This window comes from Marmota monax, unplaced genomic scaffold (assembly GCF_021218885.2).
Source record: "Marmota monax isolate L192 unplaced genomic scaffold, Marmota_monax_Labrador192_F-V1.1 WCK01_AAM20220418_F8-fsc00219, whole genome shotgun sequence".
Lineage (NCBI taxonomy): Eukaryota > Metazoa > Chordata > Mammalia > Rodentia > Sciuridae > Marmota > Marmota monax.
The window spans coordinates 1,518,954-1,591,042 of record NW_026692081.1 but is presented as its reverse complement, the minus strand read 5'-3'; the positions used below and the strand labels follow the sequence as shown (position 1 = coordinate 1,591,042).

The window sequence follows — 72,089 nt, the reverse complement described above, 5'->3', positions numbered from 1 at the left end:
CTTAGAATTATTTAGAAATGAACTTCTGGCAAACCATGAAGTTAATGCTCTCCTATGAGATCAGCACATAATTTGTTGTATTCTTAGGATTATTTTGCTTGAACTATTTCAAGAGTTTTGCCTAGCAGGAAATGAGTTTAGGGTAAAGTGGAGATGACAGGCACTGCAGTTTCTCATAGTAGATTTTTCAATCAATATTCAATTGAATAATTGTCTGAAGTTATGAAATTTTACAGGAAATTATCTTTACATTCTTGGTTAGGAATCTTATTCCCACAAAACCACAAAGTAAAAAATCTGTGAAAATCATGTATGATGGAAGTAGTGAAACTCTACAAACAGAAACAGGAAAACAGTAGAGTGAAATTAAATACATATACTCATCTATTTGAAAGAAAAGTGTGTGTCAGGATCTCACAGGATGGTAACCACTTTGCAGGAAAAAAAATTAATAAGAAAAAAGAGTTTTATTTTGTGAATTTTCATCATCTTTCTGTAAATCTTTAGGTATATAAATTCATCAACCACTATGTTTATGATAAAAGGCCAACTTTCTCTGTGTGTGTGTGTGTGTGTGTGTGTATGTTTTTGAGTATATGTTTTCTTTGTGAAATAAATGCTTTGACCAATACGAAAATTACTCATAAGATCAACTATTTTTTTTTTTTTTTGGTGAGGGGGCGAGTAAAAGACAATCATTACCAAATGATACTAACTGTAAGAATAATGATGCAACAACAACAACAAAAATATACCAGTGAAAAGGTATTTGTAAACAAATAAATCAAGGGACTTGTAAGAGGTACTGAAGAAAATTTTATTAACTTTATATTGTTTGTTTATTTTTTTATTCATAACCCTTTAGTGGGCTTTAGTAGTTCTCTTTAGATGAGAACTCTCTTAGTAAAAGATGGCAGGCGGTCTTCCTCTATCAACTCTGAAGAAATTCCTCACAGTGTAAAGTCTCCTTCCGGATAGAACCTTCAACAGGAAGAACACTGATTGCTACCAGCCATATGCACAACAATCTAACTGTAGAGAAGAGTTTGCTTTTATTTGTGTTCATAAGAATGTCTGTATTCTAAAATTCAAATATTATTGCAACAATTTGATTGGCTTTGCTCCTCACAATTGCTGGGATTTAAGCGAGGTCATCTGGAAATTCAGAGAAAGAATGCCAAGTAGTGATTTTACCTCAGCAAGCTTCTACATCTTTCCCAGGTGTCTTATTACAACCAAGGCAAAAATATATTTTCATACATTCAAATGTGTTTTTTTAAGCCCTTTAAAAGGTATTGTCATTTGTTTTACTTGGGCTGATTTCCTTTGTCTTCTTATCTGTATCTCCTTGATAATCTTGGCCAATAGAAATATTCACTAGCATTTTTTTTTTTTAGTGAATAGAAATATATTTTTTTAGTGAATAGAAATATTCACTAGCATTTTTGAATATGTAAGCAAAGGATAAGAAAACTACTATAATTTGAGAATTAAATTTATCCAAGTCCAAAAAGATAATACAATCAATATACAGTTTTCATTTTAATATTTAAAAAGAATCTTTTTTTAAAGAGAGAGAGAGAGAGAGAGATGAGAGAGAGAATTTTTTAATATTTATTTTTTAGTTTTTGTTGGACACAACATCTTTTTTAAAAAATTTTACTTTTATGTGGTGCTGAGGGTTGAACCCAGCACCCTGGGCACGCACGCCAGGTGAGCGCATTACTGCTTGAGCCACATCCCCAGCCCTTAAAAACAATCTTGAAGGATACAAAGCAGTTTCCTGACTGTATTCTTTGGAAAATATTGCCATATAAATTTTGCACTCAATGACTATTTGTATTAAGTCTGTTGTTGGCAAAGGTGGACATATCAGTGTACCACACAGGTAAAACTTCTGTTCTCCTGATTTTTTGTGAAGATAGAATGAAAAACAGTAAACAAAATATACAGGAGGGTCAATGAAGATATCGAGAAAAGTTATGAAAATGGTGACATAGAGGAAAGGTGTTCATTTCCAGGACAGCCCTGCAAGTTCTGATAGGGAGGTGACATCTGAATAAAATTGTGAGGGATGTGAGGTAGTGAACCAATTAGAGAAAGAGCATTTAAGAAATGAAAACAGCAGTTACAAATGCCTGAGGCAAATGTAAGAATGTGTATTCAGAGAAATTTTTATCAATTCAAAGGAATAGATGTTTAAAAAGGAGGAAAAAAGAAACAGAAGCAAACTGAAAATGTAAAATGATATGAGAGAAATAAAGCTTTTTTGTGACAATATTATGATCCAGGGAAGACCAGGCAACTGGTGTGTAAGAAAAGGAAAGACAAGGAAGATCCTAGAAAATACAAGATATTTTCATTTGCTAAATTCCTACATTATCTATAAGACAATATATTTATGGATTATTTAGGATTAAATTAGATCTATGCTAATTAATATTTCCTCAGATTACCAAGAAGATAAAATTATTTGGGAATGGTACCAAACGAGGTAGAAATGAAGTGGCTGGAAAAGAAAGACAAAAAGGAAGAAAAATCAGTGTAGAACTTGTTAATGAACAGGTTGGAGGGGTGCACAACTAAGGCTCAGTCGACTGGGAACACTCCTTTCACAGAGCATAGTCACAGACAAAGGGGACTGGGGCATTTGCTTGTTGAATTTTGTCCACCTTGGGTTGAGAGTTCCTTTGGGTATTTTACCTTCTGCCTCTTGGGTTCTGATGAACAGGCCTTCCCCAACTTCAGGGAAAGCTCTGGGGAAAGAAGGTGGAAAGACACCTGGCAAAAGGCTGAAGCAAGGCAGTAGACCAAGGAGATGCTTTTTGTAGCAAAAAGCATCTCCTTGGTCTACTGGGATGATGGGAAGCCATCCCAGGCTGAGAACAGTTTCATAGGACTTTCTGCTCAGAGAAGATAGACAATTTTTAACACATAAACTAACAATAAAACAGACAATGTAATTGTATATTATAAAAATTCAGAAGAACAACTTCTCTCTCCTGAGCAATAGCCAATATGCAGTAAAGGGGCACCACAATTAGCACCCCTTAATTTTAATTTTGTGCACAGAAATTTGGAATTTGTTTAAAATCAAGAATAACTCTGTGAAGATCAAACTTCTATGTCACAAAGATTAGAGAAAAAAAATTTGCTTTAAAGGCTTCCAAGGAATTTCAGTTAGATTCAAGTTAGCTTTGAATAGTGTCAGATTTCTCCACTGTCTCAATACAAGATCCTTAAAAAATCTACCTAATGCACCTGAATGTGTCATTGTCGTGGGTGAATTTAGTTACTGGTTAATGTTGGAAGATACTGGGTTCAGTTCTCACTCTTATCTCTGTCTACCGTCACAGTTGGTGACATCTCCCTCTGCAAGGTGCTATAGATTCCATCACTGCCTGCTGCTGTCCACATCCTAGAGCCTGCCCCCTAGCATGTCTCCTGACCTGGAGGACTGCAGGAGGACTGCAGATACCTGTATAACTGCCTATTTGACAGCTCCATTTGGATATTTCATGATCAATATTCATAAAATTGAAATCCTGAACACTTTTCCCCCAATCTGTTGTATTCATTTCTGTCTATTGTAATGGTGATGATATCCATGGCAAGTCTGCGGACTCCTCTGTCCTTTACACCTTCAGCCAATCCACAGGACTGCTGGTTCTGCTTTCCATTTAGTCCAGAATCTGTCCACTGCTCAGCACCTTCAGTGCCATGCCACACAGTGTTCAAATGGAGGCCTGTGTGCATATGTACATACATGCCTAAATATTTAAAAGTTATAAATCAAATCAAAAACTATTTAGAAATGTTCTTTCCTCTTTCTTGGACAAATATGCCTTTCTAATGATATAAAGGGCCAGGTTCTATATTTCTGGAACTACTTGAATTTCCCTGAGAGAATGTGTCATTGAATGTAGAGGGTGATGAGGACAGCCCCCATTTACTTCTTACCCCTTCCTGTCCCTGGGTACAGACACCCTTGCTTACACATTCAAACTCCACACACCTTCCACATGGTTGCTCCGGAGCTACTCAGGAATCTTGGTTTGTATACCAATTGCATAGTCTTCCGTGTATTATAATCATTGTTTCTCTCATCTTCTTTCACTTTATCAGTTTACTGTATTTCTGTTTCTTCTTTCATTCTTTTTAAAATATTCATTCCTATGGGTAGATCACAATTTCTCTGAACGTTACATATTCTTGTCTTCTTCTTCTTATATTTACATCTGGTTTTTTTTCTTGCTTTCATATAAGCTTTTATTTTCCTATCATTGTTTCAAGATTATTATTATTTCACAATAACTAAAGAACATTAGCATGTTCTTGTGGTAGGTAAGTGTCCTCCAGGGATTTTGGTTCTGGGTGATATATTTATATTCCTAATCTTTGGTATGCATGCAAAGAACCCCACATTATGGGGTGTGAGCAGCCCATAAGTTCCAAGCAAAACTTGTCAGTGCAGCGGTGGTGATACACTCTGCTCTGACTGGGCCCCAGCCCTCAATATCCAAAAATTATCTCCTGGGATAAGCCCACTGAAGGCAAGTGAGAGATTGCTGGGGCCACAGGTAGAATACTCCCATCTACTATCCCTGGTACTTTCAGCCCTCTTCTACTCAGGGATCCATTCTCTTCTGTCCTCAACACCTAAATTGGTATCCAACCATCTCCTCTCCCCTATCTTATTTTATTTGCTTATTTTAGGTACAGAGCATTGCTCTGAATTTATAAACTGCTGTACCTCTCCTGGAATCTCTGGAGGTAGGTTGTTGGGAAAGAGGTGGGTATCTCTATTTTATGTATCTCCCAAACAAATGTTTAATGTATTGAAGACATGTGCTCTAAAATATATTAGGAATAAAACTTGAATAAGTAATTCCTCCAAACGACTATTGCCAGTGGGGGAACTGAATTTTATTACTCAGAAATTCTTCCTGGTAATACTGATAAATGCTACCCTTCAGTGGATCATTGAGGATGTGCATGTACAAAGAGTTACAAGTCTTTAAGTTTAGTCACTAAATCAAGAGTTAAAATCAACACACCTACCACGTTGTACAACTGTCTTGATTGGCAGCATCCTCCCAATTATTGGAACCACAGCTTGGGAGATCCCAGCAGGCACTGTCAGATAAGTGACACCTCTTAAAGAATGTTGTTCTTACCAAGTTGCTTAGCATGGGTGTGCCACACATTAAAACAGAGTACCAAAACAATAGTGGTTTAACTAAAGTGGCAAATACCATGCAGCATTGATAACAAAAGTGTTGAAATGAACAAAGTACCTCCTTATTGTGAGGCATGGACTTTTCTCTTTGTCAACTGTATAAATGAAAAAATAACACAGGAAACAGAATCTATTGCAAACATTAGAAAAAATTTTGTGTTGTAATGTATTATGATAACTAAACAGAGAGAAATTTATTAGAAATGCTCACTATTGAGACCAATTTATCTCTGGAGTGACCATGTGCATTGGTGGACCCTTAACTGAGCAAAAAAGAGAGAATAGGCACCTCAGGTCAGATACCACATAAAGGGTCATGCTGGAGACAGCTCCTGAGGGCTAGCAGCACCAATTATTAAATTGCAGAAATTTTAGTGATCTGGTTGTTAAACCTGCTTATATATTGAAATCAGCCATGGTAAGAATATTTACATCACAGAAATTAGAAGATGCTACAAATAAGGGTTGTTGTTATTTAAATTCAGTATACTTATTATACTGTTGTGCCACATTTGAGGAGGAGGAATGCAAAGGTAACAGAATCATTACAGAATGATCACACTTCTCAGGAAGTAAGAGAAATTATTCAGTATGTAACAAAATACCATGAAAATTTTAAAAAGTTGGCTGGTAACACGTTTTAATAGATGAATCTGGGGATTCATTTCATAAAGTTGAATTGGATTATGAAATGTTAGCCTGCATATTTTTATAATTATTACTTCAAATTATGGTAATAATAGTGGCATAAGAATTAACTAGTCAACATTTGGTTTCCTGTATTTCACAAAAACTTTCCATGAATGCTTAATGTGCTCTCAAATGACATACAGTAGAGAAGCAGCAGAAAAGAAGTAAGCCATAAAATTGCTCCCGTGTATTAGAAGAAGAAGTCTGTCAGCAGCCTTGTAGGAAGTACTAGTCATCTTCTATGTTCAAACTTAGCAAATGGAGAGGAGAGCACTGACAGAATGTACCGGTAGGCCAGGTTAGGTAACCAAGGAAAGAACAAGCCCCACTAGTAGCTTCCCAACTGAGATGTGAATCAGTGAAAGGTGGGGATATGCTCCTATGACTCACCTGAGGTGTGGTAAGGTAGCATCCCAAGTGGCTAAGAGCAAAGTCTGATTCAACATGGAGAGAAAACATAGACACGACAGCACATATAGGGGCTTTTCCCACTCATCTCACAAATGATGCTGGTCAAATAGATCCAGACACCAAAAAGCCGATACTCAGAGGAAAGTTGTCACCAATAACATAAGGGATTGAAAGAACTAGATTAATTGACTTCATAATATCAAGAAGGATCCTAGGCCTGCCAACCCAGATGGAGATGTAGAATAATTACCTGATCAAAAAAGACATCTGAGACTTAGTAAAGGTCAAAGTTACAATCCAAGGGCAAATGTAAGAAAAGTGAAGTTAATTATTCAAACCATTTTATTCCTGCCAGAAATCTCTACATATCTATGTATCAAGTAATGCCTGAAAGAGTAGTCCCCTTATTGTGAAAACAAAACAAAATAGAAAACAAAAACAAGATGTAGTAAGGGACTGGAGCAAAAATAGCAACTGCAGATGTGAGAGAGATGTATGGAGAAGACTTTACACAACCCCTTACTCTGGTCAGTTATCACTGCTTGGGTTAGTGCTGCTTTCCTGGCTAATGAAGAGTCTTATTTTGACTACAAGTGTTTAATATCTGTAGTTTGCAACTTCTGTGCCAGAGCTGCTAAAGGTTTTCTCTCTGCTTTTTAAAGATTTTATTGTAAAAGGATTTAAAAGAACAAATATAATGCTGTTTGCTGTTCCAACATATTTCCAGGAAATTAACTATAAATTGTATATGCTAAGAAATAATAAACTAACTGAAAAGGCAGAAAGGTGTCACCCTGTGATGGAGGTGAAAGTATTACTATGCCATTAATTTAACAAATTATTATGAAGCATCTTGTACTATGCCAGGTACTAGAGTTACATGAATGAATGAAATATATTTACTATTCTCAAGGGACTTGGAGACTTCTGAGGGAGACACTTTAAAAGCTCATTATATTACAGGTTAGTAAGTACAGAGATAAAGATATGCATACTATGACAAAGTACAATGCATATTTACCTAATACACGTTTGCATATAGGAAGCCAGGTTGACTCAACTGTAGAATATTCTGGTAATTAGGTATGGAGAAAAGAAACTATTTAATAACACATTTATATAGAAAACAAACTAAGGGATTTTTAAAAGTTTACAAATTCATCATGGGAATACAGACAAGATCTTCCTTCAGTACATAGAATTGGGAAGGGTGTCCTAAGGGAACTGACATTTTTGTTGGATCTTAAAGCAGGAGTTGGCTAGAGTAGTGTGTTGGGGTTAGGGTTATAGCCAGAAGAAAGGATTAAAATAGAAATGGCATGGAAAGTGTGAGGACCATGAGCAGTTCAGTTCCATACCTTCAAATTCAAGACATGAAACACAATGGAAAGCTGGAGATGGGGATGGGGACAGCAGGTAGTTCCCTGTACTCTCTTGTGATGTACTCAGACATAATATACTTATTTTGTTTATTTTTATGTGATGCTGAGGATCGAACCCAGGGTCTCACACGTGCGGAGCGGGTGCTCTACTGCTGAGCCACAAGCCCAGCCCTCACATTTCAGTTTTAAGGTGAGTACTCAAACACAGTGTGAAGGACAGATGGAAGGAGGCTAATGCTTGAGAACTAGAAATTATTTTGGAAACTTGTTTGGGTAGAATAATACCAGAGTAATAGGAGTAGATATGGAAATAAGACAACTGGAGAAATACTTGTAAATATTTGTAAAGTAAAATTGCAAGATTTGCAGTAAATCGATAAGTAGAAAGGATGATAGAAAAGACAAAACTTCCAGTTTTGAGTTTGATAACTGGTGGCAGCTCCTATCAGCTGGAGAAAAGTAAAGAAGAAGCATAAAATTCAAGAGGTAGATGGTGATTTTATCCAAGCCACCAAAGGATCATATAGTTATGATGCTCAGGATACAATTAGGCATGAATCTATGAAGATTGGGAAAAGGTGGAACTAGAGATAAAGATTTGAGAGTGATCAGAAATAGGTGCTTTGGAATCTAAGAAGAGATCATGATATTAATTAAGGAGAGTGTGCAGAACAGATGAGCAGGGATGCAAGAATGTTGTGTCTGAGCCAAAAAGAAAGAGAGTGAGAGAGAAGCCCTTGAAGCCAAACAAAGGAGAGAAGATCCAGAAGTGAGGTCAAATAACATATGAAAGAGGACTTGACTGTGGAAGAAGGTGCCATACAATACGTGAAGGAAATATCTAAGGACATGGGCTTTATTTAAGAACTTTGTTGTCTAATCTGCAAGAAAATAGGAACACAGTGGATCAACGTAAGGTTACGGAAAGACATTTGGAGGTAATATTGCCTTATGCTCTCAATTTCTTTGAAGAGATAGGATGCAAAATAACCTGCTAAAACTTGTGAGGGGTGGTTGAGGAGGAATCTGGAGAAAAAAAAGAAAATTATTGAATACATAAAATTTTTACTTGGCAATTTAAACATATTATAAATTAACATTGTCAATTGAAAATTATAAAATATAATTTTTATATGTATGATAAAAGAAGTTTCAGACTAAAGATGATTAGAATTAAATAAAATTGTAAGGCCAGCTGCATTTTGGTAACATGCATTTTTAGTGGACAATTTTTTAGTGCTATGTGATTATTTTTCCCAAGCCAGTAACAAGTCACTCAGATTTGGAATCAAGAATGCAGACTTGAACATGGGTATAAGGCTTAATTCTACTGGGTTGGTGTTGAGGAAAGTTGAGAATGTTAAGGATATAGATGAAGAAGGAAGAAAGGCCAGGCCAGACCTAATAGACTATGATAAGGATTATAATTAAAGGGCCCTTGCCTCCACTTTTTAACTGGCTGTGTTTATTGGAAATATTTCCTTCCTGCACATTCATTTGTCTTCCACATCTTCAACTTAACATAAATTCCCCATAGTTGAGTCATAACTAAGAACTCACTAATATTTATTTCATTATTTTTATCTGTGATTATTTTTCTTTTATCTGGGGTCATCTCCCAAACACTAAATTACCTGACACTTAACTAAGTTGATTCTATCTTCTCCTCCAAAACAAGTTTCTTAAGAAGTGGCTAATGCATTCAACCAGACAGAACCGAATTAAGAACATAAAAGGTGTTTTATCCTATATTATAATAATTTAATTCAGGCTACTTCATGTTTTATGAGCTATGGTTACCTAACATGTAACAGTCTACTTGGCTTAACTCCTCCTATGAAAGAAATTTTTAAAAAAATTACTTTGAGGTCAGCAATTCCTTTTGCTTTTCAGTCCTTAAATCAAAGTCTGGGTAAAGTTCAAAGCGCCAGTCACTAGGTAAGGGAGTGAAACAAGTTCAGTTAAACAGGTGACTAAGTAAATCTCTAGATGCTAAAGATTTCTGGACACAAATAAAAGACTTTTCAGATCTCAATCCTAAGGTGATGGCTTTTGCCCATGTATGTGAGAAAAAATATGGGCCTAGGAAGAGCTTTGCTACTGAAAATATTGCTCTAATTAATTCAGAAATTCACCAAAAAGGAGATATTTTAAAAATGTGAATATTTTCTAGTGATTTTAACCTTGGCTTTAATGCCACTCCTACATTAATAAGCTTTCTTTTTTCTAATGACTGTTTAGCCATCATGTCATAGGACATGAACAACTCAATGTGGGAGTTTGTTGTTTTTCTATTGCTAATTCACTCTTTAAAAAAAAAAAGTGATTTGGATCTATGAAAGAACAAAGCTGAATCATTAGAAGTTAAAATGGCATTGAACTTTTTACAATCCAATGGCCTCAGTGCCCTGCCTAGATTACGAAGTGGTCTCAAACTCTCTTTCTTTCCTATACCCCTTGCTTTGCATGAGACAAGAGCTACACAGCAGCCTTCATCCTGCTGGCAAAAATAGGACCATGGGTAAAAATTCTAAATATTAGAACACTGTATTCCTGTACCATTAGTATTTCTGTACTCCTAATACTTTGTTCCCTTGCCTAGCAATGAGGCAGCTTTTAGTCTACTAGCTTCTTATGTCTTGAGCTACATTTCAGTTGTTAGTATCTACCTGATTGCTGAACCAGGTACCGAAGCATGTCCACTCAGGGTTAACCACTCCTTCTTTTAGCAATGTTTTGATCAGTTAGTCCCTGAAGTCTAGTGCTTGTTCTGGCCAACTTGGGTAGAGACATAGATATAAATTATTCAGGTCTTCTCCTGGTTAAAAATTCATTCATTCATTTTTGCAAACATTTATTTATTTTGCACCAGTTTTGTGCTAAACAATGTGCTAAGCCTGTATATGGAAAGATACATGGACACTGGTCTCTGCATTGGAAGGTCTTTTAGGGGGCAGATATTATAGCGACAATAATTCATATTTGCATTTGTGAGAGCAATCTGATGATCCTGGAGAAGGCAGCTGAATCTTTTCTGATGATCCAACACAGGATTTGTGTGGAGTTTTCGGGGAGATTTGAGTACATTGATCTAGGCAAGGAAGTAAGTGGGAAACAGACATACAGCTCCCTGCATAGTTGTGAGCTCCACTTCCTTGGAGTTCAGCACATCAATTAGAAGTGGTAATGCCTTGACATAAGCATCTATTGGAAGTAAAACTATAGCTTATTCTTTAAAAATAATGATCAGAATAGAAAAATGAAAAAACAAGTTTTGGAATGCTATTTTGACTTGCATAATCATGGAAAAACAAAAGATTTCAGAACAGTGTTCTGTCATGTTTCTTTAATGACTCAGCCTTGTTTATAAAGAATACTCAAGATACAGCCTAGTGCCTACAGTGAATAAAAAGAATAAATATGTGTCAACGGAAGTAATTTTATATGATGCTATTGACCAAATACATATTCTAATATTATAATGCCACCTCTATAAGAAAATTAAATTTTACTCTTATTAATTCAAATGAAGGACTTTTTCCAGATGTGTAAGTACAGGGTAACATACTCAGGCCTAACAAAGTTGTTGAGAAATAACTCTGTAACAAATGTGGCTTCCTTGGTTCTGCACTCTCTGGACAATGGGGGACACCTTGTCCTAATGCTGCTAACAGTGAAAAAGACTTAAAATTGGTACTCATTCCAGCTCCAATTTAGGGCAAAATAATAATTTGTTATCCCTTGAGACAGATATTCCTTGTCTTTGTCCAGAGATTTTCTAGAGAAGAAGGCATAAGGTTGCTTGGGAAAGAATGAAAAAAAGTAGTTCTTGTCTTTCTCCAAATTAGAAGCCCTCTAGGGACTGTACCTACCTCCCCAGAAGACAGATCAGTGACTAGTTGTTACTTGAGTACATTCAGACTGATGGTCTATCAGTATTTTCTTCTAGGTATATCAGAACTGTCCTGAAAGGCTCCAATAATCACACTTTACAAATATTTTGCCATTTTCCATGATGATGTATTGTTGCCCACTAAAGGTTTGTCATTCTAAAGAGATGGTACCACAAGATACTTAATCCAATACTGATAAGAAAAGGATTTTTCTGTTCGGAAACGATGCTGAAAGTAGTTTATCTCTTTTCTCAGTGCTTTGGTGAGTATCAAAGTTATACAATGAAATAAGCTCTGCTCTCTATCAAATAGCAACACAAAGGTGGCTCACAGAATTACTGTTTAATCATGTAACCATAAACACAGATTACCTAAAAACTGATTTAAATCGTGAATTTTCATAGAAAACATAATTTTAAAAATATTTTATTATTTCAAGAATATGATGCCTTGTGTATAGCAAGTAGATTTTCTATAATGATTTGTGGATTAAATAGATATTGATTAAACTGTTTACATGTTTAAAAGAAACATTAATAAATAGGCTTGTTACTGCTTTAAAATTATATAAATAAATGTTTGGCTACCTATGGAAAATTAGAATAAAATAAATGTTCAAGAAAACATATCATATGTAAAGGGGTTGCAGAAAGAAATGTACTTTGTAGGAATAAAAATCTCAAAAATACCAATGCAAGGTGGAGACTGCATGATAAATGTTGTTAAAGAAGAAAAGGTCTGAAGGGCAGGTCAATCACCCACTGACCTGACGTATGCACCATTGTTGGAGAAAATGAGTACATTCAGCATTAAGGAATGCTGACAAGATTGTTGTCCTTGTTGTTATCGCTCCAGTTTTATCAACAAAACTCACATCACAGTCCATTGGTAAATGGACAAATAACTTTTTCAGGGAAGTTCTAGTCAGTATTTCTCAGTGTTTAGAGAGAATTGAGGAAGAATGCATGCTTTAAGTATAAGAAAATAAATATTTCATTCAATAAAATACTTTAAGAAAAATAGTGGAATATGGCCTTTTAGAGAATGTCTTTCAAGTGAAAATGCACATCCATCTGTGATGTTTGGAGAAATTTTTTAAAAAATTCACCTGAGAGGAAGAGAGGTTAAACTCAATAATCTCATCAGGTTCCTCTGGTATTAAAATTAATTTAATCCTTTTTAAATTGTATTTTTATTAAAGAAGCTGTCTTTGGTAACAAATACCTTACAAAACTGTGAACAATCACTCATAATAAACATCCTAATCGGGAAAGCACTGACCCTGGTTCTTTGAAAGTAGGAACATTACTTAATAGGTAATGCTCTGTGAATATAAACTTAGAGGTTTCCAGTCGAGTCTCTTCAACACCCATGAAACCCAGTTATTCATAAAACATATGTCTGTGTACATGCACATGTTTAGGGGAGCAGATCAGTCTCAAAGAAGTCCTTAACTCTAAAGCCACTGGTATAGGGAATTTCCTCACCAACACTGTGTTCTATATCATGGTTCCCAAAACATCATCACTTCCTAAACCTATGTCTTTTATTATGTTCAGACAACCTCCTCTTCCGTGACTCATTAAATCAGAGTCCTACAATGGGACTTTTCCCATGAAATCTATTCCAGTCACACTAAAGGAATGGCTCTCTCTTTGCTCACACAGTACTTTGCTTATTCAGCTTCCATGTTGTAGTGGGATTCATGTGTGCTGAGCTTGGTCTGTTACTCATCTCTGGGTCTTGCTATTCAGCATAGTTTCTGGACTGGTGACCAAATATTATGTATCAAATTGAGTCACTCCACTGGCTCTCCAGTTCCTCTACATATGAAGTACCTCAGTTTCTGGCTCCACTTGTTAAAGTTAGAACAAATTCTGGAATTCCTTCTTGTTCTTCGAGTTCTTTAGACAATAGCTTTTCCTCCCTTAGTCTGCATCTTAGGGAAATTTCAAAAAAGTAAAGCAATGTTTCAGGATTTAAGTTGTCATTAATTCCATATTAATACAAAAGTCAGCTTTGTGTTTACCGTCTCCTTTTCTCTTCTCAGTTATTCTGGCACAACTGACTGAACAAATACAGGATTTGGGAGTGCAAAATTTTAGTATTTAGTATTTTAACATGAAACTAGAAGGGTAACACTGTAATGCATTCATGTCAATAAGACATAATCAGAAGATGGTGACTCTGCCAATGTTTGATATTTTATTAGTATGTAGAAACTAATTAAACTGATTGCATTATGAGCATGGGTAGCCATTTCTATGTACTTGACTTTGACAGAAAAGTTGTCAAATATAAAGTTTGATCTTAAATGAAGGCCTGCAATGACATTTACTATTCCTGACCTGCATAGCCAAATTAAAGTTTATATAGTTCTTCCTTAAAGCCAAAAGAAATAGAGGTTTGAGTCAAAATTGTGTTTATGACTCCCATGTAAGAAGCCTAGGCTGAGTTCATAAAGGAGAGGCAGGTCCCTGGGGCATTGCTCTTAAAAATGGAAAAATATTTCTTTCTCTAGAGCCAAAGTTCAGTCATAATGAGATGATATTAGGCATCAGAAAATGAGGAATGGGTGCTAACATCTTCAGATAAGAGCACCCATCCCTATGACTACAGTATTTTAATTCCTGGTTATCTGTTCTGTAGAAGTAACAGAAATGGGGGTGGTGGTGTGGGTGATGAATAAAGATGATTTTAAGATAAGCTGATCTCTGAAAATGAAAGGACTTTTAGGCATAAAATGAAGGCCCTAAGCAACTTAGTTTCAGAAAAGATCCAGGAATTTTTCTCAGGACGAGTTGTAACCACTGGGTTCTGGCTAGGAGTCAGCTTGGCACTAACAGTCAACCGAAGAAATGACTCACTTGCCCATGACAGAACTGCTATATGAGACAGCATGTACATGATGGTGCCTTTGGCTTCCAAAGGGGAAAAAGAATTACAAGGGTCCTCACATCACTTACTGAAAGGTACTAAAGAGGCCTCCCCAGGGCATTGTTTCAGAGGAAAACTGTGAGGAAGAATTTTGTACTGAAGTTGAAAGGACCTAGACAATATGTTGGAAAATAAAACTTGTGAGGATCACATAGAAGGAATGTCCATCTTCTCCCAGGCAATATAATAGACCATGTTAGAATCAATGTTCTCACTTAATAGTTTAAAAATAATCACCTTCAAGAGTGTCTGGTTACATCAGAGATAAAGAATTGTGTTATTTGTGTTACTAGATCCAATTTCAATATTGTTTTAGAAAGTTTCTACTTGGACACTTTGTTAATGGATAAGTTTCAGAATCAAGTTTATATGAGATATATGTAGGGATTTATTAGGGCTACAATATTTTGAATATTTTGTGTTGTCAGATGATAACTCGATGTTGCTCTTTGATGACAGAAGTAGGGAAATGTTCTCAATAAAAATGGGTGGGAATCCTACAGAATGTGTTCTTCCCCTTCCCTATGACTGTCTTTAACATTGTTGAAGACAGCTGTCAGGGTTTCCTAATTCTCTCTTCTTCATCCAAATGTTCATACTTCTTTCATTTCCTCAATGGAAAGGATTTTGAGTCCTTTAGTTGTTTGAGTTGCTTTTGTTTTTGTAAATGTGCCAGTTTATGAGAAAATATTGGGCTCAGAATTTGCCCTGATATTTCTTGATAAATAACCATGAAAACCATCAGAGAGCTGGTCCGAACTCTGCAGAGATGAACAGGACTAGTAAGTGCAGATATCTCTTCTGTTGAAGTCTGTGATGGGCTAACATTTTTATAGAACTAGATTAAAAGAGTATTAACAGAGATTGATGCTCATGTGTTTCTTATTAAATAAAAACCAAATTCATAATTTTTAAAAATTGGAAGCAACCAGAAGATCTTCCAATAGGTGGATGGATAAACAAATTACAGTATATCCAGATACTGGAATATTATTCTGAACAAAAAAAAAGTTTATTAAGACATGAAAATAAATAGAGAGTCTTAAATGCATTTTACTACGTGAAATAAGCCATTTTGGCAAACCTCTATATAGTTCTAATTGTATAGCAGTCTGGAAAAAATATATGCCCTATTTTGTTGTAGTACATGAGTACATATCATCCAGATATTTGGTGGGCATGTCCTTTATTCATCCATATGTCATAAATAAAAGTGAATGAAATAATTCATTCAACAACTATTGGTCATGGAACTGATAAGAACAAGGCATTGGTCTGAGTATCAGTGCACAAAAACTTTTGTCTTCCTGTAACTTAAATTCTAGTGCAGGGAGACAGACATTAAATAATGACAGCATAAATGAATTATAAGATAGGTTACAAAATAAGCATTATGGGGGAAAGTAGAGTAGGGGTGGGGAAATCATTAATTCCTCAAACACTCTGAGATTGGAAGGAATATGGCAGATTGGGGGTACTGTATGGTCACGAGCCAGCCATGTACTCTGTGTGTGAGCTATGAACATTTGAGCACATGAGGGGACTGGAATGATGTTGCTGCTCTGACTGGGCTGTGTGACAAAGTATGTGTCCTTTTTGCTTGCTGTGCCTTTGATCTCACACAACACCTGAGATGGGTGTGGCTTTCTGAGACATCAATCTGCTGACCGCAAGATATCACCAAGCAACCCCCTGAAGCCCAATCCCTTGCCTTATTTGGGTTGAACTTTCTCATGTCTTCCCCTCAATAAATAGGATGGTCTCAGGTGTGCTCTCTCTCTTTTGCCTGCCTCTCTGGCCTCCCTTGAGGGAGCTGAGGCTGAGGAGCCATCACTGAACCCCAATAAAAAGGTATTTTCTGTGTCTGTATGATTATTTAGTGCCAGCCCAATTCACCTGGAGTGACCCTGACTGATTTAGTTGAATGTTGTGGCACTGTATGAAGACTAGTCTGTGATGGACACATGGACAGCCAGAGACAGTAGTGAAAGAGGCAGCTACAGAGACTCTTAGGGACCCTATCAAGGTGGGCTATATAAACTGAGAGAAGGATTTGAACTTTATGACCATTATTCCCAAAATAATGCCATCCAATTGTCTTGAGCAAAAAAGATGACATAAACTTTTTGAAGGGAGATGTGACAAGGCAAGGACTAATGGTATTATAAGGGTGAATATGGTGGCTTGGAGAAGAGACACAGAAGGTGGAAAGCAGAGGCACTATGAGGAAGAAATGGTATCAGAATGATTCCTGTTTTTTTACTTGAACAAAGAAATGAAGTGGTGAAACATTTCATGGCAGTAGGAAACCTTGGACAAGGTGGAGCTTTCTGGAAAAGATTGGCTGAGTATGTGGTGCCTTTATGAGAGCCACAGGCATTAGAAATGGCAGGTAGATAGTTAGATTTATAGATCTGGAAATTAGGCATTAAGAAATTTAGCATCATATGCTTATTCAGCAAAATATGAATTTCCATAGCCCCATTACTATTTTATTCATTTTTTCCCCTGCTTGTTGGCAAGAACATCACAAAGACCTGTTGCAGCAGATACCTAATAGTTCATGTTACACCTATTGGAGTTGAAATCCTGCTTCTACTAGGTACTAGTGAAGTCCCTGTGAATGGTTTATTTGAATTTTCTAAGCATTAGCTCCCTCTTTTGCAAGTCAGGGTCATTACTTCTATCATAAGTTTTAAAAACTGGCAGATTGAGGTTTTTTGAAAAAATGATAGTCTGTCTCTGTCCCTCTCTTTCTCTGTGTACCTTTTTTCCTTCTATAGTTTCCTGTTTTTAAGTAATATTACCATCAAAAAAGGAAATTTGCTCAGCATAGTGGCACATGCTTGTAGTCCCAGCTGCTCGGGAGGCTGAGGCAGGAGGATCTCAACTTCAGAGCCAGCCTCAGAAATTTAGTGAGACCCTAAGCAACCTAGTGAAGCCTCATTTCAAAATAAAACAAAAAGAGCTAGGGATGTGGCTCAATGGGTTCAATCCTTGGTCAAAACAACAAAAAGAGAAAAGAAAAGAAATTTGCTATTATAACACCATGTTTCCAGTTTACCTATTTGGTCTCCTAGTTGGAGAATCATGTGTCTTGTATTGTCTGTTCTAGAGTTTTTTAATACTGACTTCAACAAAGTTATGGACTGAAGAAAGCATATTTCCATTCATCAAGACTTTGCTTACATTTGTTAACTCTAATTTTCTACCATCTTTATACAAATCCTAAATGCTGAATAAGAGAAATCTGTCATGATGCCAATTAGTATACTTCATTTCTATCTAGTTGAACTAGGCAGCTGAATAAGAGATAATTTAGACAAATAGGTCTCCTCTAGAGTTAGGAACTGGCAACTTAGTTTTAGTGGAAAGACAAAAGAGTGAGCAAAATTAAATGTCGTGGGACTACCCAAAATAATTGATTATTTTTCTCAGTCTTGCTGATGAGGCATGAAGTGAGGAACTAGGGTAATGAATCTAACTGGTGCAAAGGGCAGTGTTGCTTAGAAGAAAAGAGTATAGAAAGCAAAGGGAAAGAAGGCTCAGCTTGTTGGAATTTGGATTTATTATTTCAAGTGGTATAATCATAGTGCAAGTTCATCTTAGGGTAATTAAATAGCATAAAAGTGAAGACTGGACTGTTAAAAAATATTTATTTTTTAGGTGTAGGTGGATACAACACAATGCCTTTATTTGTATGAGGTGCTGAGGATCGAACCTGAGTCTCACCCATGCGAGGCAAGCGCTCTACCGCTGAGCCACAATCCCAGCCCAGAAAAGAATATTTTGAGAAAAGTTATCAAGGGATAATATCTCTATATGATATTGGAAAAATACTGCAAAGAATAACATTTGAAGAAAAGAAATAAGAAAGAAATTTTAAGAAAACATTGGTAAAACAGCATGAAGAGCTCATAAGTTGACCCATATTAATGTGGTACTAATGAAACATTAGTAAAACAACAAAAATTTAATAATCATACTGGGATAATTTTGCAGTGCTTTGAAAGAAAATATAGAGCCATATTTTAAAATGTAAAATATATTAAAAACATAATATTATGAAAATCATAGATGATCTAACAGAAAGGCAGAATTTATTGGAACTTCAAAGCATAATAACATTCTATATGTCAAAGCAATATAAAAAATGAGAGTAAAATAACAGGCCCAATTAATTAAAATGTAAACCTTTTCAAAGTAAAAGTTAAAATTAAGAAGCCAAAAATAAAAGTATAGTGGCAGATAAAATTGGGTAACACATTCAAAAAGAATGTGTACATGTAATAAAGCAAGTGGTCTAAACTGGTATATACCTAATACAAAGTTAAATGTTCTGCAAATATTTTATGATTTGGAACAGTATTCTAACCTCTAGTGATTTGTCTGAAGGAAATTGAATAAAAGGAAAAAAAGAAAAAAAGAAAGGTAGGTCATGGAAATATTCATTGTAAGGTGATCTATAACTATAAAACATAAATATAAGGAAAAAGTTAAAGAAATAGGACATAGTAGCTCAGTGACATCCTTAGCTATTAAAATGATAATTTCAAATACTATTTAATAATGAGTATTTGAAATAATATTTTAAGACTATGGTTATAATTATTTATATAGTTAAAAACACTGAAATAATACATTAAAATTTTAAAGCAATTCTTTGAGTGAATGAAGATTATGGGTGTTATTTTCTACAATTTCACTTACAATTTGTGAATCTTTTTGACAATGAATCATCAAAAAGACGGCAAATGATAAGAGATAATAAAAGCATGGGAAAATGAAGCAGAAATAATAAAGTGTGAAATAGTTTCCAGGTCTTACTGAAACCAGAATGGTAAGTCACCCAGGCTAAAGGCACAGAATAAAAAATTTCTAGGTTGGGTCTGAGGCCCAAAGATCATTTCCTTATCACCTTAATTCCCCAACTAACACTAAAGTTAATTTGTGTTACTCACAGAAAATAGGTTTGCTTAGACACTAACTTAATTATACCAGATGTGTCCCCTCCCTTGTGAATTTGTGTTCCCTCCCTTATGCATTGCCCCTCCTAGTAACTATATGCAACTGTCATTTTCTAGGCAATTATAACTGAGGACAGTCAGCCTTAAATGCATGAAAACTTTTTCCAAGTTTTTTTTTAACTTTTTAAATCTTCCCAGAACAAAATAAGAATTGTAGAGTAGTACCCATAAGGATCAATTATATGGGTACATCATTTTTCTCTGAATCCAGACAGGGCAAGATTCTCTCTCTCGCTCTCCCTCATTTTAATCCACTTCTTCCAGCACACAATTTGTGGATCTTTTCTGACACTGAATCATCAAAAATAGGAGAAATGAGAAACTAGAACTAAGAGGAAGGTGAAATGGTGGAGAAGAATATACGCAAAATAAGGCATTGGAATAACAAGAGGAAGAGGTGAGGTGGTACTTCAAGGGGGAATGATGGCATTTTCACAGGAAAACAGCATTGGGCAATCAAGGAATTGGGGATTGAAGGAAGGGACCTTGGATAAGAACTATCCTTGGTCTCCAATCTGGTAGACAAGCTTTTAAGTGTCCTCACCACACACACAAATGATAACTATGGGTGGTGATGGATGTGTTAATTAATTTGATTGTGGTAATTATTACACAATGTGTATGTATATCAAATCATTACAACATGTATCCTGACTGGAATGCCTATCAAACTAGTTTGGTGGCTGAACTCTGATTCTTTGGCATATAATCTATTAATTTCATAAAGGAAGCTATACAGGGTCACAGAATTTACTAGTGCTTCCCTCCTCTTCCAACAGATAAATACTTTTGCATTCTATCAATATGGAGAAGAAATACAGGCCACTTAAAGTGTTTCTCATCCTGAGAAGATGAAAAATCAAAGGAGCAAAACCATGTTGAAAGGCTGAGGGAATCTGAGTTGAAAGTTCTCTCCACTGAGTGTTTCTGCCAAGTAAGAAAAGTGAAAGCAGAAACTTCTGTGCCAGAGTTACGTGATAAAAGATGCAACTAGAGCAATATTTTCATAGAGAGAGATTGTGCCTCATGGAAAATCCTCTCTGCAGTAAGACAATGAAGGGTAGATAAAAATCTGTACTTTTGTTAGTTTTGCAGCATTAGTTCCCTTCAGGGGTGATATTTATAATATTTATCAACTGCTGTAGACAGACATTAACTCTTCAGTTTCTGGAAGGAAGAAAGGAAATGACAGTGAAAGAGGAATCAGGAAGGAAATGCTCTTGAAACAATGACCATTTACCAACTAGTTGGAAATATAGCAATACTTAACAAAAAGTGTGGCCATGCCAGAACTTATTAAGTGATTATCAGCTTTAGTCCTTCCTTTTCCTTTATTTCCCTTATAAGATACTGCTCCTTTTGTTCTTTCTTTGCCATGCCTAGCTGGGCCTGATTGCCCCCTCCCTGTTCATTAATTACTTCATGCCCTTTATATGTCTCAGTGAATTTGTGCATAATAGTGACTATTATTCTACAGATGAGAATGAGAGCAAGTAGGTAGTGATGCAACAACCAAAGTAATATCTTATTGATCAATTTCAATGAAGCCAAGGTCTGTCCCTGTACTGGGTAGCAAGACAGACAGTGCCCATGGTGGCAGAACAGCATCAATAGAGACATTTTAAATGGGTATAAATATTTTCCAATTCTAGTATATGAGTGTGGTCATTAGTATGGGCACCCTTATAAACCACATCTAACCTGGATCACCAGCAGTGGATAATCATCATCAGTTCTAATAATAGTGGCCAGGGAAGCCCAACTCTTTCTTCCCTCAACAAGGGAGAATATAAGCAGGAAGCTTAAGTGCCAGAGAAAACTCCCTTCTGATTTCATATCTAGCCTGGCATGGCCAGTAATCATCAGGATGCCGACTCTGGAGTCAGCTCTCCACTTACTGCCATGTACCTTTTCATTACTCCATCCCTCTGAATCAACAGCTCTAAAATGAAGACAGTAACCAGAAGTAAAATTGTTTATGACAAAATTATCATTTATTCAATTTGACTATGTCTACACAATTCCCAAGTATTTGAATAATTTGTCTAATATTAGTTCTTCTAGAAAGAAAATATTAGGGAACAACTTAGTAAATGTGTAAAAAATTGAAGAGCTGAATCTGCATGAAGAAATTACATGTCTAAGGCTATGATGGACCCTAACTTCAGAGAACTAAACAAGGCTGAGAACCAAGGAGGAGGTCAAATTTAATATACCACAGAGACAATTTAATTTAATATACAACACACACTGAACTGAAGTATATGCAAAGCCCAGAATTTCAGATCCAGATTTTTTACAGGAATGAAGACTAGAATCTAGATCTAGAAGACAAATATATAGATTAAACAACAGATCAAATATTAACAAAGAGTGAATATTTGGAGCAGATGCTGTGCCCTGAGGCTACCTTTCATAATGATGGCCATGGAGTGGTCTGTGGTTGGTACAACTGGCCTTGAAAATCAGAGGATCTAAAGGTAATAATGGTTTGAAAAGTGGCATATTTCAAGTCCAGCTTTAGATTATGGACCCAAAACAAAAATTACCACTTAACAAATATCACTGTAGTAACTGTTGAAGGCAAATTTATCAATAGGTGATAAAATCAGTATGCAGAAAGTATGATGAGAAGGGGCATATTTTATTATTTTAATATATATACTTAAAAGATACATAATAGTGAGAAAGAGAAAATAGGAAACTTTAAGGTGGAAAAACTTGGCAGATAGTACCACAACCAAGAGATCAAAATTTAAATTACTATTATTGAGAAACAGATATAATGATATGATGCATTTAGAAAGTACAAAGGTGATTCTATTGAAGGAGAATGTGGAAACAATGACACAAGTGCAACTTGTAGTCCTGGACTGGATCCTGAACCGAGATCAAAGATATCAGTGGGGCAATTAAATTTTAATATGCTATATAGATGTATTCCTAGTATTCCCTCAATTTAAGCTCCTAAATTTGACAATTTTACTGTGGTTATTTAGGATAGTGATATTTGGGAAAGATATGAGAAGGATATATAAGAACTTTGTAATGTTTGTGCAATTTATTGTAAGTACTGAAATTATTTAAAAATAAAAAGTAAAAAAAATAAAGAACAATATTTAAAATAAAAATCATATGAGAGTATTAGAAATAATAGTACTGGGCACATGATAGTTACTTGATGAAAATGGTAGTGGAAATTTCCATCAATAATTCCATAGAGTAAGGTTGAGAAACCCAATCAGTAGCATGCAGAAATTTTGTGTTCCAAAATCAAATAGCTTGACTGATCTGAAGAGAAACAGAAGGAAGCACTTTTCATATGGAAACTATTGCTAGATGTCCAGCCTAACTTTACACTAGAATTCATATGTGATGGCTGTTGCTTAAATAGTCACAAAATATGAAGAATGATGCTTCTGAAACAAAGGTGTGACTTTCTTTCAGATGACATTGTGGAGATGCCATACCAGTCAGAACTTCCTGTATGTAGGCTGCTTCACATGTGAGGGAAAGAAACTTCTATCTTGCTTAAGCTATTATTATTTGAAATCTTCCTATTATCTGAGCTAATCCTACCTTTGTTGCTGGTTTGTTCTTGCTCAAAGACAGGCTCTAATTCAATCAGAAAACTACATTCCTTCCTCCACTCAAGAACTTCTTCCTGAGTGGCCAGGTGCACTCTCTGACCTCCCATGCATCTCTATACCCCAACACCCCAAATATCATGAAGCCAGGCTTACAGGGACAGGGCATGGTAGAGGTGCAATTATCACAAGCAAAATTCTAGGACAGAGAGGAATAGTCTTCGTATTGCATTCAAGACCCTTCAGCTACTCCCACTCCATCCTCTCATACCTACTCCTCCACTTGTCCTGTGCATATTTACTGTGCTATGTACACACTGCTGAGACTGGCTCCTCTGTCACAGGTTTGGTGATGTTTCTGAGCCTTTGATATGCAGTTCTTCCAGGAAGATCTTCTACATCTTCAGTTATATAATCTCTTTCATTGTTCAGATCTCTGCCTAAATATCATCTCTTCTAAATAGACTTCACTGACATTAGATACCACCCCAATATGTTCATTTCTTAATTCATCTTAACAATCACAGGTTATCTCATACTGCATTACAATATGCTTTTCACTTGGCCTGTATACTCATCTAGAATAAAGGCCAGCGACAGTAAATCCCCAGAATTTAATGGAATGCAGGGGCTATAGTATGGTTTCAATAAAGAATGGATGAATGACAGACTTTATGAGGACATATGTTGATCATGAATTATTCCCAGTGGTTTAATACTGGATGGACTGTAACACCTCTAGCTTTCTCCGAGCTGTAACAAGCTTTTGTAAGACCACCCAGACTCCCATTGAGCCCAGCTGCAGCAGTTTCATAGCAACGAATTTGTTGGACTATATCCCAAAGTAGGGGTGGGAATAGAAATGGGGAAGACTTTCCTGTGGGCCATTGAGTTTGCTAATCTCATCCTCACTACTTGAATCATCCAATAGAACAAGTAAATCAAGTTATATGTTCTGCTGTCTTCTATTCAAACTGTTATAAAGAAAAGGAACAATTGCTACATATCATAAATAGAAATGAAAAATTATGATGCCTTAAGAGGTTGATGATTTTGACACCTCCAACCCACACTCATTTACTCACTAGAGCAAACCCTAGTTAGTAAAGTAAGACAAAGCACACCAAACATTTGCATTTGAATGACTAAAATTCCAAAACCTTAGTACTATAAAGCAGCAGCTGTGATTTAGAAGAAATAAAAGTTTTGGACTAGAATCTGAAATCTGGGCTCTAGCCCGGGCTCCGCCTTTCAGGAGCTCTTATGACTTTGTCCAACTTTGTCTGGGCTTGGGTTTCCTGTTTGGTAAATGAACTGGTGGACTAAATGACCTCTAAAATCCCAAACCAGGTTAAAATTTCAATTGCTGTCTGCAGTTGATACAAATGGCCTTTTCTAACCATCTTTACCCTTCTCCCCAGGCCATACCTAGATGAGAATGGAGGTACAGGGATGGCCCCAGAGAAAGGGTTTGTTCATCTTTATTTTCCTTAATGCTTCTCTCAGAGAAAACAGTAACTAGAAATGTTTTCAAACCTAGAAGTCATTGAGAATAGGTGAGAGGTGAGTCTTACACTGATCTTATTTAAATACTATATAAATATATAGAAGTTTCTCATATTTGCTTCATTCAGCAAAATCACCTTTTCAGAAGCTGAACAATCAGACAAAATTTTGTCTGTGGTCCTGTTGTATCTAGGTAAGGGTACATATATAATATCTTTCCATTCCAGACAATCTGAGTTTCTTCAACAATGGCCATCAGTCCTATTCCTTGTCAAAGAGGCTCTTATTTATTTAGGGTGTTCCAATTATGATTTTCTTCAACAGTTACTTAAAACTATTATTTATATTTTATATTACTTATATGTTCATTGTCATGAATAATAATCTTGTGGCCCTAAGTAACAATAGTTATCATTTGATGATATGTGGTTACAAAAGTATGCAAGTTTCTGGGATGGAAGCTTTATATACAATATTATTTAACTTATCAAAATGACACTTTGAGTGAGGTATTAGTATCCTTACTTTACTGATAAGGAACTCAAAGCTAAAATAATTGCCCAAAGAAAAGCAAATGGCAGAGCTGAAAACTGAACTAGGTCATTCCTATTCCTACTGGAAGTCAGGATTTATCTTTCATTCATTCCCAAGGAATTTTTTCCAAAATACTTATATATTCTTTATATAGAAGAAATATTTGTGAGAATAGTTTTATTTCATCATTGCATAATCCCTATACTTTGAGTATAATGAATTTAGAGCCTTTTTAATGTCCAAGAGGTCCCATCTCATGCAATAGGCCTTGAGATAAGACCTGCTGAGTCAGAACTGCTCCCCCTGCCCCCCACCCCCAGTTGCTGTAAACACTAAGTGATGACTGAGCTTTAGAGACCAGATATGAGCTTACAGATACTGTGGTTAGAATGAAGTGCAGTGGAAATAAAAACTAAAGAAGATTTTAAGGATACACACACACACACACACACACACAACTAGGATATGAAAAGGGTGACAGGTTAGAGAATAAAGAAAGTTTCCCATGCTTATATACTGGAAAAGGAGATGATGCTCACCATGATACTAAAATCAAGAAAATATGAGAGGTCTGGTGATGAGTAAAGAGGGATGTGGATGAGCTGAGTCTGAAGAACTTATAGGACAGTTAAGCAGAGATATGTCCAGTTTTGCATGTGGTTATAAAAGTTATTAAAAAAATTGACTTTAATCCTATACTTAAGTGAAATTGAAATGATATGAATAGATGGATTTGAAAAATGTGTAAAGTAAGAGAAAAGTAATGAATTGATGTCAAGAATTACTTATGTTTAGGAGGTGACCAAAGAATGGAAAAGAAATCATTACAAAGCTGAAGAAAGAACAGGAAGAGAGTTGAACAAAAATAGGGCAAGATGATGTTGAAGAGAATTTTAAGGAAAGAGTAATCAATTATAAAATTTCAGAGTTTGTTGTAAACTAATCATTAGCTTAAGAAAACTGCTTTAAAATTATTGCAACAGAATACATGACTTGTAGAAATAGTGAACTTATTTGTGCAATTTCTCCATTATGTGTAATTTTGCAATTCCTAAGAGACTTGAAGCACATATATTTCATTGGTGGAGAAAAATGATTACAGTAATGAACCATGGTAGAGGCTGCTAACGACTTGTTTTTCTTATTTTATAGTTTTCATGAACATTCTATAAATAAACCCTATTAATTTTACAAATCAATAATATCTATTCCAAGAATTCATGTTTGTGAAATAAGGATAACTAGAATGCTGACTTAAACCCCAGGGAATTTCCTTATAATTTCACATAAATTTGATCAAGTGTTTGACAAATATTTTTCATTGTAGTATTAGTCATTCTCTTCAGGAATTAGCTCATCATATACTTTTCCTTAATTTAACAATTTTTTTTACTTTTCTAATTTAAAAGTTACTCCAAAAATTGATCCTGATGCAGTTATTACCATCATTGACCTTATAATAGTAGGAATGACCTCATTATCACTCTTTTTGCCAAAATCAATATAGGACAGATTGTGATCTTGATTTGAGATTAACAAGTCAGAATGAAAATATTTTCCTTAGTATTAAGGACAGATGGAACATTTCTCTCAAAAGAATCTCAATCTGTTTTTCTGATGAAAATGAACATGAAACTTTGGTTCAATATCAAAGATTGACCTAAAGACAGCACATGTCAACTTGATAGATGTAATTCCATAAATGAAGTTGTGGCAGCATAAAGTTAGCATAGGTAAGTAAGTGTTTAATAGGAGTGGAAGAACCTTAATGGTTGGAATAACATCAATGATGGTCCTCTACCTTTACCTTCTGCTTTAACGTACAGTGCTGCAATAAATTCAGGTACCAATTTACCTATTGGTTCCAGCTCTACTACCAAAATACAATTTCAGGTAAATATGGTCTTTCTTTTAAATTTCAGTTCCTTTTCATTCATTTACTTCTTTATTACTTATTCTGTTATTATCTCAACAAATATTTTTTATTAACTTTCTATGTGCCTACTACCATTCTGGTGGTAAACAAAATAAAGTCTCTGCTTTAACTGTGAGGATATTAATGAGGAGCTACAACAGTAGATAATCCTGGAGGCTCATTTCCTCCCTGGTTTTGGTAGTTCAGCGTGGTAAGATCTACTTTAGATTAGCAGAAGGACAGGCTAGTGGTTAGTTACTAGGTTCTGGAGGATCTTCCTTTCCAACTAAGTCATTTCCTTAGTCAGGAATTTGAGTAATCTCATGCATATTCTCTGACAATACCCCTTTCCCAAAATTTACACCATAAATATATAGAGCATCCAGGGGGGCATTGTCCTTCTTTACTGGCAGCTTGGCCAAGGGGCATGCAGACTATCTATATCCAGCCTAAGTTTTAGCAAATAACAAGAGTTAGGGAAACTACACATACTTTTCTATTATTTAAATGTTTTTATCAAATAAACTCCATTTTATATTTGAATTTCCTGTGATACAAAAAATAAATGATAATTTCTAATAGTGTTAAGTACTATGAAGGAAATAAAACAGTTCAATAGTTGAAAGTTTACTGAGACTGGGTGAGGACTACTTCACTTAGGACAGTCAAGAAGAACTTCATTGAGGAGACAGCAATAAACCAAAGCTTATAAAAGTTCAGTACCAGAGTCCCAAGCTTAGTTGGAGGTTTACCAAAGCAGAAATGATTAAAAAAAAGGGGGGGGGCAGCCAAGACAAAAAGGAAGGTTCAAGCACAATAATAGCAAGTGTAGAGATTTGAAAGGATGAGTTTGACATGTTGCAGGGAGAGAAAGAAAGCCAGGATTATAGTGAATGAGAAGAGAATATGGGATGAGCACAAAAGAATAATCAGGGCATTTATACGAAGATTAAGTTTTCATTTAGATATAAAAAAGAAGTTACAGAAGAAGTTAAAGTATAAGATTAATATGATTTGATAAACACATTCAAAAGGCTAGCTCTTGAATCTAAAGGAAAATGGCATACAGGGGTCATGCATAAACACAGAGAAACTAGTCAGGGGGCTATCACAGTGGTCCCACTAGGACAACGGAAGAGGATTACGATTGTACTTGAGGATGAGTGTTGACTAGATTGCGGAGAGGTAAGAGAAACAAAGAATCACAATGACTTCTGGATAGGGATTGTGTTAGTTTTCCTGCTTCTGTTACAAAATACTCAGATAATCAACTAATGAAGAGAAAAGATTCAGTTTGACTCACAGTTATATAGGTTCCAGCCCATGACTGGTTGGCTTTGTATCTATGGTGAGGCAACATATTGCGGTGGGAATATGTGGTAGAGCAAAACTGTTCACTTCATGGCCAGGAAAAAAAAAAAGAGGGGAATAGAAAGAAGCCACAGTATCACAATCTGCTTCAAGGCACACCCCCACCAAATGACCTACCTAATGTCCTCCCACTAGGCCCCATTTCTCAAATAGGTATTCTACCACCTTCCAACAGTGCTATCCTGGGCCAACCCTTAATACACAGGCCTTTGGAGAACATTCAAGATGCAAATTATTGCAGAGAGATTATAGTCCTTTTAATAACTGGTGTACATAACAAAAATCTTGTAAAAGTAATCACTGAGAAAAATTGGAAGCATTAGGATATGAAGATTAAGAAAAAGCACTGTCTTATGTAAATGGGACATCAGAAAGGGCAATGTTTGAGAAAGGCAAGTGATCCTGAAATATTCTTGGGAAGTTGATAACACTGTAGTTTTTAGGCTACTGCTATCTGAAGGCTCCCATTGGGGAGTTCTAGCAAATTCGTGCTCACTTAGAAAAATGAGGCAGAATATTCTTCAAATTTGGATTTATAAAGAAGGACAGAGAAGATAACCAATACTTTTGAGAGCACTGGTTGTAAAAGTTGTTTATAAAAGTTCAGTACCAGAGTCCCAAGCTTAGTTGGAGGCTTACTACTAGAATCTACTTCAGAAATTAAGAATTAGTTACAAGATTCCAGATAAACCACTAAAAAGTGGGGAGAAATAAACTAATCACATAATGAAGTCCTCTGTGCCAGGCACTTTACACATGTCATCTGTGTTAACCCTCAAAATCTACCTTATGAGAAAGATGTTTCCTTTACTTTTTGGAAAAACAAACTAAAGCTCAGAGGAATTTAGTGACAAGCTCAAGGTATTATGGAGGAGAAGAATAAGGTTGTGGCTGAGAGCTGTCTGATTCCCCATTCCATACTCATCTCCCCATAGCATAGAAAATCTTGGTCAAGTTGCAGGGAGAATTGGCCATTTTGGCACCTAACCTATGCTGCTTGAAGCGTGCTTTGTACAGTGTCTAGGGATTGGTTAGAAATTTAGAGTTTATGCACAGAGTCTAGGGTTCACTTTCTCTGGCTTTCTTTCTCTTGCCAGCTCCCCTGTTCTTTTCTGGTAAGTGGTGGTTCTGAACTCTGTCATTTAGTTCTTCAAGTCACTAAGATGAAGTTTGCCATTTGAGTATTCCTCATCCACACAATATAGACTGAGGTCTGCCCTGAGGATTGACTTGGTTTTTATGAAAACATGAAACACATCAATACCTTCTATTTTTTCCTAGAATCAACTCCCCTTCAGAACCTACCTTTCCTCATTCCTGTCTCCATACTTTTGTTTTATATATTAAGTCCAGAGATTAGAATTATTTTCAGAAGAGTTAGTTTGATGATATCAACTTTGCCATTAATGAGAAAAAATGTTTAAATAAAAAATTCAGAACCAAATAGATGGTTTCTAAAAATAGATTCATTTTCTTTTCATCCTTTCCTTTTGATAGACTGAATACCTCTTGGTACTCACTAATAATCTGTTTGTAGATTCCTTTTGTAGAAGATTTAGTTGCTACAGTGTCCCAAAACTAACAACAAATTCCACTGGCATTTCCTGTATCACATTCATGTGTAATAGAATTTAAGCTTCTGTACTGCCCTCTAATGGGTGACTGAAATAAAAACCAAACTATTCCAAAGCACTCTATAAAATAGAGATAAGGCAAATTTTCAAGCAGTTCAATTGGTGAGTAACAAATTGTAGTAGACTTGAGTCTCCCTAATAGCAAATATCTGATTGCAAACTCTTTACCTTTTTTACTTTTATTAGTGACAACAACAATTTAAAAGCTCTTAATAAACTTTTGAGATGTTTAAAGGATTCATGGTGTAGTTATTGGATGAAGGCAATAATTAAGTACTATATAAAATTTCCAGAAGCACCTGGAAAAGAAAGTATTGAGGAGATAGTATCAATGACTTATTGTCAATGCCAGGCAAAAATGGAACTTAATTTAGGAAGAGACCATACAAATACTCATATGCTTTCTTGGAGTAATATCGCCATCTTGTGTATTTTCTGGCTATTTCTGATTAAAATATAAAAAATATGTAAAAAATATAAAACACTTTTCAATATTATTTAATAAGGAAAATTTGAATTTTTGTTTCAAGATTCAAACAAAAGTGTACAAATACAGTTATACATACTTATACGCTTAAAAAAACAACTGCGCTGTGGTATAATTATCAGTCAACAAAATGTACCCTCCTCAAGTATGTCAGTCCAAGGAAGTTGTAACCAATCTATACACACCCAGGCAATCACTAACGCAATCAAAATCTAGAATGTTTTTATCCCTTCCAAAATTATTGTTGTGCTTACTTACAGATACTCCCCTTGCCAGCTCCAGGCCACTATGTGCTTTCTATCACCATAGGTCAGTTTTGACATTTTAGAATTAAACATAAACAGAATTATATAGTATGTGTTCTTGTGTGTCTATATCAGTTTGTGTTTTTTTTTTCATTCAACATAACATTTTTGAGATCTATTCATGTTACATCTATCTGTACTTTACTTATTTTTACTATTGAATAATATTCTCTTTTGTGAATATATCTCATTTATTTACTCATTCTCCTTTATGAACCTTTCAATTTTTTCTAATTTTTGACTATTATGAATAAAATTGCTATGAGAGGGCTGGGGGTGTAGCTCGGTGGTAAACTGCTTGCTTAGCACATGAAAGGCCCTGGATTCCATCCTCAGTGCTGGAGAAATTAAAAGATTGCTATGAAAAAAATGTGTGTGACAAGTATGTTCAAATGTTCTCATTATTCTTGGTAAAAACCTAGAAGAAGATTTCTGGATCTTAGAGGAAAAACAAACAAATAAAACCCCAAAAAACAAAGTATCTTCTAAAATTGTACCATTTTACATCCCCATAGCAAACAACAAGTGTTCTAGCTGAAACATGGCCTTGTCTATATTTGGCATCATCATTCTCTTTAGTTTTACCCATTCTACCAGGTACACAGTAATTTATGATGACTTTTAATTTGCATTTCCCTGTTAATAATGCTGAGCTTTTCATGTCCTTATTGGCTATCTGTGTATATCTTTGATTATCTATTAATTCATTTGCTTCCTTTGCTTAATAAAATTGGGTTGTCTTTTAATTATTGAGTTAAAATATTTCTCTATATATGTTCTATATAAGTCTTTGCCAGATATATGTATTGTTAGTATTATTTCCTGGTTTGTGCTTCCTTTTTTATATTTTCAGGATACCTTGAAAGAACATTTTTTAAAGTTTTTGATGCATCTACTTCATCAATTTTATATCTATTTTTATATCGAATTTTATATCTATTTTTCTGTTACCTTAAAAATCTTTGTTTATAATAATATCACAAAAAATGTCTTCTGTTTTCCTGTATATTTTACATGTTGTTATATTTTAATCTCTGATTCTTTTTCGTGTTTTTTATTTGTTTGTTTGTTTGTTTTTGTGCATCATATGGCAAAGTAGTTAACATTTATTCTTTTTCTATATGGGCATCTATGGCACCAGCACCATTTGTTACAATCATTTCATCATCCTTTTTCCCATGGAATTACCTTGACACATTTTTTTCCCCCAGAACTAGGGATTAAACACAGAGCTTTGCCTGATACTTTTCTTGAAAATCAATTGACCATCTCTGAGTGAGTTAATCAACCCAATTCTGGACTCCCTGTTTTTTCTTTTCTTTTCTTTAATTATTAAACTTTAAGTTAACATGATACTGTCTTGCTTCTCTTGTTCTGTAGTAAGTCTTCAAGTCCTCCAACTTTCTTCATAAATTTTAGGAACAGCCTGCCAACTTCTACAAAACAGCTAGCCGAGAGTTTGGTCGAGAATGATATTATACCTATCAGTTTGGGAAGAATTGACATATTAACCATGTTGAGTCTTCCAATTCATGAGTATATTTTTTCTTAATATATTTAATTACTTTCAGTAATTTGTTGGTGATTTCCAGTACATTGATTTTGGATATATTTTGTTAAAATTTATCCCTAAGTATTTCATGATTTTGATGCTAATATGAAAATACAATGGTGTTTAAAATATTTCATCTTCTAATTTTTCATTAATAATATATAAAACAAACAATTTTGTATATTGGCAGTATGCTGTGACCTTCTAAATTTCGATCATTAGCTCTAATGTAGTTTTTGGAAATTCCTTAGGAATATCTAAACACACAATGTGCCATCTGAAAATTTAAAAAATAACATTTTTGTCTCTAATTTTCTGTCTTGTTTATACTAGTTAGACTGGCTAGGGCTTCCAATATAATGCTGAATGGAAGTGATGGAAATGAAGCCTTGTTATCAATATTTGAAAAACTAAATTTTCTTTTCTCATCTAATATGATATTTGCTGTACATATTTAAAAAGTGATATCAGTTTGAGAGATTTTCATTTTATTCCCATTTTGATGAAATTTTAGTTATGAATGTGGGCTAAATTTTATCAAATGTACTTTTTATTCTTGCGCTGAGGAAACAAAACATTCTCTCTCCCTTTCCCATTTATCCTATTAATATGAATTGTATTGATTTTTCAAATATTAAGGCAATTTAGCATTTCTAATAAAAATCTCAGTTAATCATAATGAATTATGTTTATTATAGCTAGCTGGATTCTATTTGTTGATAGTTCATTGAAAAATTTTATATCTCCTTCATGAGTAATATTGGGAATATTAGTGTTCAATTTTCTTTAAAGTTATATGTCTAGTTTTGAAAACAGAGTAATGTTAGTTGAAAAAATTGAGTTGAAAAGGATTCCCCCCTCCAGAGTCTGAATAATATTTATTTTTATTAAATGTTTGGTAAAATTCCCCAGTGAAGACATTTGGGCCTAAAGTTTTCCTTATATGTTTATAACTTATGAATTCTATTTCTTTATACATAAAGTTTTTCAGACTTTTCTATCAATAATTTTTGTCTTATAAGGCATTTGTTCCTTTTTTCAAAATTATCAAATAGACTAGATTTGTTTGTACTATTCTATTAGTACCTATTTGATGTCTATAGAATTTGGAGCATTGTTTTCTCTTCCATTCCTAATAATGGAGATTTATATTTTCTCTTTTATCTTATCAATTTAGCAACAGATTTACCAATACTTAATTTCTCAAAGAATCTGCCTTTTAATTTCATTGATTTAACTATTGTCTGTTCCAAGGGACAGCACTTTTTCTCTGAAGGATTAAAGAATAAATATTTTAAGTTTGTGGGCCATTCAATTTGAATTGACAGTACTAGACAATAAGTAAATGAGTGAGTGGAACTATGTTCAAACAAAACTATTTTATAAAACAGGTGTCAAGCCAGTTTTTTCCCTGTAAGCTGTTGATTTGCTCATCCCGACTGTATTAATTTCAATACTTTTTACTTTTTTCTTCTTCCTCCTTTTAAGTTAGTATCTTATTTTCCAGATTTCTAACATAGAAACTTCCCAATGGATATAGAATTCTAGGTTCATATTTCTACCACTTAACCTCTACCCTCACTAGCAGCTTAAAGAGGTGATTCTGCCCTTTTTGTTTCATATGACATGTATGCTTTTGGTCATAACTTTTTATCCATATATGTATGTGTGTATGTTTATTTTTTAATTGGCTATTTTAAGATAATAATCATTTTACTCAGTGGTATTCAGAAATTCCACTGTTAGCCTTGGCCTTGTTTTTTTTTTTTTTCATTTTTTTTTACTCTTTATTCTGTTTGAATATATTTTTTTAACTTATTGGATCTGTCAGTTTTCATCAAATTTGGAAAATTTTGTGTTTTTTGATGTCATCGTCCTATCTTGAAATCATCTTCAGTGGAAATATTTATACTGTGAAAAACAGGGCTACAAATCAAAGCTCTTTCTCCCCACCAGAGTCGGTTTTAAAAATTTACCAGCATGCTTTGGTCTGCAGGTCATTATGTTTGGTTCATTCTCAATCTTTTCTTTCTATGCTTTAATTATGGTAATTTTTATTGTTGTGTTCAAATTTATTGATCTTTTCATCTGACATTCTACTTGGGTAGGATACCTCTAGTGAGGATTTTCCCTTTTAGATATTGTATTCTTCAGCTCTTAAAGTACTATTTGGTTTTTGCTAAGATATTCTCTATTGATCTGTTCATTATGTTTATTTTTCTTTAAAATCATAGGGCTTATTTTAAAATAAATTTATTAAAATTTATTAATTAAAATTTTAAAATAAATTCATTAATTTTATAGTCATTCACTGACAATTCCCTCATCTCTGCTATTTCTACATCTGTTTCTAATGACTGGTTTTTCTTCTTGTTATGTCGCATTTTTCTTTTTAAATAGTTACTAATCAATTTTGAATGTTTAGCCTAGATTTGTTCCTTCTTTTCTTCTTTTGTATAAGTATTATGGTAAATTTAGTTTTATTATTGAGATGCCAGCCTTCTAAGGTTTCTACTAAATGTTCCATAGAGTCAACAATGCCTCTCCATTTGGTTGGTCAGAACTTAAATATCTCCCAGACCTTGGGTTCTCTGGGAATCATAACTCCTGGTCATTGTTAGCTTAACCTTGTGGAGTGACATCTTACATAAACACATATTGGTTTTCATCAACAGACTCAAAGGGAACTCTTTACAAATTTCCAGAGGGCTTTCTACATCCAGCTCCTTCCTCTATGCTAGTGTACCCTAGAAATTCCAGCCATCTCAGGCTTCTGGATATCTAATAATTCACATTTTCTGCATCAGATTCACCTCCCTATCTTATGACTTTGGTTTGAAAAGGGATAATTTTAAGATTCTATTTTTTTGTACTCTGACTATGGAAGTTTTGTACTTCTTGTTCCCTAGTGTCTCAAAATAGTTATGTCTTACATTTTATTCAGTTGTCATTTAATAAGTCTTATTATGCTTTTCCATCATAGCTAGCAGCTAAAATCACTGTACACTTGAACAAACCAATGATATTCCTTCATCTAGGATATACCAGTGTTGTTGACAGGGCTTCAAATCACACTATTAAACTTAGGTTGAATACATTATGAACAATAAGAAGTTAAAATCCATTGTTTAATACCAATTATAACTGAAGTAACTGGGTACTAAAGTAGTTATTCCTTGGTACTAAATAATTAGAATGGAATAAACTAAACTGAGAGATAGGTGTTAAATTTCTCTAAAAATAGCTATAAACTAACCATACAGGGAGGGCAGTAGAAGTGGTAGAGAAACAGATAAAAATAGAAAAATACTCTGACCTGGGAGTTAGGAAGCTTGGTTCAAAAACCTCTGTATTTTCCTCATTTGCTTCTAATTGTCTGCAAAAAAAAAAAAAAAAAAAAAAGACAATTAAACTCTTTATTCTATAAACAATCTTTCTGGCTTGATAATTTTTGCTTCATTTTTTGTTCTTTCCACTGTTCTTAGCATTATCACATGTTAATTGGTGTAATATCCCTTGGCTAGAACACTGATCTTCTCAGGAATGGTAGGTGCTAACAGCAGATCAGGACACTGTGAGAAGATATAAACAGGACATATCAAACTCCTTCTTGTAATAAATTAGATGTCTCTATATTTTCCATGGTAAAAGAATTTCTGGGCAAAAGGATTACAAGATATTAGAGCCTGATATTTTAATATCCCATCTTCTTGTTAAAATAAAATCATTGTGAAATAAAAGTGAAATCCAGAATTTACCTGCTCCAACATTTTGTAATAAACAATAATTAACAGCACCAAAAAGCCAAGGGGGAAACCAAATAAGAAAAAGCATACAACTTCATGCCATAAACTTCACCAAAAAGAAAGGGAAAAACAACATAAAAGGAAAATTCTGGCATAGCTCCCCAAACTTAATCCTAATCACCAGAACAAGTGACCAAAATATTGAGAATTTCCATAAATATTTCTTACTTTGGAAAAAAAAGTAGACTGAGGAGCCAAGTAGAAAATAATTTTTCAAGAGTAAAAACTGCTACAGCATGACACTGATCCAAGAACAGAGGTAGCAGAGATATCAGCACATTTGGAACTGAAAGAATAGTCTGTGTTTTCTTCCACATTAACTGTGTGCACTCTGGACCAAATGAATCTCAGAACAAGACACTGGGTCATATTTCAGAGCAGAAAATAGAATATGCATCCTTAAGTCAAAGAAACATTGAGAGATAGGCCTATGTCACTTTCCATTATTCTCAGATGACAGAGAATGGGATAAAAACAATACATAGATTCCAAAACAGGACTCTTAAAAAAACACAAAGGATACAAAGGTGAATTCACTTACACTATAGATAGCAAAGGAAAAGTCAAACAGAGCTGCCTGTGTTTGGCATATGCAAGATTTTTTAAAAATCACATAACTATTATTTTCTTCATTTTTTAATTTTAAGTTTTTGTAATAAAATTTTAAAAGATATTTAAAATTATATAAGCATAGTACTGAAACATATATACATAGAGATTAAAATAGACAGATAACCTAGTACAGTAGAAAACTCAAATAGAAGGAAGCTCTCTATAAATAATATCTGGGACGAAAAAAGGATAATAAGGACATTAACCACATAACATTATTTATAATCAATAAACTAATTTAAAACATAGAATGAAATAAAAAAGGTAAGTTATACACTAAAGAAAAACTTGAGAGCCAAAATACCAACATCAAAGAATGAATTAAAAACAAGACACAGAACAGTTAAAACCTGAATAAAAAAGTATAAATAATGGGGCTGGGATTGTGGCTCAGTGGTAGAACACTTGCCTAGCATGTGAGAGGCCCTGGATTCTATCCCCAGCACCTCATAAAAATAAATGAATGAATGAATGAATGAATGAATAATAAAGGTTTTGTGCCCAACTACAATTTTAAAATGTTTTTTTAAAAAGTATAAATAAGCTTGGTTAACCATAGTACAGAAGGAATAAAGTAACACAGTCAAGAAAAATACTATCAAGAGTAAAGAAAAGTTAACAAAAGTTCAATCTCCTTTGAAAAGATATCCTAACAGGTCAAACAGAAAACATTACAACATGTAAGAATAAAAATTTTCCCTGAACCAAAGTAAAAATCAAATAGTATAGGGGAAAAATTATACAGAATATCACTTTCCAATGAGGTAAAGCCTGTCACTGAATTTCAGGAGTAAAAAATAATTCTTTAATCACACATAGAAAACAAAAGATGGAAAACTTTTTGAGTTAACAACAGATTTCCCCTTAGAAACAATTAGTGCTGGAAAGTAATTGAACAATTATATTTCAACAAAGTCAAAAGATACCCACTTTTAATGCACCTAAGTCACTGAAGTATAAAGCCAGTTGCACTCAAACATACATGTACTCAAGAAATATCATGCTCCCAAACCCCTTTGAAAAAGAAAAGAAAGCCAGGCGTGGTGGTACAAGCCTGTAATCCCAGCAACTGGGGAGGCTGAGGCAGGAGGATCAAGACTTCAAAGCTAGCCTCAGCAATTTAGTGAGGTCCTAAGTAACTCAGTGAGAACCTGTCTCTAAATAAAATATAAAAAATGGATGGGGATGTGGCTCAGTAGTTAAGTGCCTCTGGGTTCAATCCCTGGTATCAAAAAAAGAAAACAAAAAGAATAAAGAAAGTACTTAACAATAAAATCTAACTGACCAAAAACTATCTTTAAAATTAAGTTTAAAAACTGTAATCCATTTTCCTAATGTGAGTTTTCACAGAGCTCTCCTCTATAAAGTTAATTCTACATGCAACAGTGGAAAACATTTCATGATTCATTTCCTTTGAAATTATTCTGTGTGAACAAAAATAATACTTGTTTGAATTTTTAATATTTCTTTTAGGAAACTAACAAATTTTACTCTCTGTATGAACTTACATGGGATGCCATAACAGAGTACCAAAAAACAGGTAGCTTCAACAACAAAAGTTTATTTTTACATAATTCTGTGGGCTAGGAATCTGAGATCAAGATGTCAGCAAGGTTCATTTCTTCTGAAGCCTCTCTCCTTGATAGTAGGTAGTCATCATCTCCCTGAATCCTATCATCCCATCTCTATACATATCTTTATTCATTTTTTCTTTTTAAAAATGACATAAACTAAGTATGGTGGCATTTGCCTTGTAATCCCAGGTACTTAGGAAGCTGAGGCAAGAGGATGGCATATTCAGCCTGGGCAACACCAAAAATCAAATAACCCAATCAATAAACGGGCTAAGGAACTGAACATATACTTTTCAGAAGAAGATGTTCAATAAATCAACAAATATATATACATAAAAAAATTTAACATCTCAATTAGAGAAGTGCCAATCTCAAAACTACACTAAGATTTCATCTCACTCCAGTCAGAATGATAGTTTTCAAAAATACAAGCAACAATAAGTATTGACAAGGATGTGGGGGAATAGGTATACTTATATTGCTGGTGAGACTGCAAATTGGTGCAAACACTCTGGAAAATAGTATGGGGATTCCTTAGAAAACCTGAAATCAAACCACCATTTGACCCAGCTATCCCAGTCCTTGGTCTATACCCTAGAAATTTTAAATCAGCATACTATAGTGATACAGCCACATCAATGTTTATAGCAGCTCAATCTACAATAGTTAAACTGTGGAACCAACACAGATGCCCTTCAATAGATGAATGGATAAAGAAACTGTGGTGTATATATACAATGGGATATTACTCAGCATTAAAAGAGAATAAAATTATGGCATTTGCTGGTAAATGGATGGAATTGGAGAATATCATCCTAAGTGAAGTAAGTCAATCCCCAAAAAAGCCAGAGGCTAAATGTTTTCTCTTATAAGTGGATGCTGCTCCATAATGGGAGGGGGGCATGGGAACAATGAAGGAACTTGGCCAAAGGGGAGAGAAGGAAGAAGAGCAGGCATGGGGATAGGAAAGATGGTGGAATGAGATGGACATCTTTACCCTAGGTACATGTATGACTGCACAAATGGTGTGACTTTACATTGTCTACAACCAGAGAAATGAAAAGCTGTGCTCCATTTGTGTACAATGAATTTAAATACATCTGCTGTCATGTATAACAAATTAGAACAAATTAAAATAGTACTGGGGATGCAGCTCAGTGGTAGAGCACCCCTGCAATCAATCCCCAGTACCAAAATAAATTAATTAATTAAACAAAGCACCAGTCATACTGCATTAGGGCCTATCTTAATGACCTCATTTTAACTTAATTAGCACTTTACCGATACTATCTCTCAAAATAGTCACATTCTGAGGTACCAGGGCTAGGATTTCAACATAGAAATTTTGAGGGGACATAGTTGAACTCATAATGCTCTTCTCCATAACTTTATGTGAGTGGATAGTATCATATTTCATTATTGAAGCCCTGAGGAATATAATAAATAGGTCAGCACCCCTTCGCCTGTTTAAATACATCAACTTATTAGGACTAAGTTCATGGTCAAAATCATATTTTTCAACTCCTTTGTCTTGGACAAGTATTGAACTTCTCAGAATCTTGATAAAAATGATTTGAGCAAGTTGTATAGGTGAAAAGTACACATCTCAATGTTGCTTAATGTTGTTTTAGAGAGAGCATAAACAGTGAGTGACTAGTTTCTCTCCATCTCCTATGGATCTTAATTTTTATTTTAACTTTGTACTAGACTTGTTAGAGTAGTTTTGGGTCTATAAAAAGTGAATAGAAAGTATAAAGTGCTATTATAATTCTTTACATATCCCCTCTGCAGTTTCTCCTGTTATTACTATTTTGTATTGCTTTTATATTTGTTATAGTAAATACATTAATATTGATATATTTATTATTAACTATAGACCATAGTTTACATTTGGGTTCACTCTTTGTACAGTTCTACAAATTTAAAAATATATATATAGTGTCATATATTCATTATAGTATATTATCATATAGAATTGATTTCAACTGCACTAAAATCTACTGTACTTCTCCTGCTCTTGCTCCTTCCCTCATTTCCACTCAGGTCCCTGAAAACCAATCACTGATCTTTTCACTCTAAAGTTTAGCCTTTTCTAGAAGGCCATCTAGTTGGAAATATACAGTATGTAGTTTTTCAGACTGGCTTATTTCACTTACCAATATGAATTTGATGTTCTTCTATGTTTTTTCATGGTTTGATAGCTCATTTCTTTTTAGCATGGAATAATATTCTATTGTCCGGATGTATACAGTTTATTCATTCATTTATTTAAGGACATCTTGTTTGCCTTCACATCCTGGCAATTAGGAATAAAGCAATTTATTATAAATTATATATTATTAATTAATAATATTAATTATTAATATAAATTATTAATATTATAAAGCAATTTATAAATAAACATTTATAAATTTTTGTGTGAGCATAAATTTTCCTGTCATTTAAATAACTAAGGAGTACAATTGCTGGAGAGTATGATGGACTACATATAGCTTTGTTAAGAAAACGCTAATCTGTCTTCCAAAATTGCTGCACTTTGCATTCTTATTAGTAATACACAGAAGTTTCTGTTGACCCACGACCTTCCCAGAAATTGTCTGTGTTTTGGATTTTCAGTTACTCTAATAGGTCTGTAGTGGCACCTTTTTGTTTTAATTTGCAAATTCATTGATGCCCTGTGATGTTGACTATCTAATCAATATGTTTATTTCCCATCCATATACATTCTTTTGTGAGATGTTCAGAGATTTTGCATATTTTTAATTGTGTTTTGCTTTCTAATTGCTGAGTATAAAGAGTTCTTTGTGTATTATGGATGGCAGCCCATTGTAGATCTGATTTTTAAATACTTTATCCCATATAAGTCTATGGCTTATATTTTCATTTTCTATGCAGATTTTTGCACATTTTAAGATCAAACTGTTTTAGTCATATGGATACTAGTATGGAGGTTCCTCAGAAAATTAAAAATAGAACTAAGAGATGATTCAACAATCCCACTATTGGGCTTATACTCAAAGGAAATGAAATCAGTAGGCTGAAGAGAAGTCTTCATTCTTCATGTTTATAGAGTCCTATTCACAATAGCTAAGATAGGAGTCCTTCTAAGTGTATATCAACAGATAAATGGATTAAGAAATGTGCATGTATACATAATGGAATAATATTCAGCCATACAAAATAATGAAACCTTGTCATTTTTGACAATACTGAAGAACCTGGAGGACATTATGGTAAGTGAAATAAGCCAGGCATAGAAGGACAAATACTGTATAATCCCTTCCATGTGTGGAATCCAAAAAGAGCTGGTCTCAATGAAGTTGAGAGTAAAATGGTGGCTTCTAGAAGCTTTCTGAGGCAGACAAGTTGGTGATAAGAAAACTGGACATTCACATGGAAAATAATTAAATTAGACCCTGATTTCTCACCATTTAGAAAAATCAACTCAAAACGAATTAAAGACGTAAGTGTAAGACCCCCAAACACTAGAAAGCATAGGAGAACTATTTTATAACATTGATCTGACCACTGATTTTTTTTGATAAGGCCTCAAAAGCAAAGGCAACAAAATAAATGAGATTGTATGAAACTGAAAGGAAACAATCAACAAAGTGAAGAATTGACCTAAAGTATGGGAGAAAACACTTATAAACTACATATCTGATAAAGGGTTAATAGTTAAAACTCATAAAGAACTCAAACAACTCAACACAAAGAAAACAAATAATTCTATTTGAAATGGGCAAAAGACATAAATAGAACTTCTCAAAAGAAAGCATACAAATAATAGGTACATTAAAAAAATGAACAAAACAATGACAAAAGGCTTACCTAACCACTAAATATCAAGGAAATGCAAATCAATTTCACAAAAAGATATCACCTAATACCTGTTAGAATGTTTATTATCAAAAAGAAAAAAGATAACAAGTGTTGGTTAGGATGTAAAGAAAAGGAAACCATTAAACACTGCTGGTGGGAATGTGAAGTAAAATGTTCAGTATGGAAAACAGTATAGAAGTTCCTCAAAGCATTAAAACCAGAACTACCATATAGCCCAGCAATCCCACTTCTGGAGATTATATATCCAAAAAAATGAAATTAATACATCAAAGAAATATCAGCATTTCCATGTATATTACAGCACCATTTACAATAACCAAGATAGAGAATCAACTTAAGTGTCTACAACTGATGAATGGATCAAGAAAATGTGGTATGTATAAACAATGGATTACTATTCAGTCAAAACAAGGAAGGAAAAACTGTTATTTTTGACACCTTGATGAAATCCTATAACATTAAGTAAATTAAGTAAAATAAGCCAGGTACAGAAGGACAAGTACCACCCACATGTTGAATCTAATAAATTTGATCTCAAAAAAGTAGAGAGTAGAAGAGTATGTACTAAGGAATGGATGATTAGAGGGGAGGGGTAAAAGGAAAACATTCATCAAATTTAATTCATCAAATTAGGAAGGAAGAAAATAAAAAATGCACCTAGATAGCTAAATATTTATAAATGAGAAGTGATGGCTAGGGGCTGTGGAGTAGTGGTAGAGAGAACAGGTGGGTGGGTGGGGGGAAAATGGGAAATGATTATCCATAGTCATGGAGTTTCTTTTTTATGTTATACACATGCTTAAAGGTTTTTGCAGTAATGGTTATACAACTTTGTTGCATACTACAAACTACTGACTGTACCTTTCAAGTGGGTGAATTGCATGATATATGGATTATATTTTTAATAAAGATTTTTAAAACAAAAAAAAATAGCAGCACTGCACAATGGAAGATGCCTCAAACACTGAATGATTGTGCCAAACATCACATCCCTATTTCAAATCCACTTTAGACCACTGTCATGGAAAGAAAGAAACACTATTAAACCAAGTTGTGTTGCAGCAGTCAGCTAACCTACAAAAAACATGCAGGGAAAGAAGTTCATTACAGAAAATGTGAAATATATACACAATGGAGTATTACTCAGCCATGAAGATGACTTTATGCCATTTGGCAGTAAATGGATGATCTGGAAACTATTGTGCTAAGTGAAATAAGCCAGTCCCAAAAGCCAAAGGTTGAATGTTTTTGCTGATATGAGGGAGAGTACAGTGTCAACTCTATGACCTCTAAGGGAGACTGTTTGGTGATATCTATCCAAATTTAAAATGTATGTGCCTTTTAACCAGTCATCCTACTTTGAGAAATTTATCCTACAAATGTTATTTGCATATGTGTGGAATTATATGTGTTCCACGTTGCTCACTGCAGCATTGTTTATGATAGCAGGAGAATGGAACAATTTAAATGCCTCTCAACTGGTCAAATAAATTATAGCATTAAAACAGAATACAATACATTTTTTTAATTGAGAAAAAAGAAGTTCATTACAGAGACTAGGAAGTAGTCCGAAAAAAATCTTTTCTAAAAGTTATGACAGGAGCAAAGAGTTTCAAGAAGAAGTAGTCAAATAAAACTGTTTACTAGGATTGCCAACATAGGGCTAATGGTAACTAATTCTGTGCTATCTGTATATATCAGATTATCCTCACTACCCTATTCTAAATTGTGTTTTTGGCAAAATAAAGAGAATAAATTTTTCACAGTACTTGAAATGTCATGTTTTCAAAACAGGTTTGTGGGGAAAGAAAACTATATGTAATCCAATCTTATTTAACTCTAAAATATTCTGTTTGAAAGACTCTTTGTTCCTATGTACAGTCTTGATTTTTCCTGTGGAACTGTTAACACTTCTAAATTTTATATTACTCTAACTGCAGGTCTATCATATATAATGTCTGCACATCACCTTCTCTTCTAAAAAAAAAAAAGAGCTCTTTCCATTTTGCTTTGATACCAATGAAGTAATACACAACAAAAAGGCAGGAGCAATGGAGACATTGATTCCTCAAAAATTGTTTTAAACTCTTTCTTTCTTTAGGCAGAGGTCAAGAATCAAAGTGCAACACTAATTCAGTTTCTGATATTTTAACTGAGGAACAATTTTAATTTTTGTCATGTATACAATTAATTTACAATTATCACTTGTGTAAAAACAAAAATTTAAAAAATTTATTTAAAATCTGTGTGTGCACTTTTTTCCATCTCATTATAATTTTTTTCAAAGAAAAATTTAAAATATTCAGCGAATATCTATAAACTCACAACTAAGAATCTGAATTTAACATTTTGCCCTATTTGCTTTATCACACATAGGCCCACATATCTTCTACCCAATGAGGAATCTACTCTTTTTTTTTTTTAATAAAGTTAAGTTGTAGATACCGGACACTTCACTCCTAAATATATCAGCAGTTGTATCATTGAATTAGAGTTCATTATTTGCTTATAGTGGTGTTTTATTTCTTGAGATAGAATGCGTAGACCTTAGGAGTACTTTTGCTATGAACGGATATTTTTGTTCTCCCCCAGATTCATATGTTGAAGCCTTACTGTGATGGAATTTGCAGATGAGGTCTTTGAGAAGTCATTAGGTTAGGACAGTGGAGCCTCCATGAAAAGGCTTTGTGTTCTTATAATCCCCTGTCCAACGTATGAGGATACAATGAGAAGATGGCCATCTATAAATCAGGAAAGGGGTCTCTTCCAAGAATCCAGCCATGTTGCTACCATGATTTCCAACTTCCAGTCTTCAAAACTGTGAGAAATGAATGTTTGTTTTTTTTTAAGCCATCTCAATTTAATAACCTGTTTCCATTTCAGAGCATTACATTCACTTCCAGGCCTCTTATCCCCCTTCTTAATCCATATCCTCAGAGGCAAATGCTGTTACATTTTCTACCTACATTAATTTTGCCATGTCTAGAATTTCCTATAAATGGAATTGTGTAGTATGTATGCTTTTGCATAGGCTTCTTTCATTTTCCATTTATTTGTTCTTTTTATATATACATGACATTAGAGTACATTTTGACATATTATTCATGCAAGGATTATAACTTTCTATTCTTGTGGTTGTACATGAAGTGGAGTTAAACGGGCCGTATATTCATATATAAACATAGGAAACTTATGTATGATTCATTCATTTCCCATTTTAAAAAATATTTATCAATGTTCCTTCAAATAGCTTTCCCCTCCTCTCAATTATGGAGTAGAATTCCACTGAGAGATTACAACTGTATATTTTATCTATTCCACCAGTGGTGACCCCTATTTCTTTTAGTTTTTAAGGGTGGGGTTTTTTTCTCTTATGACTAAAGCAATAAATAAATATTCGTGTGCATGTCTTTTTGTGATTTTCATACATCTTTATTGACTATACTAGAATTGGAATTGTGGGGGTATAGATGTGGTGGTGCATACTTATTGTTATTTATAACAAGCTGCTAGATCTTTTACAAAAGAACTATGCCATTTTACACTCCTACACTCATATATGAGGGTTCTGATCTACCTAAATTTTTGTTCAGATTTGCTACTGTCAGCCTTTTTAAACACTCTTATGAGAGTGTAGTGAAATCTGGCCGTATGATATGCTATCATATCATGACTATTCCATCCAAATGATTTTCTAATTTCCTGTTATTTCTTCTTGACCCATGGATTATTTTAAAATATTCTGTTTAATATATTCCCCAAAACTTGGCAATTTTCTTCTTATCTGGTTTTTATAGATTTTAATTTAACCTAACAATAGATAGAGAAAACAATATATGATTTGAACTTTTTAAGACCTATTTTAAAATAAGTTTTAGGATCATAGCAAAATTGAGAGGAAGGTACAGAGAATCCCAGATACTCCCTACTCTTGACACATATATATCCTATCCCATTTTCAACAGCTCCCATGAGTGATATATTTATGACAACTCGTGACTCTATAATGATACATCATAATCACCCAAAGTTCACAATTTACATTAGGGCACACTCTTATTGTTGTATGTCCTACAGGTTTGGGAAAATATATGATGATAAGTGTCTAAAGGAGGACAAGATTCTGAATGGCCTTGGTGTGTGCAGCTCTTCCTCCTATGGGTTACAATTCTCAGACAGTATATAACATCCTGAGTTAAGAGGATTATATAAAGAGGTTATATAAATCTAACTTGGACTATTTTCATCTTGCCTACTATAGGATGTCCTACACTTGAGCCCAGTGAGCTCAGAGTGCCTGATGTAGAAAACTCAAGAGTAATTTCTGGGTTCCTTTGCTGTGGTGCAAAGTGGGGCATGTGAAGATAACAATCCATCTACTCTAGGCAGCCTTCCAGAGCTTTTGATGGCCTACTCATCATATATTCTAGGCTTCTGAAAGTTCTCCCATCCTATACAAGTGATAAGTTTGTTTCACCTGACATGTTGTGTAAATGCTCTTGTTTTACCACTCATTCTGTCATCTGAGTATGTGCAAAACCTCTCAACAGACCTGAGAACCTGTGCAGCAGCCACCACTGTAGTATCAGCAGACTATATTCACTCTTAATTCCTGTGTTCTATTTATCCCTTCTGGCCCCAAGTTTGAAAACAGCTGATGTTTTTACTGATTTAGTTTGGCCTTTTCTAGAATGTCATATAACTGTAATCACATAGTACAACATCTTTTCATATTGGTTTATTTCACTTTGTAATAAACCTTTTTCCATGTCTTTTTATGGTTTGATAACTAACATTTTAGTACTGAATAATATTCCACTGTCCAGGTATATTAGTTTATTTACCCAATGACTACAGTTTGACATGGTGGTTTTATTTAGTTTTCCCATTTCTGACCACTCTTTCTCATTTCCTGCCTTTATTCTGGTTGTGTTATTTCTTTTCATACTAACATATTACTAGCTTTTCTGCTCTTTCTTTGCAGTATTTAATTTATTCTGATGGGGAAAGGAGGGGTGGCATATCATAGCCTTAAAACTACACCACTTCATGAGAAAGTTTCAATAATAGTTCCATTTACTACTTCTATAGCCAAAGGCTGTGTTTTGATTGGATTACATTTGCCACTTTCAAAATCAATGGCTGTGGCTCTGAATTCAAGGAGAAACTATAAATCACACATTGTGGGTATATAAACACAACTCATCCAAATATCAAGACTTATTAATTGTCCAATGTGATAATTTTAGTTACTCAGCAATCATGTCATATACGTGTATTGCAGTTAACAGTGCATCAATTTTTTGTAGGCTTTTCAAATACGTGATAGTATGATTATGGTTTTTTTTAAAAAGAGGTTTTTTGTTTTCCTCCCTTCCCTCCTCTACCCCTCCCTAACAAGATTAGGGAGACAGTGTTCTTTTCTTTCCCTAAAACACACCCACTACAGGAAAGAGATGCCTGCTAAGGATCTGAAAAGCGAATTAACAAGTGAATCCTAATACACCATCAGTGCACCTGGAACCCCTCCCTACCAAAGCACAATTGGAATGTGACCCTTGAAGAGTTAGTTCCTTTAAACACTCCCCTGCCCCCATCAAGAGAGTCACAGCCTTTTTTACGGGAGTCCCCAGTGTTTCTCCTTTGGTAGCAAAGCAATAAACCTTCTTTTTCTTTTTTCTTATACAATAAGGAGACACACATCCAAGCAGGACCTCAGGAAACAAGAACTTTGAAAAGACGTTCATTATCCTATCAAACGGGAATCTATCTTGGATTTACCCAGTTAGCGGCTACTAGAGAGCAGGCACCGCGCCACGCCGCAGGGGGCTTTTGCTGTGAACTCAAATAGCCTAATCACGCTGGTGGGGTGCAGGAGAGTGTATCAGGTACTTAGCGGAGCAAGAACTCTGAGGAAGCCCACGAAGTGTGGAAGAAAGGCAAAGTCCAGCAAAGACCACCCTCCCTCCCTTCCGGGAGGCGAGGCTAAAACGCAAATCGTGATGCGCCTGCGCACTGACGGCTCAGCGTAAAGAACCAATAGGACAGATGGGTGGGCGGGTTGTAGGCCGATACTTGATTTCCGGTTCCGGTGGACCTCTGTGAGTCGGCTGCTGTGCTACGTGTCTTTAGCATCTCAAGTGGCAACCGAGCCGCTGGGCCCTTGAGGATCTTCTTACCTGTAGGAAGGGGCTAACCCGAAGGGTAAGGGGGAACCGGGCGTGCCGGGACACCAGGCTTTTGTGGCTGGCGTAGGCGGGCTTCTGATTCCTACGGAGGCATTGGTGGGCGATGAGAGGATCCGCCCGTTGAGGTCTGAGTCTGGATCCGGTCCCAATTTACCTTCCTGCACCGCCTCCAGTGTAAACCTAGACCCAGAGCCGCGTCTACCCAGGGCTGAGTTCTGGTCCATGGCTCAGCTTTGTAGTTCCTCATTCTTTGCCGTCTCTCAGAGCGAACTCTTAAAATCTGGGGGGCTTCCAGTGTGTGTGGTCAGAGATGAAGGCCTGCCGCCTGCATGGTTGGCAGTGTGTGTGTGTGTGTGTGTAATCCTGCCTTATAAAATTTCTGTATATAGGTCTAGCCCTGCCACCACTCCTTGTGGTGTATAGTAGTGGAGTTGATCTAGTTTTTAAATGAAGAGATCGTGGTGGATTCTTGAATCTCCTCAGACCTTTGGATGCTATGTTCTTTGAAGTGAGGGTTTTTTTTTCTTTTTTTTTTTTTTGGGGGGGGGGGAAGTGTGCTAAGCATTTATCACGATGGCTTTGATTACATAAAGTTTAAAACCATAGGATTTCGGCAGAGTTAGAAAATAACCGTTATTGTGTTTTTTGTTCCAGAACATTTTCAGAATTTCTAATAACTCGTGTTTAATTACCCTAGGCGAGGAAACTGGGCCTTATAGAGGCCAAGGATTTGAATCACTATCTGACTACTGTTTTAAGCACTAGAAATAGAGTTAAATACCCTGCCCTTATTAGCTCTTTTACCAATGTCTTTGAATGACATTTCTATTAGCTTAATAAGCTCTCAAAAGAATCTATATGATGAAGTACATAACCCTGTTTCCTTAAAAGCTGTGTGCACAACTGAAGGTTTGGAGTTTATTAGTCTTACAGAATCTGGATCCTGCTTTGGCTAATCTTTGTGGGTTTGAAAATTTTACCGTCTGTCCATTCCACACAGTACACTCTGTATAGTGTGTAAGCATGGTTTATAACAATAAGGTTGAAATTTACGTTTTCTTTCATTTAAGGCTCTTAATTTCTGAGTAGTTTAAAATAAAATACAGAAAGTACTTTTTAGATCCTCGGATAGTTAGTTTGCTTCTTAGCAGAAACATTGAATGAGGAGTGGGTAAGGAATAGGATGTGTTGTCAGTTGTGTAACCTTTTAATAGAGAAAGCCCCTTTATATTAAATATGATTCTTTGTAAATAAGGATAACATCATTTGATCCGATGCTTTCCTGGAATTTACAAAAAGAACATAAATTAAGACCTTGGAGTCTGCTTTTTTTGTTTAGTTTTGTTTTATGAGATGGAATAGAATGTCAGGCATGAATTCATGGCTGGTCTCATTTACATCTTTATGTAACTTAGCAAGTCTTTGTTATGTGATAAATAATATTCCTGAGCAACTTTTGTTTGTTTGCTTAAACAGGCAATCATGGATCAGGTAATGCAATTTGTTGAGCCAAGTCGGCAGTTTGTGAAGGACTCAATTCGTCTTGTTAAAAGATGCACCAAACCTGATAGAAAAGGTAATACCTTTAACATGAGAGAAAAAGTTAAAAATCTTTGCATTTTTTTCTAAGCGTTGAATTTAACGTATTCCAGATTAGCATCCATTGCATTCCTTTCATCAGTATATGATTTATTTTGTTTTATTGCTTCAAAACATTATCACTTCTTAAATTGTATACAGTCTTCTAATTTTTTTTGTTCTGTGTTTTTCTTTTTGTTTGCTTTTTTTTTTTGGCCTCCCCCCCCTGCCCACCCTCTTGGTGTACTGGGCATGGAACCCAGAAGTAGTCTACCACTGAACTACCTCCTCAGCCCTTTGTTTTTTAATTTGGAATAGGATGTCTCACTGAGTTGCCAAGCTGCTCTGCTCTTTAAGTTGTGATCCTCCTGCATCAGCTTTCCAAAATCTGGGATTACAAGCATGCAGCACTGCTTTATATATTTGTTTATGTATTTTAAATGATCTAAGTTTAGTTATTACAGCTTTACTTTGCATGTTACACTGAAGTTAGTCATTTTATAATTTTTATATCTTTTATATTACTTCTCTGGAAAAATCTCTAGAGCCTTCTCTGCTCTATCCCCACCCAGTGAACAAAACTTTTAACATGAAACCAATAATATAGGTTGTTGCCAACCTAGAAAGTATATTTTGTCTTGTGTCATGATTCATGTGTTAAAAGGTACAGCAAAAGTAATATACTTTTATTCATTGAGTTAGGAACTCGGGATATAATACAAAATGTAATTTAATATTATGTGTAATACTATATAAATAAATACGATAGGGAACAGTCCTTGTTCTCATGAAGCTAAGAATCTATCAGAGAAGACTGTCATAAACAAGTCACTCCAATTGTGTTTTTAAATTACTGCTGGGGTAGGAAATAGGGAAATACTAGGAGGTCTGGTTCATTTAATGTAAGGACTGACCAAGTCAGGAGGTCAGGTAAAAATTTCCTGAGGCAATAACATGAAACTCAGACATACCAGAATTGAAATCTTTTTATAAAATTGTGCTCAATGTAATTTGATTTTTTAAAACCTTAATGTTGGATTCATTATGATATACCAGAAATTTATCATTGTTTCAAATATACCAAATATATACCGAAATTCTGATTTTATAATTAGTATGTTAGAGTAAAAATTGTTGCATTGAAACATTAAGAAAAATACCATGTGTTCTGTCTTCCATCCTTTTTTTTTTTTTTCCTTACTTATTTAGGTCATTTGCTGAGAAAAGCAGATATTTTCAGTGCTTATTGATGAATTCACTATGAGAGACCTACACTTTCAATTCGTTTCCTTAAATATCAACAAAGTATGAAAATTTAAAACTTTTCCAAGTATTTACTATTAGTAGGTATATATTGGACAGGAGAAGTTCCTAATAGGTATATAACTAGAATTAATAAAAGTTTATTTATATTACTGATAGTTTTTTCCCCCATACTTTCAATGACAGTGCAAAAAATTAATGTGAATTTTATGTTTTGAAATACAGAATTCCAGAAGATTGCCATGGCAACAGCAATAGGATTTGCTATAATGGGATTCATTGGTTTCTTTGTGAAATTGATCCATATCCCTATTAATAACATCATTGTGTAAGTAAATTTTGTAGAACAGACTATATTTAAGAATGAATGAAAATTGAAACTATTTGAGTTGAAAATTAAGTCTATTTTATTAATACTGAGAGCTATCTCTTGACTTCTTAATGTTGTAAATATTTACTGATATTTATTATTTATATTATATACAGTTTTAATATCAATTTTGTGAGCAAGGCTGAGTTTTCTTTGATAACTAAAATTTTTTAGGGTCATGGAAGTTACTTAAAGGGATTCAATATGTCATAAAGTATTCAGTGACAGAACCAATATTCAAGTACAATTTCTCGTTATACTATGTCTTGTAGATTTTCAAGATGCAAAAAAAAAAAAAAAACTTTCTTTATTTGAAAATTATTATTTTGATACAGTTCTGACTCTGAACCAGATTGTCTACATTCTTATGGTTAGTTTTGTTACTAGGCGGTCATAACTTTGTGCAGTGTCTTAGCTTTTCTGTGTCCAATTCATTCAATGAGGATAGTAGTTCTTGCTTGCTTTCTAGTAAAGATTAATGACTTAAGCCATTTAAGGCCTTGAGAAAATGATGTGGTTAAGGATTTAAATGGAAATTATTATTGTAATTAACTACTATCACTAACAGTAGGGTATTATAACCTTTAGGTATAAAGAGGAGGAGAGAACACTGAGAAATACTGAGATCTCTTTGTTCTTTTCCAAAGGCTTTTGCTTCTTAAATTCATTGCAAGAAAAATATTGTCATTGGGACACCTGATGAATCTAATTTTCAGTTTTAGTTAAGTTAGTGGAAGGTCTTGATAGGAGTTTCAGTACTTACTCTGTGATCTTGTGGTCATATTACTTTCTTAGTCTCATCTGCAGTTTGGGGGTTATAGTAACTCTCTTTATTTTATGATGTCTTAAAGTCTGCAACAATTATTTAGACACGTTTTTTAAACTCTAAATCTCTTAAATACTAGGTATTTTGTCACTGATACTGGTGGAGGTTGTCTTATAAATATAGGTGGATTTCTTAAGTAAATTATAATGGTTATTAAGCAAAAGTTTCAGAAAGTGATATTTTAAGATCATGAAGAGTTGTAGCTGTAAGGAACCAAGTCACTCAAATCTCTGTCAGTTCAGAAATCCTTTTTATGTTACTAATGAGAAATGTTAACTCTGGAATTGTGGAACCTTGGAATGAATACCAAATTAGAATTCCCAAACCCTAGACTGTTTCTGGGATATAGTTGCCCAAGTAAAAAGGTGTAATAGAGTCTCCTGTCAAGTCCTTCTTTTTTTTTTTTTTTAATACTACGTTTTTCCCTACCCACACTTAGCAGTGTATTTTTATCTCTCTTGCCAGACTTCACTGTCTGCCTTAGGTCATACTTAGATATGTCTGCCTGTTACATTAAGATTATGAGTTCTGAGTAAAACCTGTTTGGTTATTTAATGTTACATAAATATGTGATATATTTACATAAAAATAAATATATTTATAAATACACACACAAACATATATGTATATAGTAGAATATAGTCTAGTGTTATCTTGTATCCATAAAGCCCTGAATAACTGTTAGTTTAATTAAGTGATCAACTTCAGGTTCTTTATCTTTTTCAAGTGGTGATGGTGTTAATAATATAGAGAACTTACCCTGTGCCACAGACTGTTCTTGTGTAATCCTCAGGAAGGAACTGAGACATGGAGAGACTAACTTAAATTGTATGGCTCATAAGTGGTGGAATAGCATATGAAACCTTTGGGATGCTTGTTGCTTAGAAAAACTTTCTTCTAGTTAAAAAAATTATTTCAGTGTTAAGAGTTTAAGTCTATTTTTAGATACTTTTTACCATAAAGTGAAGACCAAATAAAGTGTTTTGTGAGATAAGAAAAATATACTCTTTTCATGTTATGCCATGGAATCATAAATCACTGTTTAGTTCAGTGATGGAAAAGGAAATGTAACCAGAGGCTTCCCTTTGACTAGACTGAATTATTGTGACGTCTTTTTTTCTTTACAATTTTTTCCTCCTTATTTTACAATTATATAATCAAAATTAATGCCCACAGTACTATAATTTAAAGGAGTTGTGCATTGCTGGTCTGTTAGTTATATCAGTCTAATTCAATAACATAAGCTTTCATCTAGTGGTGGGATTATTTTTGTTTATTTAGTATCATAGTTTTAACTGTATATCCAACATTACAATTTTGTTTGTTTGTTTTTTGTGTTGCTATTTTTCATGGAGCTAGGGATCCACATGCTAGGCAAGTGTGCAGCCACTGAGCAACATCCCTAGCCCTATGCTTTTAAAGCTTAGGATGTCTTCTGCAGAAAAGATAACTTTAATTTTCATATAATTAAAAGAGGTTTTTGAATGATTGTGGCACAGTGTAGTGGGTGAGAACCATTGTGCTAGTCTGCAGTCTTTATTTTGAACTGCCTTGCTGACTGTATCAACCATTTTGTATTATAATTAATATTTGTTGTTATGTTCAGGAAGACATGAGTATTGTGAGTTTTAAAATACACCTGTTCAAAAAAAACATCACTAGGGACTTTGCGGTTCTAAGATTTTAAATCTCAGTGTGTCTTTCTTTTATGCTTACTTGGGGCAAAGTTAGTTATAGCTCTCAAATAACTGGTTTTTGATTCCATATTATTATAGCATGTTGCAGTTCAAATAATTTTACAATTAAAATCCCATATATACTAAAAAAATTCCATTTTTCTTTCTTTTACAGGGGTGGCTGAATGCTTTTTGACAAAGCTTTTCATCTTATGGATTAGTGAACAAATGAGGGTTTAAATGCTCATGAAGTAAAAGTTTGCCTGTTTACTTTTTTCTTCTGAGGTATTTTCTATTGCTAAATTAAAATCATTTCAAAAGAAACAAACTTCTCTTTTTTTCATCACAGACATCAGATTTTAATGATAGAAAATAATGGCTGATTATTTTTTTTTTAATATTTTCATTTATAAGGGAAATGAACAGGTCCTGTGAAATAGCAATATTAGAGTGTGCATGTGGCTATAAGAAAGTACCCAAGATTGGGTAATTTATAGATAATAGAATTTTTTTCCCCCTACAATTCTAGAGGCTCTGAAGTCCGAGATCCAAGTACCAACATGTAGTATCTTCAGGGAAATAAAAATACATTGACGCTTTGACCATCACTTATCTTAAGGAGACCATAAAGCCAGCTTTTATTGATAGTTATTTAGCTCCTTAAAAGAATAAAAAGGTGTATGCATGTGTGTATATTTTATGAGTATTTTGGAGGTACATGTACATGTGTACATCTGTATGTATACATGTATACAAATACACATGTTTATATTGAGCACATATGATGGAAATTAATCCAAAATACAAACTTTGCTGCTAATCATATTTTTTGTAGGATAAAATGAATCTGAAAATTAATTTTTTTGACATAGAGAATTATAAATTATATAGCATACATTTGGACTGCTCAGTTATTTTGGTGACTTCATGGGTAGATAAGGTATTACATAAATATTTTGTATTTATCCATGTATATAAAATGCAATTTGACCAAGAACTCTGGTGATAGAGCAGAATAATCTTCATAAACATGAATTGAATTTCTTAAATAAGAAAAAATAGGGTTTTTTGTTTTTTATTAACCATAGTCCTCTTGTATATGTATGTGTATGAGCTGGTACATTTGTGTTGTAAAACAGTACTTCAGCATGCATGTGACTCATCTGAGAGTGTTTCTTTAAGATGATGATAATGATGATGATGATGATTTTGGTACTGGGGATTGAACCCAGAGGTGCTTAGCCACTGAGCCACACCTTTTTATTTTTATTTAGAGACAGGGTCTCACTGAATTGTTAAGTGCATTGCTAAATTGCTGAGGCTGGCTTTGAACTCATGATCCTCCTACTAAGGCCTCCTGAGCCTCTGAGATTACAGGCATGTGCCACTGCACCTGGCTTTAAAATTATTTTCTAAATAACAATAGCAGAACATAGTAATCCCCTTCTTGTGGCAGTTTCCATGGCTCCTAGTGTTCTACGAGCAAATCCTTGACCAATGTGTTAAAATCTACTTTAATAACAAAAAAGACAACACACATCAGAGAGGGAGAAGGTAATAGTACAGACAGTGGCAGAGCCTTGATCGGGGAGGGAAAGAAAGACTAGTTCCTATTTCAGTAGCTTTGGAACTGGTGGCGGGCATTGCCTTACTCTGAAATCTGTTCTTTTGGCTATGTATTAGAAAGGTTATGCTTATAGGGAAGGTACTTAATTCAGCCTGAGCATAAGAGGCATCTTGTAGTTTTGTGCTTTAAACTGGCACCTGTATCAGAAAGCTACCTAAAATGAGCTGAGTTCTACCACTATTACACTAGGCATGACTTTCTGCTCTGTAAAAAGTCTCTGGGTAGATTTTCCCACTCTGGATATTTTTCAGTTTATTTTGCCTATGCCTATAACCTTTCCATAAACGCTAGTCTAGTAGTGTGTGTATTTTTCCCTTATAATTTTTATTTTTATTTTTTGCCGTGTTGGTGGATTAAGCCCAGGGTCTTGCTTATGAAACACAAATGCTCCACAAGTGTCACATCAGCTGCCCTTCATAATTTTTGTAATCCTACTAGACCTTGCTTAAAAATATTTATTTTTAAATCAATCTTGCTTTTAGCACTATTTTTTAGAATTTTTACAAAACACCTAGAGAAAGCTTCTGGAGTATCTTGACTTCATGTTTTAGAGTTCATTAATTCTGAATTATAATACATTAATAATAATTTATTAAAATGCATTTGCATTCTCCTCCCCATCAAAAAACAAAAACAAATCCTTACATGATTGTTCTTTACAAGTCCCTCAGAAAATTTTTTAAATGAATAGTATTTACTATAACTGTTGTCTCACCAGCATAGATTGGATCCTATTCTTTATAGGGTTGATGATAATTTTATAAGGTTTTCAAACAATTTCTTCACCATTAATCCTCATAAGCACTTAGTGATGTTGATATTATATTCTTCAAAATATATTCACAGTTCACAATTCATCCCCTCTACTTCCACTACCCCATCCCACCTGAATTTTACTGTATTATCTGCCTCACTAGAATGTAAGTTCTATAGAAGGTGAAGTTTCTATCTGATTTACTGCCATATCGCAGGTACCCAACACAATGTCCGCATGTAGTAGCCACTCAAATACTTGTTAAATGAATGAAATTAAAGCTTAGTTATTCTTTGTAAGAACAATTTACAGCAGATAATTATTTAGACTAGCTTACAAAAATGCATAATGCAAATCCTCAGCTTCTCTGGCCATTGTAATCTAATAGTGTCACACACATACATGTACCCTGCATCCTCGTCTTGATTGGTATACTCAAGCTTTTCAACTAAGGACTAGCAGTTTTGGGCTTTTAATTTGCTATATCTTCTGCCTCTCTCCCTTTGACCTAAAACATTCCTTCATTGATGGCAATGTAATTATAGATATTTTCAGATGAGGTTTTGATTATGGTATCAATGCCATGCATAGGATTTTTGCCTCTGCTTTAGGTAACACATGACATCTAGGGGCTGCCTACAGTCTTACTGAGGTCTGGCTTATCTTCAAAGAAAGCATTTTCCACTAGGAGAAGTTTCTGTAATTGGTCAGGGTAATTATTAATAATATTCCCCTTTTCCAGAATGTCTTCCAGGCCTTGTGGGGGGTGGGGAAGAGACTGAAAGACATAGTTCTTTGAAGTTTTCTGAGATTCTTTCTAAAGGTAATTGGAATAAAAGACCTAACCCCTCTCTATAGTAAGAAGAATAGAACACTGGTAGATGTGAAGGGGCTTTGATAGCTAGTGGTATAAATTATGAGTACCTGTATGTACATGGGAAACAAAAAACATTCCCTTATATTGCATGCTGTACATTTTTATGTTCTCTGTGATAGTCTATTTCATTTTAAGCTGTGTACTTTAATGAGATAGAGGGGATAGATTGATTTATTTAGATGTACTGTTGCCACTGCCTTCTGCTTTTAGAGACCTGAGGGTTTAGATAGTGAACTTGACCATTGGTGACTTGCATGGACTAAAGACCAGAGAGCTCACTGAATGTTCAGGATCATGTAAACCTGTAGTATCTTTGAATAGACTGGTGGCCTGGTGGGGGAATCTTTTAGAACAACTAAGATTTCCTAGCAATCTGTAGCATGGGTCATTTATTTTTATTTTTTAAATAAGAGAATGTGAATTTCTTGCACACTAGACTTGCATTCTATGGTCTTGAATTCACACCTTTTAAATTCTAGACCTATAAACTTTTGCACCTCAAACACAGGCAATTTATCAAACTAATAAACATGGTTTTAAAGTCAGGTAGTATAGTCATATATAACATCATCCTTCTGCCCTATACCTACTTACATTCCCACTCTCCAGAAGCTTACTTTTTTATTTTAGTTGTTTCTTCTGGTAGTTATGTTAATCTCAAATTCAAGTATTTCTAGATTTATCTATTCCAATATATTATTGTTTTTTTCCTGTTATAGTAGATGAATTTTAACTCTGTTCCTATTTTCTACATTTTTCCAGTTTAGTTCAACTACCATTTCTAATTTCTCTGTTTGCCATCCCACCTTTGTGACATTAAATGTTTACACCTATATTTCTTGTCCTATCAACTGTAGACAGTATCCTTTGACTCTCCACCTTGAGTGAGGGTGAACAGTTGATTTCTCTGGCACCTCTTAGGTCTTGCCATCTGAACTTTTCATTTTTCATCTTCAGGCCTGATAAATTTGTTGTCTTTTTTTTGGTGTGTGGGTTCTAAAAGTTAAACGTTACTAGATGATGTTTATATTACTATGGCAAAATAAATATTGCTACCTTTCCCTGTTATATACTGTGATTATTTTCCTTTTTCAATCAATTATATGTATTTTGTGTGTTTTTGTTTTCCTTCACATTGTCCACCTTTCTCACTATTTCTCATGGAGTATCAAATGTATGGAATTTTGCCTTTTCTGTATCCTCCTAAGCCTTTTGCCCTCCTACTTCAATTTAGACTACCTTCTTGACTTGTACATTTGTTGTCCTCAGGTCTTGGAGAAATAAACTTTCTCCAAGAGTTTCTGTTGTCAGGTTTTTTGGTCTCAGCAATGAAAGACTGACTAAAACATACTTGATTAATAGTTCAGATGCAAATAAGAAACTTTAAGTTCTAAATATTTTAAATATCTTTTATTATAACTTTAAGACATTGATAATTAGTTGTTTTTACTAATATAATATAGTTCTGCTGTTAGAAAAATATTTTTTCTGTTGGATCCATACAATTCTTGGCTTTTGTCCTTGTTATAGCTTTTATGGTCTGATAAAGTTTACAAAGCCTCACTTAGGTGTGATTTATTTATTGTTCTGGGCATTACTAGGCTTTTAAAATCTAGATACTTGTGTCTTTCAACTCTGGGAATCATAACATTCTTGACTCCCATCTTCTTTGTCATTTCTCTAGAATGTGATTAATCAGATATTTAGCTCTCATTAATTCTGTGTACATTTTCCCACTTCTTGGCCTGGGATGTTTCTTTTTCCTGGGAGAGTTTCATTTAACCTTTCAACCTTTCATTTATTGATAACCATTTTTAGTTCCTAGGAGCTCAGTTTTATTTATTTATTTTTTATCTTTTAATAGCATCATATTGTTTCATGGATGCAATATCATTTAAAGTCTCTTTGAGAAGATAATTTTTTTTTCTTTTTAAAAAATAATTATTTTCTTGTTCTTTGCTTCTGAGTCATTTGGGGGGTTCATATTTAAGAATAAGTTTGTTCAACTACATTCTCAAATTCATATAGTTGGCATATTACCTACTTATTAGCATAAATACATTGCCACTGTTCTGATTAGGGCATCATATGATTTGGTATTCAGTAAATTTGCTTATTGTAAATAAAATGGGTATTGAAAAACTATATTGTATTGCTTACTTCCTGCCGATAAATTCCTTTTTTCTTCTAAGTATTTAATTAAAAAAAAAAAAGAGTAAGCCATAAAAATATGATTGACAATTCTTTGGGTCAGTCATTTATCCGTTCTTGATTTGTTCCTTGCTCTTTTCCCTGCTCTGAACTGTGTCCTAGGGACTGACCCCTGCAATCTGCCATTTCCAGACTCTTAGAAGGTAGTTTCAGGTATAGGGAGGCAGTGGCAGAGGGGACAACTGAGAGTGTTTCTCCTGGCTCATGAGCATTTCCAACAGTGGTATAGCTGGCTCTGCTCCTGCTGGGTGGCCTTGACACCTAGCCTTATTGAACTCTACCTTCTCCCATCATTAACTCCAGAGCTGAGGGTTCTATGATTTCCTAAGTTTACTGATTTGAGGATTTCCTTATCATTCCTTGTCTGCCTTTTTAACTTTTCAGCACATTTGAAACCAACTCCCAGTATTAACATTTTCTGTCTGATATAGCATGGATTATATTCTTTTTCTTGGTTGAACCCTTACTAACCGATCTTTGGAGTTTTGTAGAACCATATAATTTACTTCAGATTGATTGGTAAGATGCTGGCCATTATGCTTGGGTTCTTCTAAATGATAGGATGGGACATATTTTTCTGGGGCCAGTCAATATTTTTGAGCAAAATGTTTCAATTTCATTTTGCCTAGGGAATAGATAATTTGACTGGCAGTGTTCTCTGCTTATAGTGAGGGATGGAAATAGGACCTTGTTTTTTTCCAGCATAATTTTTAATCTAGGGTATTAAGCTGGTTTTTGTTTTATACTAGCCTAGTATTTATTTCTGTTTATAGTATAGGATGTCCATGTTAGGTTAATAAAGTTTGTTGCTGAAACTAGGTAGAGCTTTATTTTAGGAAAAATAACAATAGAAACAGTGCAGAGGATATATTGAAATAATATTGAAAGCAAGGAAAATAATTTGCAGTCTAAGGTCCTAAGAGATGAAATTATCCTGAATTAAGAATGCTAGTAGAAGAAAAGGAGAAATCATGGATATGGATCACAGAGACAGAGATTAGAATTAGAAGACAGCAGAGTATGAAGGAAGACAGTGATATAAATCAGCATGACCACATAGGAGCTATGTTTTCTTGGATAAATCATAGTCTCTATGCCTTAATTCCCATATCTGTAAAAATAGAGAATTGTAAAAATTACATGTAAAGTACTTAGACTTTCAGAAATAGAACATTAATAACTAACATTAGTACAAAAAGCAGGATACTAGAGGACTTTGGAGTCAGATGGGTTATGGTTCTGGCTATTGGCAGCCACAGGTCATAGGTAAGTTTGTGGTTGCTAACTTATTGTAAAATGGGAAAATGCATGTCACATAAGGTTGTTGTAAATCTTCAATTGACAATTCAAGAAATTCCTTTTACAATGGGTAGAAGAAAGTAATTGTATAATAAATGATTATTCTTATTTTTGAATTGATGTCAAACTTGTATTCAAATTATTTACAACATGACTGAACAGTTTAAAACGAATAATAAAACAAATACTTAAGTATTCTCTACTTTAAAAAAATCCTATTTTAAGAAACCCCACTGTGTTCCCCAATTCCATTTCCCTCTTTTTCTTATATATAATCATTTTAAGTTTTCTGTTTTTTCTTCAGGTGGTGGGTAATATGTATGTGTGCATGATCAACAGACTGTTTAATTCCTCTGTTCTTAGAGTTCATATAATTTGAACACTGTTGTTTGTGTTCTCTGCTTTGCCTTCTCATTCAGTATTTTGATATTCACACACACACACATAATCATAGTTTTATTAGCACATTTATTCTTAACTGCTGTTCAACGTTTCCATTGTAAAATTTTGAACTCTAGAGTAAAACAGCAGGATCAAGTGTGGGTATATTCAAACTTGGTAGTGCTGGTCATTTTCTGAGGTATATGCTAACTTTACTTTTCTTGCAAAAGACTCTTTTTCTTCATTCTGCTGGTATTATGTTGCACCTATGTTCTTTTGTTTGTGGCAGGTATTTATTGTATGGAATCTTTAAAGGAATTCTTAATTTAGTAATTTTACTATATCAATATTTTTACTTAAAATTTGTAACATTTGTGTCTGCTTGTTATATTTAATAATGTCAGATTCAGGATGACAAAGTCTCGTCTTCACAGATCAATGCTTTCCAAATGTCCCCAAATACAAGATTCACCTGGGCATTTGTCAAAAATATGAATCCTAGGTTCCCCACCTTATGTCTACCAAATCAGAGTAAGCAGATGTTGGGCCTAGGATTCTATACTTTAAAAAATTATTCTTACATAGTAATTCTTAACATTGGGTAGAACTGAGAAACATTACCCAGTTCACATAGCTCCTCCTTCCAGCAGATGCCTAGAGCTCAGAAATGAAGGTCACTAGTTTCTTTCTTTCTTTCTTTCTTTCTTTCTTTCTTTCTTTCTTTCTTTCTTTCTTTCTTTCTTTCTTTCTTTCTTTCTTTCTTTTTAAATATACACAATGGAGTTTTTATACACACACACACACACACACAAGAATGAAATTATGTCTTGTGGAAAATGGATTGAACTTGAGAATATTTGAGATAAGCCAAACTCAGAAAGTCAAGGGGCATATATTTTCTCTCATATATGGAAGCTAGAAAGGAAAGAGGACCAAAAGGGGGGTGGCAGTCTCATGAAAATAGAAGGGAGACCAGTAGATAAGAGAACAGGGACTTTTGGAAGGAAGGAAGGAAGGTTAAGGGTAAGTAGTGAAAGATAAAATTGACCAAATTTTGTGTGCCTGTATGAATATTAAACAAAAATCCCACTAATATGTATAATTATAATGTAGCAATAACAAATTTTTAAAAATCAGGATATTGTTACATTTTCCCTTTATGTTTCTTTGCGTTTCCAGACTCTTATTTATATTGTGCAGTATAAATTCTCTATTACTGGAAGCATTCACCAAAATTATACTTGAAAAATACATTTATCACTAATGTTGCTGTACATTCATCTTTTCCCCTCTCTCTTGATTTCTCTGTAACTAAATAGGCTTCTAGACAGAAAAGGTTTATAATAAAAGATTACTATACTCATATTCATCTGTAAGGGGAAAAGAAAAATTTCAAGATACATGAGAGTTTGTAGATTATAAAAACAATGATACCCGCCCCCCCCCCAATGAAAATATGTGAGAAGGTACTCTGAGATCCCTAGTTTCTTGTATCAGTATATTTGTAGTAGATAAAATGCATCACTAGATAGTTACTCTAATATAACTACTCAGTAATATGGACAGCCACATCCAGAGAAGAATGCTCTGAAAGGAATTGTGACTGCATGGTTTATCCCATCAAGTTTATTAAATACCCATATCAAGCAACCATGTAGAGCATGGTGTAGTGGTCAGTAAAATAAAAGTCTTTGAATTTTTTATTCTTTTTAAAGCAACCACCAATGCATTATCTACTCAAAACCTTTACTGTCTGAGGAATTAATTTCTACTGATAGTATGTCATCTCCTGCTAATTAAAAAAAAAAAATAAATCTATCTTACTTTATTTAAATTTCAAACATTTACTGGGTATCAGAATATTTTTTTTCCTTTGTGAATAATTACATATAAATCATGGGGGAATCTGTCACAAATACAGTTGTTAAAAATAGAGAAGATTAAAATTCTTACTAATAAAAAGTATATAAGTACAGAATCTCTTCTGAGTGAGGGAATGAAGGAAAAAAAAGATAATTTCCAATAAAGAATGCTTGGGGGGCTAGCAAAGAGTATAGAGAGTTGTAAGACCCTCTCTTCACTCTTGGTAGTGGTGCTACAGAGCAGGATTTCTCAAACTTGAGTATGCAGATGAATCATTTGAGGATCTGGCTGCAGATTCTAATGCAGGAAGTGTAAAATTGGGGCTCAATGTTTTGCATTTCTACAGATTTGCAGAAGCTCAGGTAACACTGGTGCTACTTTGAGGAACAAGGGTAGTGGATGGAAAATAAGTTATCAAGATTCTATTGACTCCTACAGTGGAGACATTGTTAGTGTGTGTGTGTGTGTGTGTGTGTGTGTGTGTGTGTGTGTGTGTATAAAATAAAGCCTTTATGGACATTTGTTTTTATCTGGTGAGAATGAGAAAGGTTTCACTGAGAAACTTGTATTGAAGGTAAACTTTAAAGATGCATTGGGTTTCTAAAAGCAGATGTTGGAGGTAACCTGGATTTCCTCTCAAAGGATTCATAAAATATTTTGTTCCAAAAGGTTTCCTGGATCTGGCATATTGCTTCAAGGGAAAGTATCCTAATATCTAGAAATATTAAATTTGTGGTTTATATACCTGATCACTTGAAAATTAATTTTCATCTAATCAGTCAGAGGCAACAACTTGCCTGAAGAAGAAGGGCTGTCTCCAGAGAATGGCGGATAAGTTCCCAGGGGTACGAGGAATTCAACTTGGGAATAATAGTTTTTTGGCACACATTACAAAAGAATTTCATCAAAGCCAGATAAAGGCATACATATACAGGTTTATTTAGGAAGTATATACACATTCAAGGGAGAATGTAGGCTATCTTTAGAATGAGAAGCCCTTTTGTGTTGGAGGTCCAATATTTATCGAAGGGCTATACTTAGGGGCTTTGTTGGAGATGGAGCCAGGGTGGAGTCACAAAATTTCATGCTAGTTTCCCCTGTCCTTGCATATTTACATCATTTTACAAGGGTTTGGCCCAACAGAATGGTCTTTAAGATTTATGACTATCCTCTGTGCATCTCAGTGGCTCATGGGCATTTCCTTTAAGACTTGGTATCTCTCTCTTCATTCTAAATTTCTGTTACAGTGTGGAGTGAATAAAAAGAACTGTATGCAAAGTCAAAGTTTAAAGCAAAGGTAATTTTTTTTGCGGGGGGGAGGGTTGCTCCTGGGGAATTCCAAGGACAGTGTACCACTCAGTTGCATGCCCCTTACTTTCCCCTTTTGTAAATTTTGAGAAAATATCACACTAGGTTGCTTAGGGCATTGCTATCTTGCTGAGGTTGGCTTTCAATTTATAATCCTCCTGTCTTCAACCTCCCAAGCCTCTGGGATTACCATGCACCACCATGTCTGACTGGTAATCTTGAGGAAAGGCAGGTTCAGGGTATATGCCACGGGCAGGAGCAAGGGAGTAGAGGAGAAGCAAGAGATCCCTGTTATGAGTCACTTGCACTTGAATTGGGGAAGGAAAGACTAGATTCTAGATAAGTTAGGGAGTGGATAGGAGAAGAGGTCATCTGGCCTAATAGAAAGTTGGGGAGTGGAATGAGTCCATATTAGAAACCAGCACTTCCTGAGCCACCGCAGGAAACCACCTAGGGAGAGCTTGGCCAATATGCATAGAACATTTTATTGTAGGGAATAAAACAAACTGGTCTGGAAGAAAAGCTACCTGGTTCTTCCTATGGGTTGTGCCCTTTTCATTGATGGCTCTCAGCTTTACTCAGTAGGTACTTGCCTTTTTGTGCTCTAACGCTTTGCCAATACCTATATTATGTGCTTTATGTGGACAATTTTCACACTTTTGCAAAGAACTACAACACCCATAAGCATTCCTAGAATGATAGCCCTGGAGCTGGAGGGGTGGCAGAGATGTGGATTATGGTAACAGGTATTTGGTTGGGACTGGATAACTGTTACACAACTGATCCCTGTGATAGCAGAGATCTTGTTTTCACTGATATTGCCCAAGAACACTAGTGCCTGATCCACAGCAAGTACTCAAATATTGATTGGTGAATGGATACTATAGTCTCTTAAACCCCTTCATTTTGTACTTCAAAAAAAATACCTCAACATACCTTATATATAATCAGAGATATAAATTATGATATAATGCAAAAATAAATAAATAAATATTACCAAAAAATACCTAAAAAAATTTCTAGCCAGTCTATATTGTATTTGAGGACCACTCCAAAAGATTGGATAATGAGTGAGATCTTGCTTTACTCTTACTCCTCAAATCATAGGCATGATGCACGTCAGAATAATGTAAGTAACTACAAATATATGGCAAAAGAAGGATTCCTTATAATGAAATAAACATTTTAGCCAAAAATTTCCTTTTGGCCTCATAACTAATATTACACTGACAGTCACAAGGATTATAATGGTTTAGGAGCTAAGTGGAGAGAATTATACAAGTGGAGACAATTTGAAGATTGAAGACCATAGTACTTTGTGATGCTTAAGAATTTTAAGAAAAACCGAATATCCAAGAAGGATCTCAAGGGACTAACTGGCTCCAAATTAAAAACAGTCTAGTAGCCATTTGCTGAATGGGTCACAAGAACTTTCTTCCTGGAAAATCACAAAACAATTTAGTGGCCTCTGGCTGGGCATGTTCCTGTTTCAAATTCCAAGATAAACAGCTTTTGGAAAGTCTGATTCTGCCTCCAAGATCTGACCAATGAGCTGTGACCTGCTGTCAACCAGTCAAGACTGAGCACTTCCTCATTTGCATAGCAGATCCAGTGAGTACCTGGGCAGCCTCTCTCTTTGTTCCTTCAGAGTCCTTTCCCTTTTGTATCTGACAGGAATGTCTCCCCAGTTTGCAACAGTTTTTTTTTTTTTTTTTTTTAAACTAAAGCCTCTTTGTTTATATTAATTTCTTTCTTGGTGAATTTTTTATAACATGTTTAAAGAGGCACTAACTACTTAAAATGGGAAATATTTTATATTTTTTTTCTCACAGAAAATGGACTTCGGTTGACAGCCCACAGTTTTGTAGAGAGGGTCTTGAACCTCATTAGGGACTGGGTTTTCTCTGATCCTTGAATGTAAGTGAATCTCAATTGTTGGGCATCAGGCATTCTGCAAAGGCTTTAGTTTTCTTCTAATTTAGTCTCTACAGTGTGGTACAATATCCCTTTCCTCTTCTCTACCTTTCTCTGGACTGTTTTTCTAGTGTCACTTCTAGAAAGGTCACTTCTCTCTGGGGAACTTTCTTGACCAAAAATCCAAATTGTGGCCTTTACTGTGTGCTGCCCTAGAGCTCTGTGTCTATTTTCTCATAACATACAGTACAATTTATTAAGAACATGAATTCGATTTTGTTTGTGTGATTTTCATGCTGGTAGGGGGCAAGTCCTTTGTCATTCTTTCTCTTCATTCCTGTTGAATCCACTGTGCCTGTGCCTTGTGTGGGAGTATGCAGAGAAACAAAACACAGGAGCCTTTGAGAGAGTGGTTTGCCTTCAGTTCCTACTTCCTATGGAGCTCATTTTTTGTTTCTTTTTGGAAGTTTCTCTGAGTTCATGGTCTATGCTTACAAGACAGGTCTTCACTTGAGCTTGGCATGAGTGGATCTCTCTTCCTTGTAACTGAGGAGCCCCCAAGAAGTTAACTCATGAATAGGTAATATCATGGATATTTCTATATCTTTCTATTTTACCAGTATTCTGAAATGCTGTTGTCAAAGTAAAATGCTATTTCATTTCAGAACACTTGATTAGACACATTTTTACAATAGATAGAGTATACAATAAGCACACAACCATGTAAACTATCTCTCCCTCCCCACGGCCCCTTCCAAGACTCAGAAGATGGAAGGCAGGGTAGGGATTTTCCTTGATCCTATTGCCATGACTTGACTCCTCTTCCCAGCTTTACTCTAATCCTTCCAAACTATTACCTACTCTCTTCTGATAATAGATTTTGTGTCTATTTTATGCAAAATAAATCTTGAGTTTTTAAAAATTCTTTTATACCAAGCTCAAATACATTTTTAGTTTCTAATAAGTAAACATTCTTAAATCAAGGCCTAATGATTGTTGGAAAAAACGTTTCCCTACCATACAGTAAGGGCATTTAGATTAGGTTCTTGTTTTATATCATATATGTTTTGGAAAGCCAGACTACTACTCTGAGCAGGAGGAGAGCCTGTTTTAGTTCAGCTACTTGAAGGCCCTGGGTGTTTTTTAAAGGTCTTTGGTGACATGTATCCATGAAAAGTAAGGATCTTGGCAGAAGTCAGAATATTAAGCTTTATGGTGTTTCACACTATTTTGTAATTGGGACATATACAATTACATGACAGAAGCCATGCATCTGTGGTCTTACTAGAAAACACAAACATCCTCATATTTTCAGTTCTTAGGTCAAGTCGAGGGTTATTAAGACCAGATTGTCATTTGAGGAAATTGTGGTTTTAACACTCGGCATTCCTTGGCTCCCTTTGGAATCAAGCAAAGTCAGTTTCCTACCATCAGTGCTGCAAAATTGACATTGTCTTTGTGTAGAAGTACTTCTTCTACCATTGGTACTATAAACTGATTTTTTTTTTTTTGTCTCTTTCAAAATTCTCTTCTATGGCAATTATCAAGAATAAAAGTAAAAATAAATGTTGGCGAGAGTGTGGGGGAAAAGATACACTCATACATTGCTGGTGGGAGTGCAGATTGGTGCAATCATTCTAGTAAGCAATATGGGGATTCCTCAGAAAACTTGGAATGGAACCACCATTTGATCCAGTTATCATACTCCTTGAAAGACTAGAAATACTTTGGACTCGACAAATGGGAATGAAGGGAAGGTAGGGGGAATGGGAATAGGAAAGAAAGTAGAATAAACTGGACATTACTTTCCTCTATGCATATATGAGTACACAACAAATGTAATTCCACATCATGTACAACCAGAGGAGTGTTATACTCCACATATGTATAATATGTCAAAATACACTCTACTGTTATATATAACTAATAATAACAAATTAAAAAAATTTTTTTAAAGTACTCATTCTGCCAAGAGAGTACTTCTAATCTGTTTGTCACGGACGCATCTTGTCAATGTAATTGCTTTCCCCACCATTATTTCCTCTTAGTCCTGTCTCATAGCATTCTCAGTATCTTTTTATTGCATGAAATATCTGCTGTGATTCTAAAATTCACAAGTAGATGTGAAATAATTATGAATGAATAATTAGTGAGATCTATTGTTTTCATGTTACTGTGCTTATGTCAGGGAACTGGAATTATCTTTGGTTCACACTTAGATAAATTTGGTTCACAAATTTTCTTGTTTAAAATTTAGATTTGCTTCTTTTAGTGAAAGAAATTTATAAGGGAAAAATTTTTTTTATAATCCTTTGTTATTCTTTTTTTTCACTATTGTACAGATATAATATTCAAACCAGAATAAAAGTATTGATGTTCTATTGAACCAACAGGAAGATTTTCTGTATTAAAAATTTCTATTGCTTAAAAGCCATCTGAATTTCATTTATGTAATGTTTTGTCAAGATGCTATAATACTTTTACATTTATCTTCAACTCATTTAAAATCTAGATTTAAAGTTTCAATTTTTTCTCTGTATACAGATGAAGATGTTTATTATAAAACTGAATTTATTTGTTATCTAGCCAAATTCACTTAATGTGAACTTTACTTGGTAAAAAGGAAATAGAGCATCAATAGATGCTTTTATCATCAATAGGATACAATTATCTAGGTGATGATTTAATGGAAGAATAATGTCAGAAGTACTGTGCCAGAAGGGCTATTTTAAGACCAAATGACAGTTTTATGTAAAAAGCACATACAGAAGGCAGAGATTCATTAACCTGTGCTTAGTACTAAGTAGTTCACCTCTTTTATTTCATGCTTAAGCAATCATAAACATAAGTGATATGGATGATAAATATACTTTATTTCTACAAAATCAAATAAATAATGTTATGTTTAGAGAAAAATTCTGTGTTTTAGAAACTTTGCTGAAACACAGCACTTATCAATAATAAAGCTAAAGAAAAGACATACTTTATGGCCAGCTCCTCCCAACTTGTTCTCTTTCATAAAATCTGACACATCTTTTGGAAAATTCTGTTAAAATGCATGGAAATGACTTTATTGCTTTGATCTGGACATTCATAAAATAAAAGTTATTGTGCTATAATACGAAATGTGCTATTTTATGTTTGTAATAAAATAGGTTAACAATTTAGAAATTGTTCCATTTACTCTACAACTTACTATCAGAATTTATGAAATGTCAAAAGCACAGCAAGTTACAGTCTTCATAGTGATTATTGCTGAAGCCTTTATTTGGCATCAGTTCTGGAGTGGTATCATTTGTTCTATTATAAAATGCCAGATTTAAAGACCCATGGGTAAGGATCTGAATTCATTTGAATGTGAAAAGAAAGCCCTTGGTGAATTTCCTCAGCCAGAAATCTATAGGTTATTTTCTCCTATTAAGAAATGCCACTGTATAAAACCAAGATGTGGAACACATTAAAAAAAAAGTCACCTCAAATTCAGCACATCTTTTCAAAAGTAGTTGACAAAGTTAAAAAAGATTGGCTGTATACCTTTTAAACTACGAAGAAACCAGTCTCCAAATATCAATGTGTGTGTGTTTGAGATCACATTTTTAAGACATCAAAAATTGCTTAATTTTTGTAAATTATAGTCAACTAGAAGCAATCATTCTTTCAGATTTTTCTCTTAAAATTTCTGTAAGTTTAAGTGGGGGGTTTTCAGTGGCACATCTACTTACTTACAGGTTATTAGCTAAGTGTTATTTATTGTAAACCATTGCAGAGTTTGGTGGCCTGACCATAAAGATTTATTATTTCTTACAGTTTCATGGGTTAGCTGAGGCTAAGTTGAGTGGTTATCTTGATGACCTTGTTTGTAGTCTTTTATGTAGAAGAATTCAGCTGGAGTTAGACTGGAACTAGGATATGCTAGGGGATTTTTCATTCTTCAAAACTTCTCTCTTTACTGTGATATAAATAATTTAATGTTCTAGTTTGAACTTTCTTATATACAAGTGGATGAGCTCAAAGAGAAGAAAATTGAAATTATAATTCTCTTAGGGCATAGGTTTGGAAGTCTCAGAACATGACATTCACTGTTTTCTGTTGTAAAAGTGAAGTTGCAGGACCAGCCCAGATTCAAGGGAGGGGAAATAAATTTCGTTGATAGGATGAGAGACATGCTTGTACAGGAAGAGAAACAAACAAACAACAACTTCTTTCTGTAGACACTAGATTAGTAATATTTATTTGTCAGTTACAAAATATCTATTGAACCCTGCAATGGAAAGTGGAGATAGAGTCAAAAAATGACATACCTCCTATATTTGTGATATTTACAATGTTGTAGAGAAGACAATTAAACAAGTGTATAGCATTTGAATTTCTGGCAACATGGTAGATTAAATAACAGAGACAAATATAAAAATACAGAATAAATTGTGATAAAAGTTTTGAATTTCTAGCCAGAAAATTTCAAGTGACATAAATAAAAAGGATATTAATTTAAAGTGTATTAAATATGCAGAATGATGCTTTGGTGGCTTATGAAGAAATCAGTCAGGATATACATTTGAACTGCTGATTCTTGAATATGCACATGGACAGACAAGGTAGAAAGTAGAAACTGTGATTACTGCATCTTTCATGTAATGGGTCTAAAATTTCTAGATGAGCTTTAAGGAAGTTTACCTGTATAAAAATTTCAGTTTAGCATTGAAACTCTACTACTGATCAACTGATAGGCATAGAGACAATAAATCATGAAATAGGTGGATGAACGTTGAAAATTAACAAAATAAAATCTGTTTATATCTGTAAAACTGATTATATTTGCAAGGGAGATGCATAATTATAAGTTACTACATCCAAGAAAACCCAAATATATGGTTTTCTAAGTATTTCTAATTCTCCTTGTGAAGATGTAATTTTACAGTTGAGGAATTAATTTTTACCATGATCAATGTTGTCTAGGGATAGTTCATTTTATGCTTTTATCATATTTTCAAGGAATCAGATCTAGAAATATTACTGACAGTCAAATTCTCATGTATAAAGGGGAAGAATTTGTTACATTTTATTCATACCACCTCAAATTATTCATGATGCTAGTCCAGCCATTCACTGTCCCTCAGCCACAAGAGAGCAATGTTGATTCCAAAAGAGATTATAGATGAAAAACTCAAATTCAGTGAAACTGAGGTTAATATTAACAGTGAAACTTAATCAGTGGTAATGGTGGTTATGGGGATAACCTCATATTCTTCATTCAGTTTTGATACATATAAATGTTTGTTGGTTATAGTGTCCCAATCCATCTCAGTTATTGAATCTTTTCCCCATACTATTCCTATCCTTTTTTTTTACAAACAGAAATATAACATATATGCAGCAAAGTATACACTTCCTGAATATGCAGCTCAATTTATTTTCACATGGGTATTCATCCATACAAACACTACTCAAATCAAGACAGAACTTTTCCAGCCTTCTGTTTGCTCTTCTTATGAATTCTCAGTACAGTGTGCCTGTGTTTGGAGTTGTACCTTATCCCCATATGACTGTTTTGTGTTTGTATGTATGGGTTGGTGTGGGTGTGGGCGATTTCTTTGTGATCATCCTTAAACATAAAGTAAGTAAAATTTGGGAAGTGACCATATAGTCAAC

General features: G+C 34.4%; 1 protein-coding gene and 1 long non-coding RNA gene across 2 annotated transcripts; one reads left to right on the top strand and one right to left on the bottom strand.

The window, feature by feature from the left end:
* Nucleotides 1–33,756: 33,756 nt before the first annotated feature.
* On the bottom strand, nucleotides 33,757–48,295 carry LOC131424830 (uncharacterized). Its single transcript, XR_009228397.1, has 3 exons — nucleotides 48,087–48,295; nucleotides 40,619–40,758; nucleotides 33,757–35,846 (listed from the first exon to the last, which is right to left on the bottom strand). It is a non-coding gene; the product is annotated as an uncharacterized LOC131424830 (long non-coding RNA).
* Nucleotides 48,296–48,352: 57 nt separating this feature from the next.
* Nucleotides 48,353–54,534, top strand: Sec61g (SEC61 translocon subunit gamma). Its single transcript, XM_046460329.2, has 4 exons — nucleotides 48,353–48,509; nucleotides 49,970–50,069; nucleotides 51,560–51,662; nucleotides 54,382–54,534. The coding sequence occupies exons 2-4, from the start codon at nucleotides 49,976–49,978 to the stop codon at nucleotides 54,389–54,391; spliced, it is 207 nt and encodes a 68-aa protein (XP_046316285.1). The 5' UTR covers nucleotides 48,353–48,509; nucleotides 49,970–49,975; the 3' UTR covers nucleotides 54,392–54,534.
* The last annotated feature ends 17,555 nt before the right edge of the window (nucleotides 54,535–72,089 follow it).

Excerpts from the sequence above, each read along its gene's own strand:
- Sec61g (XM_046460329.2), top strand. The coding sequence starts at position 49,976 with ATGGATCAGGTAATGCAATTTGTTGAGCCAAGTCGGCAGTTTGTGAAG. Across the intron at positions 50,070-51,559 it reads CACCAAACCTGATAGAAAAG|AATTCCAGAAGATTGCCATG; the intron begins GTAATACCTTTA and ends TTTGAAATACAG.